The sequence below is a fragment of the Salminus brasiliensis genome, chromosome 15, assembly GCF_030463535.1.
Source record: "Salminus brasiliensis chromosome 15, fSalBra1.hap2, whole genome shotgun sequence".
NCBI classification, from domain to species: Eukaryota; Metazoa; Chordata; class Actinopteri; order Characiformes; family Bryconidae; genus Salminus; species Salminus brasiliensis.
The window spans coordinates 9,766,173-9,838,261 of record NC_132892.1 but is presented as its reverse complement, the minus strand read 5'-3'; positions in this window follow the sequence as shown (position 1 = coordinate 9,838,261).

Below are 72,089 nucleotides of genomic sequence, written 5' to 3'. Positions count from 1 at the left end.
GTGTGACAAGAAAGAAAATCAGTATATGTATAGAAAGAGAATTAACACATACCTGTTAAACAGTTGCAGATTAATTGCAAGCCAGTCAGACACCGTTCCAGTTGCAGACAACCACTCACAGCTGAAGATGGAGAGCTCCTTGTTGGCCGGATCCAATTTCAGGTAAAAAGGTGTGTCATGAGATCCTGCAAATAAGAACGACAAAAAAGAAAGTCAATATATGTATAGAAACCGAATGTTTACTTACCTGTTACACAGTTGCAAATGAAAGAAAGCCAGTCGGACACCGTTTGAGATGCAGACAAGCACTCACAGCTGGAGGTTGATAGCCCCTTGTTAGACGAATCCACTTTCAGGTAAAAAGGTGTATCAAGGGATCCTGTGTGACAAGAAAGAAAATCAGTATATGTATAGAAAGAGAATTAACACATACCTGTTACACAGTTGCAGATTAATTGCAAGCCAGTCAGACACTGTTCCAGTTGCAGACAACCACTCACAGCTGAAGATGGAGAGCTCCTTGTTGGCCGGATCCACTTTCAGGTAAAAAGGTGTGTCATGAGATCCTGCAAATAAGAAACACAAAAAAGAAAGTCAATATATGTATAGAAACCGAATGTTTACTTACCTGTTACACAGTTGCAAATGAAAGAAAGCCAGTCGGACACAGTTTGAGATGCAGACAAGCACTCACAGCTGAAGATAGAGAGCTCCTTGTTGGCCGGATCCACTTTCAGGTAAAACGGTGCGTCATGGAATCCTGATAAACTGTGTGACAAAAATGAAAACCAATGTATGTATAGAAACCGAATGTTCACTTACCTGTTACTCAGTTGCAGATTAGTTGCAAGACAGTCAGACACCGTTCCAGTTGCAGGCAAGCACTCACAGCTGATGATGGAGAACTCCTTGTTGGCCGGATCCACTTTTACGTAAAAAGGTGGGTCATGAAAACCTGCAAATAAGAAAGACAAAAAAGAAAGTCAATATATGTATAGAAACCGAATGTTTACTTACCTGTTACACAGTTGCAAATGAAAGAAAGCCATTCGGACACCGTTTGAGATGCAGACAAGCACTCACAGCTGGAGGTGGATAGCCCCTTGTTGGACGAATCCACTTTCAGGTAAAAAGGTGTGTCATGAGATCCTGCAAATAAGAAAGACAAAAAAGAAAGTCACTATATGTATAGAAACCGAATGTTCACTTACCTGTTACACAGTTGCAAATGAAAGAAAGCCATTCGGACACCGTTTGAGATGCAGACAAGCACTCACAGCTGGAGGTGGATAGCCCCTTGTTGGACGAATCCACTTTCAGGTAAAAAGGTGTGTCATGAGATCCTGCAAATAAGAAAGACAAAAAAGAAAGTCAATGTATGTATAAAAACCGAATGTTCACTTACCTATTACTCAGTTGCAGATTAATTGCAAGCCAGTCAGACACCGTTCCAGTTGCAGATAACCACTCACAGCTGAAGATGGATAGCCGCTTGTTGGACGAATCCACTTTCAGGTAAAACGGTGCGTCATGGAATCCTGATAAACTGTGTGACAAAAATGAAAACCAATGTATGTATAGAAACCGAATGTTCACTTACCTGTTACACAGTTGCAAATGAAGGAAAGCCATTCGGACACCGTTTGAGATGCAGACAAGCACTCACAGCTGGAGGTGGATAGCCCCTTGTTGGACGAATCCACTTTCAGGTAAAAAGGTGTGTCATGAGATCCTGCAAATAAGAAAGACAAAAAAGAAAGTCAATATATGTATAGAAAACGAATGTTCACTTACCTGTTACATAGTTGCAAATGAAAGAAAGCCAGTCGGACACCGTTTGAGATGCAGACAAGCACTCATAGCTGAAGATGGAGAGCTCCTTGTTGGCCGGATCCACTTTCAGGTAAAACGGTGCGTCATGGAATCCTGATAAACTGTGTGACAAAAATGAAAACCAATGTATGTATAGAAACCGAATGTTCACTTACCTGTTACTCAGTTGCAGATTAGTTGCAAGACAGTCAGACACCGTTCCAGTTGCAGGCAAGCACTCACAGCTGATGATGGAGAACTCCTTGTTGGCCGGATCCACTTTTACGTAAAAAGGTGGGTCATGAAAACCTGCAAATAAGAAAGACAAAAAAGAAAGTCAATATATGTATAGAAACCGAATGTTTACTTACCTGTTACACAGTTGCAAATGAAAGAAAGCCATTCGGACACCGTTTGAGATGCAGACAAGCACTCACAGCTGGAGGTGGATAGCCCCTTGTTGGACGAATCCACTTTCAGGTAAAAAGGTGTGTCATGAGATCCTGCAAATAAGAAAGACAAAAATGAAAACCAATGTATTTATAGAAACCGAATGTTCACTTACCTGTTACTCAGTTGCAGATTAATTGCAAGCCAGTCAGACACCGTTCCAGTTGCAGACAACCACTCACAGCTGAAGATGGAGAGCTCCTTGTTGGCCGGATCCAATTTCAGGTAAAAAGGTGTGTCATGAGATCCTGCAAATAAGAAAGACAAAAAAGAAAGTCAATATATGTATAGAAACCGAATGTTCACTTACCTGTTACACAGTTGCAAATGAAAGAAAGCCAGTCGGACACCGTTTGAGATGCAGACAAGCACTCACAGCTGGAGGTTGATAGCCCCTTGTTAGACGAATCCACTTTCAGGTAAAAAGGTGCATCAAGGGATCCTGTGTGACAAGAAAGAAAATCAGTATATGTATAGAAAGAGAATTAACACATACCTGTTACACAGTTGCAGATTAATTGCAAGCCAGTCAGACACTGTTCCAGTTGCAGACAACCACTCACAGCTGAAGATGGAGAGCTCCTTGTTGGCCGGATCCACTTTCAGGTAAAAAGGTGTGTCATGAGATCCTGCAAATAAGAACGACAAAAAAGAAAGTCAATATATGTATAGAAACCGAATGTTCACTTACTTGTTACACAGTTGCAAATGAAAGAAAGCCAATCGGACACCGTTTGAGATGCAGACAAGCACTCACAGCTGGAGGTGGATAGCCCCTTGTTGGACGAATCCACTTTCAGGTAAAACGGTGCGTCATGGAATCCTGATAAACTGTGTGAAAAAAATGAAAACCAATGTATGTATAGAAACCGAATGTTCACTTACCTGTTACACAGTTGCAAATGAAAGAAAGCCAGTCGGACACCGTTTGAGATGCAGACAAGCACTCACAGCTGGAGGTTGATAGCCCCTTGTTGGACGAATCCACTTTCAGGTAAAAAGGTGCATCAAGGGATCCTGTGTGACAAGAAAGAAAATCAGTATATGTATAGAAAGAGAATTAACACATACCTGTTACACAGTTGCAGATTAATTGCAAGCCAGTCAGACACTGTTCCAGTTGCAGACAACCACTCACAGCTGAAGATTGAGAGCTCCTTGTTGGCCGGATCCACTTTCAGGTAAAACGGTGCGTCATGGAATCCTGATAAACTGTGTGACAAAAATGAAAACCAATGTATGTATAGAAACCGAATGTTCACTTACCTGTTACACAGTTGCAAATGAAGGAAAGCCATTCGGACACCGTTTGAGATGCAGACAAGCACTCACAGCTGGAGGTGGATAGCCCCTTGTTGGACGAATCCACTTTCAGGTAAAAAGGTGGGTCATGAAATCCTGCAAATAAGAAAGACAAAAAAGAAAGTCAATATATGTATAGAAACTGAATGTTTACTTACCTGTTACACAGTTGCAAATGAAAGAAAGCCATTCGGACACCGTTTGAGATGCAGACAAGCACTCACAGCTGGAGGTGGATAGCACCTTGTTGGACGAATCCACTTTCAGGTAAAAAGGTGTGTCATGAGATCCTGCAAATAAGAAAGACAAAAAAGAAAGTCAATATATGTATAGAAAACGAATGTTCACTTACCTGTTACATAGTTGCAAATGAAAGAAAGCCAGTCGGACACCGTTTGAGATGCAGACAAGCACTCACAGCTGAAGATGGAGAGCTCCTTGTTGGCCGGATCCACTTTCAGGTAAAAGGGTGTGTCATGAGATCCTGCAAATAAGAAAGACAAAAAAGAAAGTCAATATATGTATAGAAACCGAATGTTCACTTACTTGTTACACACTTGCAAATGAAAGAAAGCCAGTCGGACACCGTTTGAGATGCAGACAAGCACTCACAGCTGGAGGTGGATAGCCGCTTGTTGGACGAATCCACTTTCAGGTAAAACGGTGCGTCATGGAATCCTGATAAACTGTGTGAAAAAAAATGAAAACCAATGTATGTATAGAAACCGAATGTTCACTTACCTGTTACACAGTTGCAAATGAAAGAAAGCCAGTCGGACACTGTTGGAGATGCAGACAAGCACTCACAGCTGGAGGTTGATAGCCCCTTGTTGGACGAATCCACTTTCAGGTAAAAAGGTGCATCAACTGATCCTGTGTGACAAGAAAGAAAGTCAGTATATGTATAGAAAGAGAATTAACACATACCTGTTACACAGTTGCAGATTAATTGCAAGCCAGTCAGACACTGTTCCAGTTGCAGACAACCACTCACAGCTGAAGATGGAGAGCTCCTTGTTGGCCGGATCCACTTTCAGGTAAAACGGTGCATCATGGGATCCTGATAGACTGTGTGATAAAAATGAAAATCAATGTATGTATAGTAACCGAATGTTTACTTACCTATTACTCAGTTGCAGATAAATTGCAAGCCAGTCAGACACCGTTCCAGTTGCAGACAACCACTCACAGCTGAAGATGGAGAGCTCCTTGTTGGCTGGATCCACTTTCAGGTAAAACGGTGCGTCATGGAATCCTGATAAACTGTGTGACAAAAATGAAAACCAATGTATGTATAGAAACCGAATGTTCACTTACCTGTTACTCAGTTGCAGATTAATTGCAAGCCAGTCAGACACCGTTCCAGTTGCAGGCAAGCACTCACAGCTGATGATGGAGAACTCCTTGTTGGCCGGATCCACTTTTACGTAAAAAGGTGGGTCATGAAATCCTGCAAATAAGAAAGACAAAAAAGAAAGTCAATATATGTATAGAAACTGAATGTTTACTTACCTGTTACACAGTTGCAAATGAAAGAAAGCCATTCGGACACCGTTTGAGATGCAGACAAGCACTCACAGCTGGAGGTGGATAGCCCCTTGTTGGACGAATCCACTTTCAGGTAAAAAGGTGTGTCATGAGATCCTGCAAATAAGAAAGACAAAAAAGAAAGTCAATGTATGTATAAAAACCGAATGTTCACTTCCCTATTACTCAGTTGCACATTAATTGCAAGCCAGTCAGACACCGTTCCAGTTGCAGACAACCACTCACAGCTGAAGATGGAGAGCTCCTTGTTGGACGAATCCACTTTCAGGTAATACGGTGCGTCATGGAATCCTGATAAACTGTGTGACAAAAATGAAAACCAATGTATGTATAGAAACCGAATGTTCACTTACCTGTTACACAGTTGCAAATGAAAGAAAGCCAGTCGGACACCGTTTGAGATGCAGACAAGCACTCACAGCTGGAGGTTGATAGCCCCTTGTTAGACGAATCCACTTTCAGGTAAAACGGTGCGTCATGGAATCCTGATAAACTATGTGACAAAAATGAAAACCAATGTATGTATAGAATCCGAATGTTCACTTACCTGTTACTCAGTTGCAGATTAATTGCAAGCCAGTCAGACACCGTTCCAGTTGCAGGCAAGCACTCACAGCTGATGATGGAGAACTCCTTGTTGGCCGGATCCACTTTTACGTAAAAAGGTGGGTCATGAAATCCTGCAAATAAGAAAGACAAAAAAGAAAGTCAATATATGTATAGAAACTGAATGTTTACTTACCTGTTACACAGTTGCAAATGAAAGAAAGCCATTCGGACACCGTTTGAGATGCAGACAAGCACTCACAGCTGGAGGTGGATAGCCCCTTGTTGGACGAATCCACTTTCAGGTAAAAAGGTGTGTCATGAGATCCTGCAAATAAGAAAGACAAAAAAGAAAGTCAATATATGTATAGAAAACGAATGTTCACTTACCTGTTACATAGTTGCAAATGAAAGAAAGCCAGTCGGACACCGTTTGAGATGCAGACAAGCACTCACAGCTGAAGATGGAGAGCTCCTTGTTGGCCGGATCCACTTTCAGGTAAAAGGGTGTGTCATGAGATCCTGCAAATAAGAAAGACAAAAAAGAAAGTCAATATATGTATAGAAAGCGAATGTTCACTTACTTGTTACACACTTGCAAATGAAAGAAAGCCAGTCGGACACCGTTTGAGATGCAGACAAGCACTCACAGCTGGAGGTTGATAGCCCCTTGTTAGACCAATCCACTTTCAGGTAAAAAGGTGCATCAAGGGATCCTGTGTGACAAGAAAGAAAATCAGTATATGTATAGAAAGAGAATTAACACATACCTGTTAAACAGTTGCAGATTAATTGCAAGCCAGTCAGACACCGTTCCAGTTGCAGACAACCACTCACAGCTGAAGATGGAGAGCTCCTTGTTGGCCGGATCCAATTTCAGGTAAAAAGGTGTGTCATGAGATCCTGCAAATAAGAACGACAAAAAAGAAAGTCAATATATGTATAGAAACCGAATGTTTACTTACCTGTTACACAGTTGCAAATGAAAGAAAGCCAGTCGGACACCGTTTGAGATGCAGACAAGCACTCACAGCTGGAGGTTGATAGCCCCTTGTTAGACGAATCCACTTTCAGGTAAAAAGGTGTATCAAGGGATCCTGTGTGACAAGAAAGAAAATCAGTATATGTATAGAAAGAGAATTAACACATACCTGTTACACAGTTGCAGATTAATTGCAAGCCAGTCAGACACTGTTCCAGTTGCAGACAACCACTCACAGCTGAAGATGGAGAGCTCCTTGTTGGCCGGATCCACTTTCAGGTAAAAAGGTGTGTCATGAGATCCTGCAAATAAGAAACACAAAAAAGAAAGTCAATATATGTATAGAAACCGAATGTTTACTTACCTGTTACACAGTTGCAAATGAAAGAAAGCCAGTCGGACACAGTTTGAGATGCAGACAAGCACTCACAGCTGAAGATAGAGAGCTCCTTGTTGGCCGGATCCACTTTCAGGTAAAACGGTGCGTCATGGAATCCTGATAAACTGTGTGACAAAAATGAAAACCAATGTATGTATAGAAACCGAATGTTCACTTACCTGTTACTCAGTTGCAGATTAGTTGCAAGACAGTCAGACACCGTTCCAGTTGCAGGCAAGCACTCACAGCTGATGATGGAGAACTCCTTGTTGGCCGGATCCACTTTTACGTAAAAAGGTGGGTCATGAAAACCTGCAAATAAGAAAGACAAAAAAGAAAGTCAATATATGTATAGAAACCGAATGTTTACTTACCTGTTACACAGTTGCAAATGAAAGAAAGCCATTCGGACACCGTTTGAGATGCAGACAAGCACTCACAGCTGGAGGTGGATAGCCCCTTGTTGGACGAATCCACTTTCAGGTAAAAAGGTGTGTCATGAGATCCTGCAAATAAGAAAGACAAAAAAGAAAGTCACTATATGTATAGAAACCGAATGTTCACTTACCTGTTACACAGTTGCAAATGAAAGAAAGCCATTCGGACACCGTTTGAGATGCAGACAAGCACTCACAGCTGGAGGTGGATAGCCCCTTGTTGGACGAATCCACTTTCAGGTAAAAAGGTGTGTCATGAGATCCTGCAAATAAGAAAGACAAAAAAGAAAGTCAATGTATGTATAAAAACCGAATGTTCACTTACCTATTACTCAGTTGCAGATTAATTGCAAGCCAGTCAGACACCGTTCCAGTTGCAGATAACCACTCACAGCTGAAGATGGATAGCCGCTTGTTGGACGAATCCACTTTCAGGTAAAACGGTGCGTCATGGAATCCTGATAAACTGTGTGACAAAAATGAAAACCAATGTATGTATAGAAACCGAATGTTCACTTACCTGTTACACAGTTGCAAATGAAGGAAAGCCATTCGGACACCGTTTGAGATGCAGACAAGCACTCACAGCTGGAGGTGGATAGCCCCTTGTTGGACGAATCCACTTTCAGGTAAAAAGGTGTGTCATGAGATCCTGCAAATAAGAAAGACAAAAAAGAAAGTCAATATATGTATAGAAAACGAATGTTCACTTACCTGTTACATAGTTGCAAATGAAAGAAAGCCAGTCGGACACCGTTTGAGATGCAGACAAGCACTCATAGCTGAAGATGGAGAGCTCCTTGTTGGCCGGATCCACTTTCAGGTAAAAGGGTGTGTCATGAGATCCTGCAAATAAGAAAGACAAAAAAGAAAGTCAATATATGTATAGAAACCGAATGTTCACTTACTTGTTACACACTTGCAAATGAAAGAAAGCCAGTCGGACACCGTTTGAGATGCAGACAAGCACTCACAGCTGGAGGTTGATAGCCCCTTGTTAGACGAATCCACTTTCAGGTAAAAAGGTGCATCAAGGGATCCTGTGTGACAAGAAAGAAAATCAGTATATATATAGAAAGAGAATTAACACATACCTGTTACACAGTTGCAGATTAATTGCAAGCCAGTCAAGACACCGTTCCAGTTGCAGACAACCACTCACAGCTGAAGATGGAGAGCTCCTTGTTGGCCGGATCCACTTTCAGGTAAAAAGGTGTGTCATGAGATCCTGCAAATAAGAAACACAAAAAAGAAAGTCAATATATGTATAGAAACTGAATGTTCACTTACTTGTTACACACTTGCAAATGAAAGAAAGCCAGTCGGACACCGTTTGAGATGCAGACAAGCACTCACAGCTGGAGGTGGATAGCCGCTTGTTGGACGAATCCACTTTCAGGTAAAACGGTGCGTCATGGAATCCTGATAAACTGTGTGAAAAAAAATGAAAACCAATGTATGTATAGAAACCGAATGTTCACTTACCTGTTACACAGTTGCAAATGAAAGAAAGCCAGTCGGACACTGTTGGAGATGCAGACAAGCACTCACAGCTGGAGGTTGATAGCCCCTTGTTGGACGAATCCACTTTCAGGTAAAAAGGTGCATCAACTGATCCTGTGTGACAAGAAAGAAAGTCAGTATATGTATAGAAAGAGAATTAACACATACCTGTTACACAGTTGCAGATTAATTGCAAGCCAGTCAGACACTGTTCCAGTTGCAGACAACCACTCACAGCTGAAGATGGAGAGCTCCTTGTTGGCCGGATCCACTTTCAGGTAAAACGGTGCATCATGGGATCCTGATAGACTGTGTGATAAAAATGAAAATCAATGTATGTATAGTAACCGAATGTTTACTTACCTATTACTCAGTTGCAGATAAATTGCAAGCCAGTCAGACACCGTTCCAGTTGCAGACAACCACTCACAGCTGAAGATGGAGAGCTCCTTGTTGGCTGGATCCACTTTCAGGTAAAACGGTGCGTCATGGAATCCTGATAAACTGTGTGACAAAAATGAAAACCAATGTATGTATAGAAACCGAATGTTCACTTACCTGTTACTCAGTTGCAGATTAATTGCAAGCCAGTCAGACACCGTTCCAGTTGCAGGCAAGCACTCACAGCTGATGATGGAGAACTCCTTGTTGGCCGGATCCACTTTTACGTAAAAAGGTGGGTCATGAAATCCTGCAAATAAGAAAGACAAAAAAGAAAGTCAATATATGTATAGAAACTGAATGTTTACTTACCTGTTACACAGTTGCAAATGAAAGAAAGCCATTCGGACACCGTTTGAGATGCAGACAAGCACTCACAGCTGGAGGTGGATAGCCCCTTGTTGGACGAATCCACTTTCAGGTAAAAAGGTGTGTCATGAGATCCTGCAAATAAGAAAGACAAAAAAGAAAGTCAATGTATGTATAAAAACCGAATGTTCACTTCCCTATTACTCAGTTGCACATTAATTGCAAGCCAGTCAGACACCGTTCCAGTTGCAGACAACCACTCACAGCTGAAGATGGAGAGCTCCTTGTTGGACGAATCCACTTTCAGGTAATACGGTGCGTCATGGAATCCTGATAAACTGTGTGACAAAAATGAAAACCAATGTATGTATAGAAACCGAATGTTCACTTACCTGTTACACAGTTGCAAATGAAAGAAAGCCAGTCGGACACCGTTTGAGATGCAGACAAGCACTCACAGCTGGAGGTTGATAGCCCCTTGTTAGACGAATCCACTTTCAGGTAAAACGGTGCGTCATGGAATCCTGATAAACTATGTGACAAAAATGAAAACCAATGTATGTATAGAATCCGAATGTTCACTTACCTGTTACTCAGTTGCAGATGAATTGCAAGCCAGTCAGACACCGTTCCAGTTGCAGGCAAGCACTCACAGCTGATGATGGAGAACTCCTTGTTGGCCGGATCCACTTTTACGTAAAAAGGTGGGTCATGAAATCCTGCAAATAAGAAAGACAAAAAAGAAAGTCAATATATGTATAGAAACCGAATGTTCACTTACTTGTTACACAGTTGCAAATGAAAGAAAGCCAGTCGGACACCGTTTGAGATGCAGACAAGCACTCACAGCTGGAGGTTGATAGCCCCTTGTTAGACGAATCCACTTTCAGGTAAAAAGGTGCATCAAGGGATCCTGTGTGACAAGAAAGAAAATCAGTATATGTATAGAAAGAGAATTAACACATACCTGTTACACAGTTGCAGATTAATTGCAAGCCAGTCAGACACTGTTCCAGTTGCAGACAACCACTCACAGCTGAAGATGGAGAGCTCCTTGTTGGCCGGATCCACTTTCAGGTAAAAAGGTGTGTCATGAGATCCTGCAAATAAGAACGACAAAAAAGAAAGTCAATATATGTATAGAAACCGAATGTTCACTTACTTGTTACACAGTTGCAAATGAAAGAAAGCCAGTCGGACACCGTTTGAGATGCAGACAAGCACTCACAGCTGGAGGTGGATAGCCCCTTGTTGGACGAATCCACTTTCAGGTAAAACGGTGCGTCATGGAATCCTGTGTGACAAGAAAGAAAATCAGTATATGTATAGAAAGAGAATTAACACATACCTGTTACACAGTTGCAGATTAATTGCAAGCCAGTCAGACACTGTTCCAGTTGCAGACAACCACTCACAGCTGAAGATGGAGAGCTCCTTGTTGGCCGGATCCACTTTCAGGTAAAACGGTGCGTCATGGAATCCTGATAAACTGTGTGACATAAATGAAAACCAATGTATGTATAGAAACCGAATGTTCACTTACCTGTTACACAGTTGCAAATGAAAGAAAGCCAGTCGGACACCAATTGAGATGCAGACAAGCACTCATAGTTGGAGGTGGATAACCCCTTGTTGGCCGGATCCACTTTTACGTAAAAAGATGGGTCATGAAATCCTGTTAATAAGAAAGACAATAAAGAAAGTCAATATATGTATAGAAACCGAATGTTTACTTACCTGTTACACAGTTGCAAATGAAAGAAAGCCAGTCGGACACCGTTTGAGATGCAGACAAGCACTCACAGCTGGAGGTTGATAGCCCCTTGTTAGACGAATCCACTTTCAGGTAAAAAGGTGCATCAAGGGATCCTGTGTGACAAGAAAGAAAATCAGTATATGTATAGAAAGAGAATTAACACATACCTGTTACACAGTTGCAGATTAATTGCAAGCCAGTCAGACACCGTTCCAGTTGCAGGCAAGCACTCACAGCTGATGGAGAACTCCTTGTTGGCCGGATCCACTTTTACGTAAAAAGGTGGGTCATGAAATCCTGCAAATAAGAAAGACAAAAAAGAAAGTCAATATATGTATAGAAACTGAATGTTTACTTACCTGTTACACAGTTGCAAATGAAAGAAAGCCATTCGGACACCGTTTGAGATGCAGACAAGCACTCACAGCTGGAGGTGGATAGCCCCTTGTTGGACGAATCCACTTTCAGGTAAAAAGGTGTGTCATGAGATCCTGCAAATAAGAAAGACAAAAATGAAAACCAATGTATGTATAGAAAGAGAATTAACACATACCTGTTACACAGTTGCAGATTAATTGCAAGCCAGTCAGACACTGTTCCAGTTGCAGACAACCACTCACAGCTGAAGATGGAGAGCTCCTTGTTGGCCGGATCCACTTTCAGGTAAAAAGGTGTGTCATGAGATCCTGCAAATAAGAACGACAAAAAAGAAAGTCAATATATGTATAGAAACCGAATGTTCACTTACTTGTTACACAGTTGCAAATGAAAGAAAGCCAGTCGGACACCGTTTGAGATGCAGACAAGCACTCACAGCTGGAGGTGGATAGCCCCTTGTAGGACGAATCCACTTTCAGGTAAAACGGTGCGTCATGGAATCCTGATAAACTGTGTGAAAAAAATGAAAACCAATGTATGTATAGAAACCGAATGTTCACTTACCTGTTACACAGTTGCAAATGAAAGAAAGCCAGTCGGACACCGTTTGAGATGCAGACAAGCACTCACAGCTGGAGGTTGATAGCCCCTTGTTGGACGAATCCATTTTCAGGTAAAAAGGTGTGTCATGAGATCCTGCAAATAAGAAAGACAAAAAAGAAAGTCAATGTATGTATAGAAACCGAATGTTCACTTACCTATTACTCAGTTGCAGATTAATTGCAAGCCAGTCAGACACCGTTCCAGTTGCAGGCAAGCACTCACAGCTGATGATGGAGAACTCCTTGTTGGCCGGATCCACTTTTACGTAAAAAGGTGGGTCATGAAATCCTGCAAATAAGAAAGACAAAAAAGAAATTCAATATATGTATAGAAACTGAATGTTTACTTACCTGTTACACAGTTGCAAATGAAAGAATGCCATTCGGACACCGTTTGAGATGCAGACAAGCACTCACAGCTGGAGGTGGATAGCCCCTTGTTGGACGAATCCACTTTCAGGTAAAAAGGTGTGTCATGAGATCCTGCAAATAAGAAAGACAAAAAAGAAAGTCAATATATGTATAGAAAACGAATGTTCACTTACCTGTTACATAGTTGCAAATGAAAGAAAGCCAGTCGGACACCGTTTGAGATGCAGACAAGCACTCACAGCTGAAGATGGAGAGCTCCTTGTTGGCCGGATCCACTTTCAGGTAAAAGGGTGTGTCATGAGATCCTGCAAATAAGAAAGACAAAAAAGAAAGTCAATATATGTATAGAAACCGAATGTTCACTTACTTGTTACACACTTGCAAATGAAAGAAAGCCAGTCGGACACCGTTTGAGATGCAGACAAGCACTCACAGCTGGAGGTTGATAGCCCCTTGTTAGACCAATCCACTTTCAGGTAAAAAGGTGCATCAAGGGATCCTGTGTGACAAGAAAGAAAATCAGTATATGTATAGAAAGAGAATTAACACATACCTGTTAAACAGTTGCAGATTAATTGCAAGCCAGTCAGACACCGTTCCAGTTGCAGACAACCACTCACAGCTGAAGATGGAGAGCTCCTTGTTGGCCGGATCCAATTTCAGGTAAAACGGTGCGTCATGGAATCCTGATAAACTGTGTGACAAAAATGAAAACCAATGTATGTATAGAAACCGAATGTTCACTTACCTGTTACTCAGTTGCAGATTAGTTGCAAGACAGTCAGACACCGTTACAGTTGCAGGCAAGCACTCACAGCTGATGATGGAGAACTCCTTGTTGGCCGGATCCACTTTTACGTAAAAAGGTGGGTCATGAAAACCTGCAAATAAGAAAGACAAAAAAGAAAGTCAATATATGTATAGAAACCGAATGTTTACTTACCTGTTACACAGTTGCAAATGAAAGAAAGCCATTCGGACACCGTTTGAGATGCAGACAAGCACTCACAGCTGGAGGTGGATAGCCGCTTGTTGGACGAATCCACTTTCAGGTAAAACGGTGCGTCATGGAATCCTGATAAACTGTGTGAAAAAAAATGAAAACCAATGTATGTATAGAAACCGAATGTTCACTTACCTGTTACACAGTTGCAAATTAAAGAAAGCTAGTCAGACACTGTTGGAGATGCAGACAAGCACTCACAGCTGGAGGTTGATAGCCCCTTGTTGGACGAATCCACTTTCAGGTTAAAAGGTGCATCAACTGATCCTGTGTGACAAGAAAGAAAGTCAGTATATGTATAGAAAGAGAATTAACACATACCTGTTACACAGTTGCAGATTAATTGCAAGCCAGTCAGACACTGTTCCAGTTGCAGACAACCACTCACAGCTGAAGATGGAGAGCTCCTTGTTGGCTGGATCCACTTTCAGGTAAAACGGTGCATCATGGGATCCTGATAAACTGTGTGAAAAAAATGAAAACCAATGTATGTATAGAAACCGAATGTTCACTTACCTGTTACACAGTTGCAAATGAAAGAAAGCCAGTCGGACACCGTTTGAGATGCAGACAAGCACTCACAGCTGGAGGTTGATAGCCCCTTGTTAGACGAATCCACTTTCAGGTAAAAAGGTGCATCAAGGGATCCTGTGTGACAAGAAAGAAAATCAGTATATGTATAGAAAGAGAATTAACACATACCTGTTACACAGTTGCAGATTAATTGCAAGCCAGTCAGACACCGTTCCAGTTGCAGGCAAGCACTCACAGCTGATGGAGAACTCCTTGTTGGCCGGATCCACTTTTACGTAAAAAGGTGGGTCATGAAATCCTGCAAATAAGAAAGACAAAAAAGAAAGTCAATATATGTATAGAAACTGAATGTTTACTTACCTGTTACACAGTTGCAAATGAAAGAAAGCCATTCGGACACCGTTTGAGATGCAGACAAGCACTCACAGCTGGAGGTGGATAGCCCCTTGTTGGACGAATCCACTTTCAGGTAAAAAGGTGTGTCATGAGATCCTGCAAATAAGAAAGACAAAAATGAAAACCAATGTATGTATAGAAACCGAATGTTCACTTACCTGTTACTCAGTTGCAGATTAATTGCAAGCCAGTCAGACACCGTTCCAGTTGCAGACAACCACTCACAGCTGAAGATGGAGAGCTCCTTGTTGGCCGGATCCACTTTTACGTAAAAAGGTGGGTCATGAAATCCTGCAAATAAGAAAGACAAAAAAGAAATTCAATATATGTATAGAAACTGAATGTTTACTTACCTGTTACACAGTTGCAAATGAAAGAAAGCCATTCGGACACCGTTTGAGATGCAGACAAGCACTCACAGCTGGAGGTGGATAGCCCCTTGTTGGACGAATCCACTTTCAGGTAAAAAGGTGCATCAAGGGATCCTGTGTGACAAGAAAGAAAATCAGTATATGTATAGAAAGAGAATTAACACATACCTGTTAAACAGTTGCAGATTAATTGCAAGCCAGTCAGACACCGTTCCAGTTGCAGACAACCACTCACAGCTGAAGATGGAGAGCTCCTTGTTGGCCGGATCCAATTTCAGGTAAAAAGGTGTGTCCTGAGATCCTGCAAATAAGAACGACAAAAAAGAAAGTCAATATATGTATAGAAACCGAATGTTTACTTACCTGTTACACAGTTGCAAATGAAAGAAAGCCAGTCGGACACCGTTTGAGATGCAGACAAGCACTCACAGCTGGAGGTTGATAGCCCCTTGTTAGACGAATCCACTTTCAGGTAAAAAGGTGCATCAAGGGATCCTGTGTGACAAGAAAGAAAATCAGTATATGTATAGAAAGAGAATTAACACATACCTGTTACACAGTTGCAGATTAATTGCAAGCCAGTCAGACACTGTTCCAGTTGCAGACAACCACTCACAGCTGAAGATGGAGAGCTCCTTGTTGGCCGGATCCACTTTCAGGTAAAAAGGTGTGTCATGAGATCCTGCAAATAAGAAACACAAAAAAGAAAGTCAATATATGTATAGAAACCGAATGTTTACTTACCTGTTACACAGTTGCAAATGAAAGAAAGCCAGTCGGACACAGTTTGAGATGCAGACAAGCACTCACAGCTGAAGATAGAGAGCTCCTTGTTGGCCGGATCCACTTTCAGGTAAAAAGGTGTGTCATGGAATCCTGATAAACTGTGTGACAAAAATGAAAACCAATGTATGTATAGAAACCGAATGTTCACTTACCTGTTACTCAGTTGCAGATTAGTTGCAAGACAGTCAGACACCGTTCCAGTTGCAGGCAAGCACTCACAGCTGATGATGGAGAACTCCTTGTTGGCCGGATCCACTTTTACGTAAAAAGGTGGGTCATGAAAACCTGCAAATAAGAAAGACAAAAAAGAAAGTCAATATATGTATAGAAACCGAATGTTTACTTACCTGTTACACAGTTGCAAATGAAAGAAAGCCATTCGGACACCGTTTGAGATGCAGACAAGCACTCACAGCTGGAGGTGGATAGCCCCTTGTTGGACGAATCCACTTTCAGGTAAAAAGGTGTGTCATGAGATCCTGCAAATAAGAAAGACAAAAAAGAAAGTCACTATATGTATAGAAACCGAATGTTCACTTACCTGTTACACAGTTGCAAATGAAAGAAAGCCATTCGGACACCGTTTGAGATGCAGACAAGCACTCACAGCTGGAGGTGGATAGCCCCTTGTTGGACGAATCCACTTTCAGGTAAAAAGGTGTGTCATGAGATCCTGCAAATAAGAAAGACAAAAAAGAAAGTCAATGTATGTATAAAAACCGAATGTTCACTTACCTATTACTCAGTTGCAGATTAATTGCAAGCCAGTCAGACACCGTTCCAGTTGCAGATAACCACTCACAGCTGAAGATGGATAGCCGCTTGTTGGACGAATCCACTTTCAGGTAAAACGGTGCGTCATGGAATCCTGATAAACTGTGTGACAAAAATGAAAACCAATGTATGTATAGAAACCGAATGTTCACTTACCTGTTACACAGTTGCAAATGAAGGAAAGCCATTCGGACACCGTTTGAGATGCAGACAAGCACTCACAGCTGGAGGTGGATAGCCCCTTGTTGGACGAATCCACTTTCAGGTAAAAAGGTGTGTCATGAGATCCTGCAAATAAGAAAGACAAAAAAGAAAGTCAATATATGTATAGAAAACGAATGTTCACTTACCTGTTACATAGTTGCAAATGAAAGAAAGCCAGTCGGACACCGTTTGAGATGCAGACAAGCACTCATAGCTGAAGATGGAGAGCTCCTTGTTGGCCGGATCCACTTTCAGGTAAAAGGGTGTGTCATGAGATCCTGCAAATAAGAAAGACAAAAAAGAAAGTCAATATATGTATAGAAACCGAATGTTCACTTACTTGTTACACACTTGCAAATGAAAGAAAGCCAGTCGGACACCGTTTGAGATGCAGACAAGCACTCACAGCTGGAGGTTGATAGCCCCTTGTTAGACGAATCCACTTTCAGGTAAAAAGGTGCATCAAGGGATCCTGTGTGACAAGAAAGAAAATCAGTATATATATAGAAAGAGAATTAACACATACCTGTTACACAGTTGCAGATTAATTGCAAGCCAGTCAAGACACCGTTCCAGTTGCAGACAACCACTCACAGCTGAAGATGGAGAGCTCCTTGTTGGCCGGATCCACTTTCAGGTAAAAAGGTGTGTCATGAGATCCTGCAAATAAGAAAGACAAAAAAGAAAGTCAATATATGTATAGAAACCGAATGTTCACTTACTTGTTACACACTTGCAAATGAAAGAAAGCCAGTCGGACACCGTTTGAGATGCAGACAAGCACTCACAGCTGGAGGTGGATAGCCGCTTGTTGGACGAATCCACTTTCAGGTAAAACGGTGCGTCATGGAATCCTGATAAACTGTGTGAAAAAAAATGAAAACCAATGTATGTATAGAAACCGAATGTTCACTTACCTGTTACACAGTTGCAAATGAAAGAAAGCCAGTCGGACACTGTTGGAGATGCAGACAAGCACTCACAGCTGGAGGTTGATAGCCCCTTGTTGGACGAATCCACTTTCAGGTAAAAAGGTGCATCAACTGATCCTGTGTGACAAGAAAGAAAGTCAGTATATGTATAGAAAGAGAATTAACACATACCTGTTACACAGTTGCAGATTAATTGCAAGCCAGTCAGACACTGTTCCAGTTGCAGACAACCACTCACAGCTGAAGATGGAGAGCTCCTTGTTGGCCGGATCCACTTTCAGGTAAAACGGTGCATCATGGGATCCTGATAGACTGTGTGATAAAAATGAAAATCAATGTATGTATAGTAACCGAATGTTTACTTACCTATTACTCAGTTGCAGATAAATTGCAAGCCAGTCAGACACCGTTCCAGTTGCAGACAACCACTCACAGCTGAAGATGGAGAGCTCCTTGTTGGCTGGATCCACTTTCAGGTAAAACGGTGCGTCATGGAATCCTGATAAACTGTGTGACAAAAATGAAAACCAATGTATGTATAGAAACCGAATGTTCACTTACCTGTTACTCAGTTGCAGATTAATTGCAAGCCAGTCAGACACCGTTCCAGTTGCAGGCAAGCACTCACAGCTGATGATGGAGAACTCCTTGTTGGCTGGATCCACTTTTACGTAAAAAGGTGGGTCATGAAATCCTGCAAATAAGAAAGACAAAAAAGAAAGTCAATATATGTATAGAAACTGAATGTTTACTTACCTGTTACACAGTTGCAAATGAAAGAAAGCCATTCGGACACCGTTTGAGATGCAGACAAGCACTCACAGCTGGAGGTGGATAGCCCCTTGTTGGACGAATCCACTTTCAGGTAAAAAGGTGTGTCATGAGATCCTGCAAATAAGAAAGACAAAAAAGAAAGTCAATGTATGTATAAAAACCGAATGTTCACTTCCCTATTACTCAGTTGCACATTAATTGCAAGCCAGTCAGACACCGTTCCAGTTGCAGACAACCACTCACAGCTGAAGATGGAGAGCTCCTTGTTGGACGAATCCACTTTCAGGTAATACGGTGCGTCATGGAATCCTGATAAACTGTGTGACAAAAATGAAAACCAATGTATGTATAGAAACCGAATGTTCACTTACTTGTTACACAGTTGCAAATGAAAGAAAGCCAGTCGGACACCGTTTGAGATGCAGACAAGCACTCACAGCTGGAGGTTGATAGCCCCTTGTTAGACGAATCCACTTTCAGGTAAAAAGGTGCATCAAGGGATCCTGTGTGACAAGAAAGAAAATCAGTATATGTATAGAAAGAGAATTAACACATACCTGTTACACAGTTGCAGATTAATTGCAAGCCAGTCAGACACTGTTCCAGTTGCAGACAACCACTCACAGCTGAAGATGGAGAGCTCCTTGTTGGCCGGATCCACTTTCAGGTAAAAAGGTGTGTCATGAGATCCTGCAAATAAGAACGACAAAAAAGAAAGTCAATATATGTATAGAAACCGAATGTTCACTTACTTGTTACACAGTTGCAAATGAAAGAAAGCCAGTCGGACACCGTTTGAGATGCAGACAAGCACTCACAGCTGGAGGTGGATAGCCCCTTGTTGGACGAATCCACTTTCAGGTAAAACGGTGCGTCATGGAATCCTGATAAACTGTGTGAAAAAAATGAAAACCAATGTATGTATAGAAACCGAATGTTCACTTACCTGTTACACAGTTGCAAATGAAAGAAAGCCAGTCGGACACCGTTTGAGATGCAGACAAGCACTCACAGCTGGAGGTTGATAGCCCCTTGTTGGACGAATCCACTTTCAGGTAAAAAGGTGCATCAAGGGATCCTGTGTGACAAGAAAGAAAATCAGTATATGTATAGAAAGAGAATTAACACATACCTGTTACACAGTTGCAGATTAATTGCAAGCCAGTCAGACACTGTTCCAGTTGCAGACAACCACTCACAGCTGAAGATTGAGAGCTCCTTGTTGGCCGGATCCACTTTCAGGTAAAACGGTGCGTCATGGAATCCTGATAAACTGTGTGACAAAAATGAAAACCAATGTATGTATAGAAACCGAATGTTCACTTACCTGTTACACAGTTGCAAATGAAGGAAAGCCATTCGGACACCGTTTGAGATGCAGACAAGCACTCACAGCTGGAGGTGGATAGCCCCTTGTTGGACGAATCCACTTTCAGGTAAAAAGGTGGGTCATGAAATCCTGCAAATAAGAAAGACAAAAAAGAAAGTCAATATATGTATAGAAACTGAATGTTTACTTACCTGTTACACAGTTGCAAATGAAAGAAAGCCATTCGGACACCGTTTGAGATGCAGACAAGCACTCACAGCTGGAGGTGGATAGCACCTTGTTGGACGAATCCACTTTCAGGTAAAAAGGTGTGTCATGAGATCCTGCAAATAAGAAAGACAAAAAAGAAAGTCAATATATGTATAGAAAACGAATGTTCACTTACCTGTTACATAGTTGCAAATGAAAGAAAGCCAGTCGGACACCGTTTGAGATGCAGACAAGCACTCACAGCTGAAGATGGAGAGCTCCTTGTTGGCCGGATCCACTTTCAGGTAAAAGGGTGTGTCATGAGATCCTGCAAATAAGAAAGACAAAAAAGAAAGTCAATATATGTATAGAAACCGAATGTTCACTTACTTGTTACACACTTGCAAATGAAAGAAAGCCAGTCGGACACCGTTTGAGATGCAGACAAGCACTCACAGCTGGAGGTTGATAGCCCCTTGTTAGACCAATCCACTTTCAGGTAAAAAGGTGCATCAAGGGATCCTGTGTCACAAGAAAGAAAATCAGTATATGTATAGAAAGAGAATTAACACATACCTGTTAAACAGTTGCAGATTAATTGCAAGCCAGTCAGACACCGTTCCAGTTGCAGACAACCACTCACAGCTGAAGATGGAGAGCTCCTTGTTGGCCGGATCCAATTTCAGGTAAAAAGGTGTGTCATGAGATCCTGCAAATAAGAAAGACAAAAAAGAAAGTCAATATATGTATAGAAACCGAATGTTCACTTACCTGTTACACAGTTGCAAATGAAAGAAAGCCAGTCGGACACCGTTTGAGATGCAGACAAGCACTCACAGCTGGAGGTTGATAGCCCCTTGTTAGACGAATCCACTTTCAGGTAAAAAGGTGCATCAAGGGATCCTGTGTGACAAGAAAGAAAATCAGTATATGTATAGAAAGAGAATTAACACATACCTGTTACACAGTTGCAGATTAATTGCAAGCCAGTCAGACACTGTTCCAGTTGCAGACAACCACTCACAGCTGAAGATGGAGAGCTCCTTGTTGGCCGGATCCACTTTCAGGTAAAAAGGTGTGTCATGAGATCCTGCAAATAAGAAACACAAAAAAGAAAGTCAATATATGTATAGAAACCGAATGTTTACTTACCTGTTACACAGTTGCAAATGAAAGAAAGCCAGTCGGACACAGTTTGAGATGCAGACAAGCACTCACAGCTGAAGATAGAGAGCTCCTTGTTGGCCGGATCCACTTTCAGGTAAAACGGTGCGTCATGGAATCCTGATAAACTGTGTGACAAAAATGAAAACCAATGTATGTATAGAAACCGAATGTTCACTTACCTGTTACTCAGTTGCAGATTAGTTGCAAGACAGTCAGACACCGTTCCAGTTGCAGGCAAGCACTCACAGCTGATGATGGAGAACTCCTTGTTGGCCGGATCCACTTTTACGTAAAAAGGTGGGTCATGAAAACCTGCAAATAAGAAAGACAAAAAAGAAAGTCAATATATGTATAGAAACCGAATGTTTACTTACCTGTTACACAGTTGCAAATGAAAGAAAGCCATTCGGACACCGTTTGAGATGCAGACAAGCACTCACAGCTGGAGGTGGATAGCCCCTTGTTGGACGAATCCACTTTTTAGGTAAAAAGGTGTGTCATGAGATCCTGCAAATAAGAAAGACAAAAAAGAAAGTCAATATATGTATAGAAACCGAATGTTCACTTACTTGTTACACAGTTGCAAATGAAAGAAAGCCAATCGGACACCGTTTGAGATGCAGACAAGCACTCACAGCTGGAGGTGGATAGCCCCTTGTTGGACGAATCCACTTTCAGGTAAAACGGTGCGTCATGGAATCCTGATAAACTGTGTGAAAAAAATGAAAACCAATGTATGTATAGAAACCGAATGTTCACTTACCTGTTACACAGTTGCAAATGAAAGAAAGCCAGTCGGACACCGTTTGAGATGCAGACAAGCACTCACAGCTGGAGGTTGATAGCCCCTTGTTGGACGAATCCACTTTCAGGTAAAAAGGTGCATCAAGGGATCCTGTGTGACAAGAAAGAAAATCAGTATATGTATAGAAAGAGAATTAACACATACCTGTTACACAGTTGCAGATTAATTGCAAGCCAGTCAGACACTGTTCCAGTTGCAGACAACCACTCACAGCTGAAGATTGAGAGCTCCTTGTTGGCCGGATCCACTTTCAGGTAAAACGGTGCGTCATGGAATCCTGATAAACTGTGTGACAAAAATGAAAACCAATGTATGTATAGAAACCGAATGTTCACTTACCTGTTACACAGTTGCAAATGAAGGAAAGCCATTCGGACACCGTTTGAGATGCAGACAAGCACTCACAGCTGGAGGTGGATAGCCCCTTGTTGGACGAATCCACTTTCAGGTAAAAAGGTGGGTCATGAAATCCTGCAAATAAGAAAGACAAAAAAGAAAGTCAATATATGTATAGAAACTGAATGTTTACTTACCTGTTACACAGTTGCAAATGAAAGAAAGCCATTCGGACACCGTTTGAGATGCAGACAAGCACTCACAGCTGGAGGTGGATAGCACCTTGTTGGACGAATCCACTTTCAGGTAAAAAGGTGTGTCATGAGATCCTGCAAATAAGAAAGACAAAAAAGAAAGTCAATGTATGTATAAAAACCGAATGTTCACTTACCTATTACTCAGTTGCAGATTAATTGCAAGCCAGTCAGACACCGTTCCAGTTGCAGATAACCACTCACAGCTGAAGATGGATAGCCGCTTGTTGGACGAATCCACTTTCAGGTAAAACGGTGCGTCATGGAATCCTGATAAACTGTGTGACAAAAATGAAAACCAATGTATGTATAGAAACCGAATGTTCACTTACCTGTTACACAGTTGCAAATGAAGGAAAGCCATTCGGACACCGTTTGAGATGCAGACAAGCACTCACAGCTGGAGGTGGATAGCCCCTTGTTGGACGAATCCACTTTCAGGTAAAAAGGTGTGTCATGAGATCCTGCAAATAAGAAAGACAAAAAAGAAAGTCAATATATGTATAGAAAACGAATGTTCACTTACCTGTTACATAGTTGCAAATGAAAGAAAGCCAGTCGGACACCGTTTGAGATGCAGACAAGCACTCATAGCTGAAGATGGAGAGCTCCTTGTTGGCCGGATCCACTTTCAGGTAAAAGGGTGTGTCATGAGATCCTGCAAATAAGAAAGACAAAAAAGAAAGTCAATATATGTATAGAAACCGAATGTTCACTTACTTGTTACACACTTGCAAATGAAAGAAAGCCAGTCGGACACCGTTTGAGATGCAGACAAGCACTCACAGCTGGAGGTTGATAGCCCCTTGTTAGACGAATCCACTTTCAGGTAAAAAGGTGCATCAAGGGATCCTGTGTGACAAGAAAGAAAATCAGTATATATATAGAAAGAGAATTAACACATACCTGTTACACAGTTGCAGATTAATTGCAAGCCAGTCAAGACACCGTTCCAGTTGCAGACAACCACTCACAGCTGAAGATGGAGAGCTCCTTGTTGGCCGGATCCACTTTCAGGTAAAAAGGTGTGTCATGAGATCCTGCAAATAAGAAAGACAAAAAAGAAAGTCAATATATGTATAGAAACCGAATGTTCACTTACTTGTTACACACTTGCAAATGAAAGAAAGCCAGTCGGACACCGTTTGAGATGCAGACAAGCACTCACAGCTGGAGGTGGATAGCCGCTTGTTGGACGAATCCACTTTCAGGTAAAACGGTGCGTCATGGAATCCTGATAAACTGTGTGAAAAAAAATGAAAACCAATGTATGTATAGAACCCGAATGTTCACTTACCTGTTACACAGTTGCAAATGAAAGAAAGCCAGTCGGACACTGTTGGAGATGCAGACAAGCACTCACAGCTGGAGGTTGATAGCCCCTTGTTGGACGAATCCACTTTCAGGTAAAAAGGTGCATCAACTGATCCTGTGTGACAAGAAAGAAAGTCAGTATATGTATAGAAAGAGAATTAACACATACCTGTTACACAGTTGCAGATTAATTGCAAGCCAGTCAGACACTGTTCCAGTTGCAGACAACCACTCACAGCTGAAGATGGAGAGCTCCTTGTTGGCTGGATCCACTTTCAGGTAAAACGGTGCATCATGGGATCCTGATAGACTGTGTGATAAAAATGAAAATCAATGTATGTATAGTAACCGAATGTTTACTTACCTATTACTCAGTTGCAGATAAATTGCAAGCCAGTCAGACACCGTTCCAGTTGCAGACAACCACTCACAGCTGAAGATGGAGAGCTCCTTGTTGGCTGGATCCACTTTCAGGTAAAACGGTGCGTCATGGAATCCTGATAAACTGTGTGACAAAAATGAAAACCAATGTATGTATAGAAACCGAATGTTCACTTACCTGTTACTCAGTTGCAGATTAATTGCAAGCCAGTCAGACACCGTTCCAGTTGCAGGCAAGCACTCACAGCTGATGATGGAGAACTCCTTGTTGGCCGGATCCACTTTTACGTAAAAAGGTGGGTCATGAAATCCTGCAAATAAGAAAGACAAAAAAGAAAGTCAATATATGTATAGAAACTGAATGTTTACTTACCTGTTACACAGTTGCAAATGAAAGAAAGCCATTCGGACACCGTTTGAGATGCAGACAAGCACTCACAGCTGGAGGTGGATAGCCCCTTGTTGGACGAATCCACTTTCAGGTAAAAAGGTGTGTCATGAGATCCTGCAAATAAGAAAGACAAAAAAGAAAGTCAATGTATGTATAAAAACCGAATGTTCACTTCCCTATTACTCAGTTGCACATTAATTGCAAGCCAGTCAGACACCGTTCCAGTTGCAGACAACCACTCACAGCTGAAGATGGAGAGCTCCTTGTTGGACGAATCCACTTTCAGGTAATACGGTGCGTCATGGAATCCTGATAAACTGTGTGACAAAAATGAAAACCAATGTATGTATAGAAACCGAATGTTCACTTACCTGTTACACAGTTGCAAATGAAAGAAAGCCAGTCGGACACCGTTTGAGATGCAGACAAGCACTCACAGCTGGAGGTTGATAGCCCCTTGTTAGACGAATCCACTTTCAGGTAAAACGGTGCGTCATGGAATCCTGATAAACTATGTGACAAAAATGAAAACCAATGTATGTATAGAATCCGAATGTTCACTTACCTGTTACTCAGTTGCAGATTAATTGCAAGCCAGTCAGACACCGTTCCAGTTGCAGGCAAGCACTCACAGCTGATGATGGAGAACTCCTTGTTGGCCGGATCCACTTTTACGTAAAAAGGTGGGTCATGAAATCCTGCAAATAAGAAAGACAAAAAAGAAAGTCAATATATGTATAGAAACCGAATGTTCACTTACTTGTTACACAGTTGCAAATGAAAGAAAGCCAGTCGGACACCGTTTGAGATGCAGACAAGCACTCACAGCTGGAGGTTGATAGCCCCTTGTTAGACGAATCCACTTTCAGGTAAAAAGGTGCATCAAGGGATCCTGTGTGACAAGAAAGAAAATCAGTATATGTATAGAAAGAGAATTAACACATACCTGTTACACAGTTGCAGATTAATTGCAAGCCAGTCAGACACTGTTCCAGTTGCAGACAACCACTCACAGCTGAAGATGGAGAGCTCCTTGTTGGCCGGATCCACTTTCAGGTAAAAAGGTGTGTCATGAGATCCTGCAAATAAGAACGACAAAAAAGAAAGTCAATATATGTATAGAAACCGAATGTTCACTTACTTGTTACACAGTTGCAAATGAAAGAAAGCCAGTCGGACACCGTTTGAGATGCAGACAAGCACTCACAGCTGGAGGTTGATAGCCCCTTGTTAGACGAATCCACTTTCAGGTAAAAAGGTGCATCAAGGGATCCTGTGTGACAAGAAAGAAAATCAGTATATGTATAGAAAGAGAATTAACACATACCTGTTACACAGTTGCAGATTAATTGCAAGCCAGTCAGACACTGTTCCAGTTGCAGACAACCACTCACAGCTGAAGATGGAGAGCTCCTTGTTGGCCGGATCCACTTTCAGGTAAAAAGGTGTGTCATGAGATCCTGCAAATAAGAACGACAAAAAAGAAAGTCAATATATGTATAGAAACCGAATGTTCACTTACTTGTTACACAGTTGCAAATGAAAGAAAGCCAGTCGGACACCGTTTGAGATGCAGACAAGCACTCACAGCTGGAGGTGGATAGCCCCTTGTTGGACGAATCCACTTTCAGGTAAAACGGTGCGTCATGGAATCCTGTGTGACAAGAAAGAAAATCAGAATATGTATAGAAAGAGAATTAACACATACCTGTTACACAGTTGCAGATTAATTGCAAGCCAGTCAGACACTGTTCCAGTTGCAGACAACCACTCACAGCTGAAGATGGAGAGCTCCTTGTTGGCCGGATCCACTTTCAGGTAAAACGGTGCGTCATGGAATCCTGATAAACTGTGTGACATAAATGAAAACCAATGTATGTATAGAAACCGAATGTTCACTTACCTGTTACACAGTTGCAAATGAAAGAAAGCCAGTCGGACACCAATTGAGATGCAGACAAGCACTCATAGTTGGAGGTGGATAACCCCTTGTTGGCCGGATCCACTTTTACGTAAAAAGATGGGTCATGAAATCCTGTAAATAAGAAAGACAATAAAGAAAGTCAATATATGTATAGAAACCGAATGTTTACTTACCTGTTACACAGTTGCAAATGAAAGAAAGCCAGTCGGACACCGTTTGAGATGCAGACAAGCACTCACAGCTGGAGGTTGATAGCCCCTTGTTAGACGAATCCACTTTCAGGTAAAAAGGTGCATCAAGGGATCCTGTGTGACAAGAAAGAAAATCAGTATATGTATAGAAAGAGAATTAACACATACCTGTTACACAGTTGCAGATTAATTGCAAGCCAGTCAGACACCGTTCCAGTTGCAGGCAAGCACTCACAGCTGAAGGAGAACTCCTTGTTGGCCGGATCCACTTTTACGTAAAAAGGTGGGTCATGAAATCCTGCAAATAAGAAAGACAAAAAAGAAAGTCAATATATGTATAGAAACTGAATGTTTACTTACCTGTTACACAGTTGCAAATGAAAGAAAGCCATTCGGACACCGTTTGAGATGCAGACAAGCACTCACAGCTGGAGGTGGATAGCCCCTTGTTGGACGAATCCACTTTCAGGTAAAAAGGTGTGTCATGAGATCCTGCAAATAAGAAAGACAAAAATGAAAACCAATGTATGTATAGAAACCGAATGTTCACTTACCTGTTACTCAGTTGCAGATTAATTGCAAGCCAGTCAGACACCGTTCCAGTTGCAGACAACCACTCACAGCTGAAGATGGAGAGCTCCTTGTTGGCCGGATCCAATTTCAGGTAAAAAGGTGTGTCATGAGATCCTGCAAATAAGAAAGACAAAAAAGAAAGTCAATATATGTATAGAAACCGAATGTTCACTTACCTGTTACACAGTTGCAAATGAAAGAAAGCCAGTCGGACACCGTTTGAGATGCAGACAAGCACTCACAGCTGGAGGTTGATAGCCCCTTGTTAGACGAATCCACTTTCAGGTAAAAAGGTGCATCAAGGGATCCTGTGTGACAAGAAAGAAAATCAGTATATGTATAGAAAGAGAATTAACACATACCTGTTACACAGTTGCAGATTAATTGCAAGCCAGTCAGACACTGTTCCAGTTGCAGACAACCACTCACAGCTGAAGATGGAGAGCTCCTTGTTGGCCGGATCCACTTTCAGGTAAAAAGGTGTGTCATGAGATCCTGCAAATAAGAACGACAAAAAAGAAAGTCAATATATGTATAGAAACCGAATGTTCACTTACTTGTTACACAGTTGCAAATGAAAGAAAGCCAGTCGGACACCGTTTGAGATGCAGACAAGCACTCACAGCTGGAGGTGGATAGCCCCTTGTAGGACGAATCCACTTTCAGGTAAAACGGTGCGTCATGGAATCCTGATAAACTGTGTGAAAAAAATGAAAACCAATGTATGTATAGAAACCGAATGTTCACTTACCTGTTACACAGTTGCAAATGAAAGAAAGCCAGTCGGACACCGTTTGAGATGCAGACAAGCACTCACAGCTGGAGGTTGATAGCCCCTTGTTGGACGAATCCATTTTCAGGTAAAAAGGTGTGTCATGAGATCCTGCAAATAAGAAAGACAAAAAAGAAAGTCAATGTATGTATAAAAACCGAATGTTCACTTACCTATTACTCAGTTGCAGATTAATTGCAAGCCAGTCAGACACCGTTCCAGTTGCAGGCAAGCACTCACAGCTGATGATGGAGAACTCCTTGTTGGCCGGATCCACTTTTACGTAAAAAGGTGGGTCATGAAATCCTGCAAATAAGAAAGACAAAAAAGAAATTCAATATATGTATAGAAACTGAATGTTTACTTACCTGTTACACAGTTGCAAATGAAAGAAAGCCATTCGGACACCGTTTGAGATGCAGACAAGCACTCACAGCTGGAGGTGGATAGCCCCTTGTTGGACGAATCCACTTTCAGGTAAAAAGGTGTGTCATGAGATCCTGCAAATAAGAAAGACAAAAAAGAAAGTCAATATATGTATAGAAAACGAATGTTCACTTACCTGTTACATAGTTGCAAATGAAAGAAAGCCAGTCGGACACCGTTTGAGATGCAGACAAGCACTCACAGCTGAAGATGGAGAGCTCCTTGTTGGCCGGATCCACTTTCAGGTAAAAGGGTGTGTCATGAGATCCTGCAAATAAGAAAGACAAAAAAGAAAGTCAATATATGTATAGAAACCGAATGTTCACTTACTTGTTACACACTTGCAAATGAAAGAAAGCCAGTCGGACACCGTTTGAGATGCAGACAAGCACTCACAGCTGGAGGTTGATAGCCCCTTGTTAGACCAATCCACTTTCAGGTAAAAAGGTGCATCAAGGGATCCTGTGTGACAAGAAAGAAAATCAGTATATGTATAGAAAGAGAATTAACACATACCTGTTAAACAGTTGCAGATTAATTGCAAGCCAGTCAGACACCGTTCCAGTTGCAGACAACCACTCACAGCTGAAGATGGAGAGCTCCTTGTTGGCCGGATCCAATTTCAGGTAAAAAGGTGTGTCATGAGATCCTGCAAATAAGAACGACAAAAAAGAAAGTCAATATATGTATAGAAACCGAATGTTTACTTACCTGTTACACAGTTGCAAATGAAAGAAAGCCAGTCGGACACCGTTTGAGATGCAGACAAGCACTCACAGCTGGAGGTTGATAGCCCCTTGTTAGACGAATCCACTTTCAGGTAAAAAGGTGCATCAAGGGATCCTGTGTGACAAGAAAGAAAATCAGTATATGTATAGAAAGAGAATTAACACATACCTGTTACACAGTTGCAGATTAATTGCAAGCCAGTCAGACACTGTTCCAGTTGCAGACAACCACTCACAGCTGAAGATGGAGAGCTCCTTGTTGGCCGGATCCACTTTCAGGTAAAAAGGTGTGTCATGAGATCCTGCAAATAAGAAACACAAAAAAGAAAGTCAATATATGTATAGAAACCGAATGTTTACTTACCTGTTACACAGTTGCAAATGAAAGAAAGCCAGTCGGACACAGTTTGAGATGCAGACAAGCACTCACAGCTGAAGATAGAGAGCTCCTTGTTGGCCGGATCCACTTTCAGGTAAAACGGTGCGTCATGGAATCCTGATAAACTGTGTGACAAAAATGAAAACCAATGTATGTATAGAAACCGAATGTTCACTTACCTGTTACTCAGTTGCAGATTAGTTGCAAGACAGTCAGACACCGTTCCAGTTGCAGGCAAGCACTCACAGCTGATGATGGAGAACTCCTTGTTGGCCGGATCCACTTTTACGTAAAAAGGTGGGTCATGAAAACCTGCAAATAAGAAAGACAAAAAAGAAAGTCAATATATGTATAGAAACCGAATGTTTACTTACCTGTTACACAGTTGCAAATGAAAGAAAGCCATTCGGACACCGTTTGAGATGCAGACAAGCACTCACAGCTGGAGGTGGATAGCCCCTTGTTGGACGAATCCACTTTCAGGTAAAAAGGTGTGTCATGAGATCCTGCAAATAAGAAAGACAAAAAAGAAAGTCACTATATGTATAGAAACCGAATGTTCACTTACCTGTTACACAGTTGCAAATGAAAGAAAGCCATTCGGACACCGTTTGAGATGCAGACAAGCACTCACAGCTGGAGGTGGATAGCCCCTTGTTGGACGAATCCACTTTCAGGTAAAAAGGTGTGTCATGAGATCCTGCAAATAAGAAAGACAAAAAAGAAAGTCAATGTATGTATAAAAACCGAATGTTCACTTACCTATTACTCAGTTGCAGATTAATTGCAAGCCAGTCAGACACCGTTCCAGTTGCAGATAACCACTCACAGCTGAAGATGGATAGCCGCTTGTTGGACGAATCCACTTTCAGGTAAAACGGTGCGTCATGGAATCCTGATAAACTGTGTGACAAAAATGAAAACCAATGTATGTATAGAAACCGAATGTTCACTTACCTGTTACACAGTTGCAAATGAAGGAAAGCCATTCGGACACCGTTTGAGATGCAGACAAGCACTCACAGCTGGAGGTGGATAGCCCCTTGTTGGACGAATCCACTTTCAGGTAAAAAGGTGTGTCATGAGATCCTGCAAATAAGAAAGACAAAAAAGAAAGTCAATATATGTATAGAAAACGAATGTTCACTTACCTGTTACATAGTTGCAAATGAAAGAAAGCCAGTCGGACACCGTTTGAGATGCAGACAAGCACTCATAGCTGAAGATGGAGAGCTCCTTGTTGGCCGGATCCACTTTCAGGTAAAAGGGTGTGTCATGAGATCCTGCAAATAAGAAAGACAAAAAAGAAAGTCAATATATGTATAGAAACCGAATGTTCACTTACTTGTTACACACTTGCAAATGAAAGAAAGCCAGTCGGACACCGTTTGAGATGCAGACAAGCACTCACAGCTGGAGGTTGATAGCCCCTTGTTAGACGAATCCACTTTCAGGTAAAAAGGTGCATCAAGGGATCCTGTGTGACAAGAAAGAAAATCAGTATATATATAGAAAGAGAATTAACACATACCTGTTACACAGTTGCAGATTAATTGCAAGCCAGTCAAGACACCGTTCCAGTTGCAGACAACCACTCACAGCTGAAGATGGAGAGCTCCTTGTTGGCCGGATCCACTTTCAGGTAAAAAGGTGTGTCATGAGATCCTGCAAATAAGAAAGACAAAAAAGAAAGTCAATATATGTATAGAAACTGAATGTTCACTTACTTGTTACACACTTGCAAATGAAAGAAAGCCAGTCGGACACCGTTTGAGATGCAGACAAGCACTCACAGCTGGAGGTGGATAGCCGCTTGTTGGACGAATCCACTTTCAGGTAAAACGGTGCGTCATGGAATCCTGATAAACTGTGTGAAAAAAAATGAAAACCAATGTATGTATAGAAACCGAATGTTCACTTACCTGTTACACAGTTGCAAATGAAAGAAAGCCAGTCGGACACTGTTGGAGATGCAGACAAGCACTCACAGCTGGAGGTTGATAGCCCCTTGTTGGACGAATCCACTTTCAGGTAAAAAGGTGCATCAACTGATCCTGTGTGACAAGAAAGAAAGTCAGTATATGTATAGAAAGAGAATTAACACATACCTGTTACACAGTTGCAGATTAATTGCAAGCCAGTCAGACACTGTTCCAGTTGCAGACAACCACTCACAGCTGAAGATGGAGAGCTCCTTGTTGGCCGGATCCACTTTCAGGTAAAACGGTGCATCATGGGATCCTGATAGACTGTGTGATAAAAATGAAAATCAATGTATGTATAGTAACCGAATGTTTACTTACCTATTACTCAGTTGCAGATAAATTGCAAGCCAGTCAGACACCGTTCCAGTTGCAGACAACCACTCACAGCTGAAGATGGAGAGCTCCTTGTTGGCTGGATCCACTTTCAGGTAAAACGGTGCGTCATGGAATCCTGATAAACTGTGTGACAAAAATGAAAACCAATGTATGTATAGAAACCGAATGTTCACTTACCTGTTACTCAGTTGCAGATTAATTGCAAGCCAGTCAGACACCGTTCCAGTTGCAGGCAAGCACTCACAGCTGATGATGGAGAACTCCTTGTTGGCCGGATCCACTTTTACGTAAAAAGGTGGGTCATGAAATCCTGCAAATAAGAAAGACAAAAAAGAAAGTCAATATATGTATAGAAACTGAATGTTTACTTACCTGTTACACAGTTGCAAATGAAAGAAAGCCATTCGGACACCGTTTGAGATGCAGACAAGCACTCACAGCTGGAGGTGGATAGCCCCTTGTTGGACGAATCCACTTTCAGGTAAAAAGGTGTGTCATGAGATCCTGCAAATAAGAAAGACAAAAAAGAAAGTCAATGTATGTATAAAAACCGAATGTTCACTTCCCTATTACTCAGTTGCACATTAATTGCAAGCCAGTCAGACACCGTTCCAGTTGCAGACAACCACTCACAGCTGAAGATGGAGAGCTCCTTGTTGGACGAATCCACTTTCAGGTAATACGGTGCGTCATGGAATCCTGATAAACTGTGTGACAAAAATGAAAACCAATGTATGTATAGAAACCGAATGTTCACTTACCTGTTACACAGTTGCAAATGAAAGAAAGCCAGTCGGACACCGTTTGAGATGCAGACAAGCACTCACAGCTGGAGGTTGATAGCCCCTTGTTAGACGAATCCACTTTCAGGTAAAACGGTGCGTCATGGAATCCTGATAAACTATGTGACAAAAATGAAAACCAATGTATGTATAGAATCCGAATGTTCACTTACCTGTTACTCAGTTGCAGATTAATTGCAAGCCAGTCAGACACCGTTCCAGTTGCAGGCAAGCACTCACAGCTGATGATGGAGAACTCCTTGTTGGCCGGATCCACTTTTACGTAAAAAGGTGGGTCATGAAATCCTGCAAATAAGAAAGACAAAAAAGAAAGTCAATATATGTATAGAAACCGAATGTTCACTTACTTGTTACACAGTTGCAAATGAAAGAAAGCCAGTCGGACACCGTTTGAGATGCAGACAAGCACTCACAGCTGGAGGTTAATAGCCCCTTGTTAGACGAATCCACTTTCAGGTAAAAAGGTGCATCAAGGGATCCTGTGTGACAAGAAAGAAAATCAGTATATGTATAGAAAGAGAATTAACACATACCTGTTACACAGTTGCAGATTAATTGCAAGCCAGTCAGACACTGTTCCAGTTGCAGACAACCACTCACAGCTGAAGATGGAGAGCTCCTTGTTGGCCGGATCCACTTTCAGGTAAAAAGGTGTGTCATGAGATCCTGCAAATAAGAACGACAAAAAAGAAAGTCAATATATGTATAGAAACCGAATGTTCACTTACTTGTTACACAGTTGCAAATGAAAGAAAGCCAGTCGGACACCGTTTGAGATGCAGACAAGCACTCACAGCTGGAGGTGGATAGCCCCTTGTTGGACGAATCCACTTTCAGGTAAAACGGTGCGTCATGGAATCCTGTGTGACAAGAAAGAAAATCAGTATATGTATAGAAAGAGAATTAACACATACCTGTTACACAGTTGCAGATTAATTGCAAGCCAGTCAGACACTGTTCCAGTTGCAGACAACCACTCACAGCTGAAGATGGAGAGCTCCTTGTTGGCCGGATCCACTTTCAGGTAAAACGGTGCGTCATGGAATCCTGATAAACTGTGTGACATAAATGAAAACCAATGTATGTATAGAAACCGAATGTTCACTTACCTGTTACACAGTTGCAAATGAAAGAAAGCCAGTCGGACACCAATTGAGATGCAGACAAGCACTCATAGTTGGAGGTGGATAACCCCTTGTTGGCCGGATCCACTTTTACGTAAAAAGATGGGTCATGAAATCCTGTAAATAAGAAAGACAATAAAGAAAGTCAATATATGTATAGAAACCGAATGTTTACTTACCTGTTACACAGTTGCAAATGAAAGAAAGCCAGTCGGACACCGTTTGAGATGCAGACAAGCACTCACAGCTGGAGGTTGATAGCCCCTTGTTAGACGAATCCACTTTCAGGTAAAAAGGTGCATCAAGGGATCCTGTGTGACAAGAAAGAAAATCAGTATATGTATAGAAAGAGAATTAACACATACCTGTTACACAGTTGCAGATTAATTGCAAGCCAGTCAGACACCGTTCCAGTTGCAGGCAAGCACTCACAGCTGATGGAGAACTCCTTGTTGGCCGGATCCACTTTTACGTAAAAGGTGGGTCATGAAATCCTGCATATAAGAAAGACAAAAAAGAAAGTCAATATATGTATAGAAACTGAATGTTTACTTACCTGTTACACAGTTGCAAATGAAAGAAAGCCATTCGGACACCGTTTGAGATGCAGACAAGCACTCACAGCTGGAGGTGGATAGCCCCTTGTTGGACGAATCCACTTTCAGGTAAAAAGGTGTGTCATGAGATCCTGCAAATAAGAAAGACAAAAATGAAAACCAATGTATGTATAGAAACCGAATGTTCACTTACCTGTTACTCAGTTGCAGATTAATTGCAAGCCAGTCAGACACCGTTCCAGTTGCAGACAACCACTCACAGCTGAAGATGGAGAGCTCCTTGTTGGCCGGATCCAATTTCAGGTAAAAAGGTGTGTCATGAGATCCTGCAAATAAGAAAGACAAAAAAGAAAGTCAATATATGTATAAAAACCGAATGTTCACTTACCTGTTACACAGTTGCAAATGAAAGAAAGCCAGTCGGACACCGTTTGAGATGCAGACAAGCACTCACAGCTGGAGGTTGATAGCCCCTTGTTAGACGAATCCACTTTCAGGTAAAAAGGTGCATCAAGGGATCCTGTGTGACAAGAAAGAAAATCAGTATATGTATAGAAAGAGAATTAACACATACCTGTTACACAGTTGCAGATTAATTGCAAGCCAGTCAGACACTGTTCCAGTTGCAGACAACCACTCACAGCTGAAGATGGAGAGCTCCTTGTTGGCCGGATCCACTTTCAGGTAAAAAGGTGTGTCATGAGATCCTGCAAATAAGAACGACAAAAAAGAAAGTCAATATATGTATAGAAACCGAATGTTCACTTACTTGTTACACAGTTGCAAATGAAAGAAAGCCAGTCGGACACCGTTTGAGATGCAGACAAGCACTCACAGCTGGAGGTGGATAGCCCCTTGTAGGACGAATCCACTTTCAGGTAAAACGGTGCGTCATGGAATCCTGATAAACTGTGTGAAAAAAATGAAAACCAATGTATGTATAGAAACCGAATGTTCACTTACCTGTTACACAGTTGCAAATGAAAGAAAGCCAGTCGGACACCGTTTGAGATGCAGACAACCACTCACAGCTGGAGGTTGATAGCCCCTTGTTGGACGAATCCATTTTCAGGTAAAAAGGTGTGTCATGAGATCCTGCAAATAAGAAAGACAAAAAAGAAAGTCAATGTATGTATAAAAACCGAATGTTCACTTACCTATTACTCAGTTGCAGATTAATTGCAAGCCAGTCAGACACCGTTCCAGTTGCAGGCAAGCACTCACAGCTGATGATGGAGAACTCCTTGTTGGCCGGATCCACTTTTACGTAAAAAGGTGGGTCATGAAATCCTGCAAATAAGAAAGACAAAAAAGAAATTCAATATATGTATAGAAACTGAATGTTTACTTACCTGTTACACAGTTGCAAATGAAAGAAAGCCATTCGGACACCGTTTGAGATGCAGACAAGCACTCACAGCTGGAGGTGGATAGCCCCTTGTTGGACGAATCCACTTTCAGGTAAAAAGGTGTGTCATGAGATCCTGCAAATAAGAAAGACAAAAAAGAAAGTCAATATATGTATAGAAAACGAATGTTCACTTACCTGTTACATAGTTGCAAATGAAAGAAAGCCAGTCGGACACCGTTTGAGATGCAGACAAGCACTCACAGCTGAAGATGGAGAGCTCCTTGTTGGCCGGATCCACTTTCAGGTAAAAGGGTGTGTCATGAGATCCTGCAAATAAGAAAGACAAAAAAGAAAGTCAATATATGTATAGAAACCGAATGTTCACTTACTTGTTACACACTTGCAAATGAAAGAAAGCCAGTCGGACACCGTTTGAGATGCAGACAAGCACTCACAGCTGGAGGTTGATAGCCCCTTGTTAGACCAATCCACTTTCAGGTAAAAAGGTGCATCAAGGGATCCTGTGTGACAAGAAAGAAAATCAGTATATGTATAGAAAGAGAATTAACACATACCTGTTAAACAGTTGCAGATTAATTGCAAGCCAGTCAGACACCGTTCCAGTTGCAGACAACCACTCACAGCTGAAGATGGAGAGCTCCTTGTTGGCCGGATCCAATTTCAGGTAAAAAGGTGTGTCATGAGATCCTGCAAATAAGAACGACAAAAAAGAAAGTCAATATATGTATAGAAACCGAATGTTTACTTACCTGTTACACAGTTGCAAATGAAAGAAAGCCAGTCGGACACCGTTTGAGATGCAGACAAGCACTCACAGCTGGAGGTTGATAGCCCCTTGTTAGACGAATCCACTTTCAGGTAAAAAGGTGCATCAAGGGATCCTGTGTGACAAGAAAGAAAATCAGTATATGTATAGAAAGAGAATTAACACATACCTGTTACACAGTTGCAGATTAATTGCAAGCCAGTCAGACACTGTTCCAGTTGCAGACAACCACTCACAGCTGAAGATGGAGAGCTCCTTGTTGGCCGGATCCACTTTCAGGTAAAAAGGTGTGTCATGAGATCCTGCAAATAAGAAACACAAAAAAGAAAGTCAATATATGTATAGAAACCGAATGTTTACTTACCTGTTACACAGTTGCAAATGAAAGAAAGCCAGTCGGACACAGTTTGAGATGCAGACAAGCACTCACAGCTGAAGATAGAGAGCTCCTTGTTGGCCGGATCCACTTTCAGGTAAAACGGTGCGTCATGGAATCCTGATAAACTGTGTGACAAAAATGAAAACCAATGTATGTATAGAAACCGAATGTTCACTTACCTGTTACTCAGTTGCAGATTAGTTGCAAGACAGTCAGACACCGTTCCAGTTGCAGGCAAGCACTCACAGCTGATGATGGAGAACTCCTTGTTGGCCGGATCCACTTTTACGTAAAAAGGTGGGTCATGAAAACCTGCAAATAAGAAAGACAAAAAAGAAAGTCAATATATGTATAGAAACCGAATGTTTACTTACCTGTTACACAGTTGCAAATGAAAGAAAGCCATTCGGACACCGTTTGAGATGCAGACAAGCACTCACAGCTGGAGGTGGATAGCCCCTTGTTGGACGAATCCACTTTCAGGTAAAAAGGTGTGTCATGAGATCCTGCAAATAAGAAAGACAAAAAAGAAAGTCACTATATGTATAGAAACCGAATGTTCACTTACCTGTTACACAGTTGCAAATGAAAGAAAGCCATTCGGACACCGTTTGAGATGCAGACAAGCACTCACAGCTGGAGGTGGATAGCCCCTTGTTGGACGAATCCACTTTCAGGTAAAAAGGTGTGTCATGAGATCCTGCAAATAAGAAAGACAAAAAAGAAAGTCAATGTATGTATAAAAACCGAATGTTCACTTACCTATTACTCAGTTGCAGATTAATTGCAAGCCAGTCAGACACCGTTCCAGTTGCAGATAACCACTCACAGCTGAAGATGGATAGCCGCTTGTTGGACGAATCCACTTTCAGGTAAAACGGTGCGTCATGGAATCCTGATAAACTGTGTGACAAAAATGAAAACCAATGTATGTATAGAAACCGAATGTTCACTTACCTGTTACACAGTTGCAAATGAAGGAAAGCCATTCGGACACCGTTTGAGATGCAGACAAGCACTCACAGCTGGAGGTGGATAGCCCCTTGTTGGACGAATCCACTTTCAGGTAAAAAGGTGTGTCATGAGATCCTGCAAATAAGAAAGACAAAAAAGAAAGTCAATATATGTATAGAAAACGAATGTTCACTTACCTGTTACATAGTTGCAAATGAAAGAAAGCCAGTCGGACACCGTTTGAGATGCAGACAAGCACTCATAGCTGAAGATGGAGAGCTCCTTGTTGGCCGGATCCACTTTCAGGTAAAAGGGTGTGTCATGAGATCCTGCAAATAAGAAAGACAAAAAAGAAAGTCAATATATGTATAGAAACCGAATGTTCACTTACTTGTTACACACTTGCAAATGAAAGAAAGCCAGTCGGACACCGTTTGAGATGCAGACAAGCACTCACAGCTGGAGGTTGATAGCCCCTTGTTAGACGAATCCACTTTCAGGTAAAAAGGTGCATCAAGGGATCCTGTGTGACAAGAAAGAAAATCAGTATATATATAGAAAGAGAATTAACACATACCTGTTACACAGTTGCAGATTAATTGCAAGCCAGTCAAGACACCGTTCCAGTTGCAGACAACCACTCACAGCTGAAGATGGAGAGCTCCTTGTTGGCCGGATCCACTTTCAGGTAAAAAGGTGTGTCATGAGATCCTGCAAATAAGAAAGACAAAAAAGAAAGTCAATATATGTATAGAAACCGAATGTTCACTTACTTGTTACACACTTGCAAATGAAAGAAAGCCAGTCGGACACCGTTTGAGATGCAGACAAGCACTCACAGCTGGAGGTGGATAGCCGCTTGTTGGACGAATCCACTTTCAGGTAAAACGGTGCGTCATGGAATCCTGATAAACTGTGTGAAAAAAAATGAAAACCAATGTATGTATAGAAACCGAATGTTCACTTACCTGTTACACAGTTGCAAATGAAAGAAAGCCAGTCGGACACTGTTGGAGATGCAGACAAGCACTCACAGCTGGAGGTTGATAGCCCCTTGTTGGACGAATCCACTTTCAGGTAAAAAGGTGCATCAACTGATCCTGTGTGACAAGAAAGAAAGTCAGTATATGTATAGAAAGAGAATTAACACATACCTGTTACACAGTTGCAGATTAATTGCAAGCCAGTCAGACACTGTTCCAGTTGCAGACAACCACTCACAGCTGAAGATGGAGAGCTCCTTGTTGGCCGGATCCACTTTCAGGTAAAACGGTGCATCATGGGATCCTGATAGACTGTGTGATAAAAATGAAAATCAATGTATGTATAGTAACCGAATGTTTACTTACCTATTACTCAGTTGCAGATAAATTGCAAGCCAGTCAGACACCGTTCCAGTTGCAGACAACCACTCACAGCTGAAGATGGAGAGCTCCTTGTTGGCTGGATCCACTTTCAGGTAAAACGGTGCGTCATGGAATCCTGATAAACTGTGTGACAAAAATGAAAACCAATGTATGTATAGAAACCGAATGTTCACTTACCTGTTACTCAGTTGCAGATTAATTGCAAGCCAGTCAGACACCGTTCCAGTTGCAGGCAAGCACTCACAGCTGATGATGGAGAACTCCTTGTTGGCTGGATCCACTTTTACGTAAAAAGGTGGGTCATGAAATCCTGCAAATAAGAAAGACAAAAAAGAAAGTCAATATATGTATAGAAACTGAATGTTTACTTACCTGTTACACAGTTGCAAATGAAAGAAAGCCATTCGGACACCGTTTGAGATGCAGACAAGCACTCACAGCTGGAGGTGGATAGCCCCTTGTTGGACGAATCCACTTTCAGGTAAAAAGGTGTGTCATGAGATCCTGCAAATAAGAAAGACAAAAAAGAAAGTCAATGTATGTATAAAAACCGAATGTTCACTTCCCTATTACTCAGTTGCACATTAATTGCAAGCCAGTCAGACACCGTTCCAGTTGCAGACAACCACTCACAGCTGAAGATGGAGAGCTCCTTGTTGGACGAATCCACTTTCAGGTAATACGGTGCGTCATGGAATCCTGATAAACTGTGTGACAAAAATGAAAACCAATGTATGTATAGAAACCGAATGTTCACTTACCTGTTACACAGTTGCAAATGAAAGAAAGCCAGTCGGACACCGTTTGAGATGCAGACAAGCACTCACAGCTGGAGGTTGATAGCCCCTTGTTAGACGAATCCACTTTCAGGTAAAACGGTGCGTCATGGAATCCTGATAAACTATGTGACAAAAATGAAAACCAATGTATGTATAGAATCCGAATGTTCACTTACCTGTTACTCAGTTGCAGATTAATTGCAAGCCAGTCAGACACCGTTCCAGTTGCAGGCAAGCACTCACAGCTGATGATGGAGAACTCCTTGTTGGCCGGATCCACTTTTACGTAAAAAGGTGGGTCATGAAATCCTGCAAATAAGAAAGACAAAAAAGAAAGTCAATATATGTATAGAAACCGAATGTTCACTTACTTGTTACACAGTTGCAAATGAAAGAAAGCCAGTCGGACACCGTTTGAGATGCAGACAAGCACTCACAGCTGGAGGTTGATAGCCCCTTGTTAGACGAATCCACTTTCAGGTAAAAAGGTGCATCAAGGGATCCTGTGTGACAAGAAAGAAAATCAGTATATGTATAGAAAGAGAATTAACACATACCTGTTACACAGTTGCAGATTAATTGCAAGCCAGTCAGACACTGTTCCAGTTGCAGACAACCACTCACAGCTGAAGATGGAGAGCTCCTTGTTGGCCGGATCCACTTTCAGGTAAAAAGGTGTGTCATGAGATCCTGCAAATAAGAACGACAAAAAAGAAAGTCAATATATGTATAGAAACCGAATGTTCACTTACTTGTTACACAGTTGCAAATGAAAGAAAGCCAGTCGGACACCGTTTGAGATGCAGACAAGCACTCACAGCTGGAGGTGGATAGCCCCTTGTTGGACGAATCCACTTTCAGGTAAAACGGTGCGTCATGGAATCCTGTGTGACAAGAAAGAAAATCAGTATATGTATAGAAAGAGAATTAACACATACCTGTTACACAGTTGCAGATTAATTGCAAGCCAGTCAGACACTGTTCCAGTTGCAGACAACCACTCACAGCTGAAGATGGAGAGCTCCTTGTTGGCCGGATCCACTTTCAGGTAAAACGGTGCGTCATGGAATCCTGATAAACTGTGTGACATAAATGAAAACCAATGTATGTATAGAAACCGAATGTTCACTTACCTGTTACACAGTTGCAAATGAAAGAAAGCCAGTCGGACACCAATTGAGATGCAGACAAGCACTCATAGTTGGAGGTGGATAACCCCTTGTTGGCCGGATCCACTTTTACGTAAAAAGATGGGTCATGAAATCCTGTAAATAAGAAAGACAAAAAAGAAAGTCAATATATGTATAGAAACCGAATGTTTACTTACCTGTTACACAGTTGCAAATGAAAGAAAGCCAGTCGGACACCGTTTGAGATGCAGACAAGCACTCACAGCTGGAGGTTGATAGCCCCTTGTTAGACGAATCCACTTTCAGGTAAAAAGGTGCATCATGGAATCCTGATAAACTGTGTGACAAAAATGAAAATCAATTTATGTAAAGAAACCGAATGTTCACTTACCTGTTACTCAGTTGCAGATTAATTGCAAGCCAGTCAGACACCGTTTCAGTTGCAGACAAGCACTCACAGCTGGAGGTGGATAGCCCCTTGTTGGACGAATCCACTTTGAGGTAAAAAGGTGTGTCATGAGATCCTGCAAATAAGAAAGACAAAAAAAAAAAGTCAATATATGTATAGAAACCGAATGTTCACTTACCTGTTACACAGTTGCAAATGAAAGGAAGCCAGTCTGACAATGTTTGAGATGCAGACAAGCACTCACAGCTGGAGGTGGATAGCCCCTTGTTGGACGAATCCACTTTCAGGTAAAAAGGTCCATCAAGGGATCCTGAATGACAAGAAAGAAAATCATTATATGTATAGAAAGAGAACTAACACATACCTGTTACACAGTTGCAGATTAATTGCAAGCCAGTCAGACAACGGTCCAGATGCAGACAAACACTCACAGCTGAAGATGGAGAGCTCCTTGTTGGCCGGATCCACTTTCAGGTCAAAAGGTGTGTCATGAGATCCTGCAAATAAGAAAGACAAAAAAGAAAGTCAATATATGTATAGAAACCGAATGTTCACTTACCTGTTACACAGTTGCAAATGAAAGAAAGCCAGTCGGACACCGTTTGAGATGCAGACAAGCACTCACAGCTGGAGGTTGATAGCCCCTTGTTAGACGAATCCACTTTCAGGTAAAAAGGTGCATCAAGGGATCCTGTGTGACAAGAAAGAAAATCAGTATATGTATAGAAAGAGAATTAACACATACCTGTTACACAGTTGCAGATTAATTGCAAGCCAGTCAGACACTGTTCCAGTTGCAGACAACCACTCACAGCTGAAGATGGAGAGCTCCTTGTTGGCCGGATCCACTTTCAGGTCAAAAGGTGTGTCATGAGATCCTGCAAATAAGAACGACAAAAAAAAAAAAGTCAATATATGTATAGAAACCGAATGTTCACTTACTTGTTACACAGTTGCAAATGAAAGAAAGCCAGTCGGACACCGTTTGAGATGCAGACAAGCACTCACAGCTGGAGGTGGATAGCCCCTTGTTGGACGAATCCACTTTCAGGTAAAACGGTGCGTCATGGAATCCTGATAAACTGTGTGAAAAAAATGAAAACCAATGTATGTATAGAAACCGAATGTTCACTTACCTGTTACACAGTTGCAAATGAAAGAAAGCCAGTCGGACACCGTTTGAGATGCAGACAAGCACTCACAGCTGGAGGTTGATAGCCCCTTGTTGGACGAATCCACTTTCAGGTAAAAAGGTGCATCAAGGGATCCTGTGTGACAAGAAAGAAAATCAGTATATGTATAGAAAGAGAATTAACACATACCTGTTACACAGTTGCAGATTAATTGCAAGCCAGTCAGACACTGTTCCAGTTGCAGACAACCACTCACAGCTGAAGATGGAGAGCTCCTTGTTGGCCGGATCCACTTTCAGGTAAAACGGTGCGTCATGGAATCCTGATAAACTGTGTGACATAAATGAAAACCAATGTATGTATAGAAACCGAATGTTCACTTACCTGTTACTCAGTTGCAAATGAAAGAAAGCCAGTCGGACACCGTTTGAGATGCAGACAAGCACTCACAGCTGGAGGTGGATAACCCCTTGTTGGCCGGATCCACTTTTACGTAAAAAGATGGGTCATGAAATCCTGTAAATAAGAAAGACAATAAAGAAAATCAATATATGTATAGAAACCGAATGTTTACTTACCTGTTACACAGTTGCAAATGAAAGAAAGCCAGTCGGACACCGTTTGAGATGCAGACAAGCACTCACAGCTGGAGGTTGATAGCCCCTTGTTAGACGAATCCACTTTCAGGTAAAAAGGTGTATCAAGGGATCCTGTGTGACAAGAAAGAAAATCAGTATATGTATAGAAAGAGAATTAACACATACCTGTTACACAGTTGCAGATTAATTGCAAGCCAGTCAGACACCGTTCCAGTTGCAGGCAAGCACTCACAGCTGATGATGGAGAACTCCTTGTTGGCCGGATCCACTTTTACGTAAAAAGGTGGGTCATGAAATCCTGCAAATAAGAAAGACAAAAAAGAAAGTCAATATATGTATAGAAACTGAATGTTTACTTACCTGTTACACAGTTGCAAATGAAAGAAAGCCATTCGGACACCGTTTGAGATGCAGACAAGCACTCACAGCTGGAGGTGGATAGCCCCTTGTTGGACGAATCCACTTTCAGGTAAAAAGGTGTGTCATGAGATCCTGCAAATAAGAAAGACAAAAAAGAAAGTCAATATATGTATAGAAAACGAATGTTCACTTACCTGTTACATAGTTGCAAATGAAAGAAAGCCAGTCGGACACCGTTTGAGATGCAGACAAGCACTCACAGCTGAAGATGGAGAGCTCCTTGTTGGCCGGATCCACTTTCAGGTAAAAGGGTGTGTCATGAGATCCTGCAAATAAGAAAGACAAAAAAGAAAGTCAATATATGTATAGAAACCGAATGTTCACTTACTTGTTACACACTTGCAAATGAAAGAAAGCCAGTCGGACACCGTTTGAGATGCAGACAAGCACTCACAGCTGGAGGTGGATAGCCCCTTGTTGGACGAATCCACTTTCAGGTAAAACGGTGCGTCATAGAATCCTGATAAACTGTGTGACAAAAATGAAAACCAATGTATGTATAGAAACCGAATGTTCACTTACCTGTTACACAGTTGCAAATGAAAGAAAGCCAGTCGGACACCGTTTGAGATGCAGACAAGCACTCACAGCTGGAGGTTGATAGCCCCTTGTTAGACGAATCCACTTTCAGGTAAAAAGGTGCATCAAGGGATCCTGTGTGACAAGAAAGAAAATCAGTATATGTATAGAAAGAGAATTAACACATACCTGTTACACAGTTGCAGATTAACTGCAAGCCAGTCAGACACTGTTCCAGTTGCAGACAACCACTCACAGCTGAAGATGGAGAGCTCCTTGTTGGCCGGATCCACTTTCAGGTAAAACGGTGCATCATGGGATCCTGATAGACTGTGTGATAAAAATGAAAATCAATGTATGTATAGAAACCGAATGTTCACTTACCTGTTACTCAGTTGCAGATTAGTTGCAAGACAGTCAGACACCGTTCCAGTTGCAGGCAAGCACGCACAGCTGATGATGGAGAGCTCCTTGTTGGCCGGATCCACTTTTACGTAAAAAGGTGGGTCATGAAATCCTGCAAATAAGAAAGACAAAAAAGAAAGTCAATATATGTATAGAAACCGAATGTTTACTTACCTGTTACACAGTTGCAAATGAAAGAAAGCCATTCGGACACCGTTTGAGATGCAGACAAGCACTCACAGCTGGAGGTGGATAGCCCCTTGTTGGGCGAATCCACTTTCAGGTAAAAAGGTGTGTCATGAGATCCTGCAAATAAGAAAGACGAAAAAGAAAGTCAATATATGTATAGAAACCGAATGTTTACTTACCTGTTACATAGTTGCAAATGAAAGAAAGCCAGTCGGACACCGTTTGAGATGCAAACAACCACTCACAGCTGAAGATGGAGAGCTCCTTGTTGGCCGGATCCACTTTCAGGTAAAACGGTGCATCATGGAATCCTGATAAACTGTGTGACAAAAATGAAAATCAATTTATGTAAAGAAACCGAATGTTCACTTACCTGTTACTCAGTTGCAGATTAATTGCAAGCCAGTCAGACACCGTTTCAGTTGCAGACAAGCACTCACAGCTGGAGGTGGATAGCCCCTTGTTGGACGAATCCACTTTGAGGTAAAAAGGTGTGTCATGAGATCCTGCAAATAAGAAAGACAAAAAAAAAAAGTCAATATATGTATAGAAACCGAATGTTCACTTACCTGTTACACAGTTGCAAATGAAAGGAAGCCAGTCTGACAATGTTTGAGATGCAGACAAGCACTCACAGCTGGAGGTGGATAGCCCCTTGTTGGACGAATCCACTTTCAGGTAAAAAGGTCCATCAAGGGATCCTGAATGACAAGAAAGAAAATCATTATATGTATAGAAAGAGAACTAACACATACCTGTTACACAGTTGCAGATTAATTGCAAGCCAGTCAGACAACGGTCCAGATGCAGACAAACACTCACAGCTGAAGATGGAGAGCTCCTTGTTGGCCGGATCCACTTTCAGGTCAAAAGGTGTGTCATGAGATCCTGCAAATAAGAAAGACAAAAAAGAAAGTCAATATATGTATAGAAACCGAATGTTCACTTACTTGTTACACAGTTGCAAATGAAAGAAAGCCAGTCGGACACCGTTTGAGATGCAGACAAGCACTCACAGCTGGAGGTGGATAGCCCCTTGTTGGACGAATCCACTTTCAGGTAAAACGGTGCGTCATGGAATCCTGATAAACTGTGTGAAAAAAATGAAAACCAATGTATGTATAGAAACCGAATGTTCACTTACCTGTTACACAGTTGCAAATGAAAGAAAGCCAGTCGGACACCGTTTGAGATGCAGACAAGCACTCACAGCTGGAGGTTGATAGTCCCTTGTTGGACGAATCCACTTTCAGGTAAAAAGGTGCATCAAGGGATCCTGTGTGACAAGAAAGAAAATCAGTATATGTATAGAAAGAGAATTAACACATACCTGTTACACAGTTGCAGATTAATTGCAAGCCAGTCAGACACTGTTCCAGTTGCAGACAACCACTCACAGCTGAAGATGGAGAGCTCCTTGTTGGCCGGATCCACTTTCAGGTAAAACGGTGCGTCATGGAATCCTGATAAACTGTGTGACATAAATGAAAACCAATGTATGTATAGAAACCGAATGTTCACTTACCTGTTACACAGTTGCAAATGAAAGAAAGCCAGTCGGACACCGTTTGAGATGCAGACAACCACTCACAGCTGAAGATGGAGAGCCCCTTGTTAGACGAATCCACTTTCAGGTAAAAAGGTGCATCAAGGGATCCTGTGTGACAAGAAAGAAAATCAGTATTTGTATAGAAAGAGAATTAACACATACCTGTTAAAAAGTTGCAGATTAATTGCAAGCCAGTCAGACAACGGACCAGATGCAGACAACCACTCACAGCTGAAGATGGAGAGCTCCTTGTTGGCCAGATCCACTTTCAGGTAAAACGGTGCGTCATGGAATCCTGATAAATTGTGTGACAAAAATGAAAATCAATGTACGTATAGAAACCGAATGTTCACTTACCTGTTACTCAGTTGCAGATTATTTGCAAGCCAGTCAGACACCATTCCAATTGCAGACAACCACTCACAGCTGAAGATGGAGAGCTCCTTGTTGGCCGGATCCACTTTCAGGTAAAAAGTTGTGTCATGAGATCCTGCATATAAGAAAGACAAAAAAGAAAGTCAATATATGTATAGAAACCGAATGTTTACTTACCTGTTACATAGTTGCAAATGAAAGAAAGCCAGTCGGACACCGTTTGAGATGCAGACAAGCACTCACAGCTGAAGATGGAGAGCTCCTTGTTGGCCGGATCCACTTCCAGGTAAAAAGGTGTGTCATGAGATCCTGCAAATAAGAAAGACAAAAAAGAAAGTCAATATATGTATAGAAACCGAATGTTCACTTACTTGTTACACAGTTGCAAATGAAAGAAAGCCAGTCGGACACCGTTTGATATGCAGACAAGCACTCACAGCTGGAGGTGGATAGCCCCTTGTTGGACGAATCCACTTTCAGGTAAAACGGTGCGTCATGGAATCCTGATAAACTGTGTGACAAAAATGAAAACCAATGTATGTATAGAAACCGAATGTTCACTTACCTGTTACACAGTTGCAAATGAAAGAAAGCCAGTCGGACACCGTTTGAGATGCAGACAAGCACTCACAGCTGGAGGATGATAGCCCCTTGTTAGACGAATCCACTTTCAGGTAAAAAGGTGCATCAAGGGATCCTGTGTGATAAGAAAGAAAATCAGTATATGTATAGAAAGAGAATTAACACATACCTGTTAAACAGTTGCAGATTAATTGCAAGCCAGTCAGACACCGTTCCAGTTGCAGACAACCACTCACAGCTGAAGATGGAGAGCTCCTTGTTGGCCGGATCCACTTTCAGGTAAAACGGTGCGTCATGGAATCCTGATAAACTGTGTGACAAAAATGAAAACCAATGTATGTATAGAAACCGAATGTTTACTTACCTGTTACTCAGTTGCAGATTAATTGCAAGCCAGTCAGACACTGTTCCAGTTGCAGACAACCACTCACAGCTGAAGATGGAGAGCTCCTTGTTGGCCGGATCCACTTTCAGGTAAAAAGGTGTGTCATGAGATCCTGCAAATAAGAACGACAAAAAAGAAAGTCAATATATGTATAGAAACCGAATGTTCACTTACTTGTTACACAGTTGCAAATGAAAGAAAGCCAGTCGGACACCGTTTGATATGCAGACAAGCACTCACAGCTGGAGGTGGATAGCCCCTTGTTGGACGAATCCACTTTCAGGTAAAACGGTGCATCATGGAATCCTGATAAACTGTGTGAAAAAAATGAAAACCAATGTATGTATAGAAACCGAATGTTCACTTACCTGTTACACAGTTGCAAATGAAAGAAAGCCAGTCGGACACCGTTTGAGATGCAGACAAGCACTCACAGCTGGAGGTTGATAGCCCCTTGTTGGACGAATCCACTTTCAGGTAAAAAGGTGCATCAAGGGATCCTGTGTGACAATAAAGAAAATCAGTATATGTATAGAAAGAGAATTAACACATACCTGTTACACAGTTGCAGATTAATTGCAAGCCAGTCAGACACTGTTCCAGTTGCAGACAACCACTCACAGCTGAAGATGGAGAGCTCCTTGTTGGCCGGATCCACTTTCAGGTAAAACGGTGCGTCATGGAATCCTGATAAACTGTGTGACAAAAATGAAAACCAATGTATGTATAGAAACCGAATGTTTACTTACCTGTTACTCAGTTGCAGATTAATTGCAAGCCAGTCAGACACTGTTCCAGTTGCAGACAACCACTCACAGCTGAAGATGGAGAGCTCCTTGTTGGCCGGATCCACTTTCAGGTAAAAAGGTGTGTCATGAGATCCTGCAAATAAGAACGACAAAAAAGAAAGTCAATATATGTATAGAAACCGAATGTTCACTTACTTGTTACACAGTTGCAAATGAAAGAAAGCCAGTCGGACACCGTTTGAGATGCAGACAAGCACTCACAGCTGGAGGTGGATAGCCCCTTGTTGGAAGAATCCACTTTCAGGTAAAACGGTGCATCATGGAATCCTGATAAACTGTGTGAAAAAAATGAAAACCAATGTATGTATAGAAACCGAATGTTCACTTACCTGTTACACAGTTGCAAATGAAAGAAAGCCAGTCGGACACCGTTTGAGATGCAGACAAGCACTCACAGCTGGAGGTTGATAGCCCCTTGTTGGACGAATCCACTTTCAGGTAAAAAGGTGCATCAAGGGATCCTGTGTGACAAGAAAGAAAATCAGTATATGTATAGAAAGAGAATTAACACATACCTGTTACACAGTTGCAGATTAATTGCAAGCCAGTCAGACACTGTTCCAGTTGCAGACAACCACTCACAGCTGAAGATGGAGAGCTCCTTGTTGGCCGGATCCACTTTCAGGTAAAACGGTGCGTCATGGAATCCTGATAAACTGTGTGACATAAATGAAAACCAATGTATGTATAGAAACCGAATGTTCACTTACCTGTTACACAGTTGCAAATGAAAGAAAGCCAGTCGGACACCGTTTGAGATGCAGACAACCACTCACAGCTGAAGATGGAGAGCCCCTTGTTAGACGAATCCACTTTCAGGTAAAAAGGTGCATCAAGGGATCCTGTGTGACAAGAAAGAAAATCAGTATTTGTATAGAAAGAGAATTAACACATACCTGTTAAAAAGTTGCAGATTAATTGCAAGCCAGTCAGACAACGGACCAGATGCAGACAACCACTCACAGCTGAAGATGGAGAGCTCCTTGTTGGCCAGATCCACTTTCAGGTAAAACGGTGCGTCATGGCATCCTGATAAATTGTGTGACAAAAATGAAAATCAATGTACGTATAGAAACCGAATGTTCACTTACCTGTTACTCAGTTGCAGATTATTTGCAAGCCAGTCAGACACCATTCCAATTGCAGACAACCACTCACAGCTGAAGATGGAGAGCTCCTTGTTGGCCGGATCCACTTTCAGGTAAAAAGTTGTGTCATGAGATCCTGCATATAAGAAAGACAAAAAAGAAAGTCAATATATGTATAGAAACCGAATGCTTACTTACCTGTTACATAGTTGCAAATGAAAGAAAGCCAGTCGGACACCGTTTGAGATGCAGACAAGCACTCACAGCTGGAGGTGGATAGCCCCTTGTTGGACGAATCCACTTTCAGGTAAAACGGTGCGTCATGGAATCCTGTGTGACAAGAAAGAAAATCAGTATATGTATAGAAAGAGAATTAACACATACCTTTTACACAGTTGCAGATTAATTGCAAGCCAGTCAGACACTGTTCCAGTTGCAGACAACCACTCACAGCTGAAGATGGAGAGCTCCTTGTTGGCCAGATCCACTTTCAGGTAAAACGGTGCGTCATGGAATCCTGATAAACTGTGTGACATAAATGAAAACCAATGTATGTATAGAAACCGAATGTTCACTTACCTGTTACACAGTTGCAAATGAAAGAAAGCCAGTCGGACACCGTTTGAGATGCAGACAAGCACTCACAGCTGGAGGTGGATAGCCCCTTGTTGGACGAATCCACTTTCAGGTAAAACGGTGCGTCATAGAATCCTGATAAACTGTGTGACAAAAATGAAAACCAATGTATGTATAGAAACCGAATGTTCACTTACCTGTTACACAGTTGCAAATGAAAGAAAGCCAGTCGGACACCGTTTGAGATGCAGACAAGCACTCACAGCTGGAGGTTGATAGCCCCTTGTTGGACGAATCCACTTTCAGGTAAAAAGGTGCATCAAGGGATCCTGTGTGACAAGAAAGAAAATCAGTATATGTATAGAAAGAGAATTAACACATACCTGTTACACAGTTGCAGATTAATTGCAAGCCAGTCAGACACTGTTCCAGTTGCAGACAACCACTCACAGCTGAAGATGGAGAGCTCCTTGTTGGCCGGATCCACTTTCAGGTAAAACGGTGCGTCATGGAATCCTGATAAACTGTGTGACATAAATGAAAACCAATGTATGTATAGAAACCGAATGTTCACTTACCTGTTACACAGTTGCAAATGAAAGAAAGCCAGTCGGACACCGTTTGAGATGCAGACAACCACTCACAGCTGAAGATGGAGAGCCCCTTGTTAGACGAATCCACTTTCAGGTAAAAAGGTGCATCAAGGGATCCTGTGTGACAAGAAAGAAAATCAGTATTTGTATAGAAAGAGAATTAACACATACCTGTTAAAAAGTTGCAGATTAATTGCAAGCCAGTCAGACAACGGACCAGATGCAGACAACCACTCACAGCTGAAGATGGAGAGCTCCTTGTTGGCCAGATCCACTTTCAGGTAAAACGGTGCGTCATGGCATCCTGATAAATTGTGTGACAAAAATGAAAATCAATGTACGTATAGAAACCGAATGTTCACTTACCTGTTACTCAGTTGCAGATTATTTGCAAGCCAGTCAGACACCATTCCAATTGCAGACAACCACTCACAGCTGAAGATGGAGAGCTCCTTGTTGGCCGGATCCACTTTCAGGTAAAAAGTTGTGTCATGAGATCCTGCATATAAGAAAGACAAAAAAGAAAGTCAATATATGTATAGAAACCGAATGCTTACTTACCTGTTACATAGTTGCAAATGAAAGAAAGCCAGTCGGACACCGTTTGAGATGCAGACAAGCACTCACAGCTGGAGGTGGATAGCCCCTTGTTGGACGAATCCACTTTCAGGTAAAACGGTGCGTCATGGAATCCTGTGTGACAAGAAAGAAAATCAGTATATGTATAGAAAGAGAATTAACACATACCTTTTACACAGTTGCAGATTAATTGCAAGCCAGTCAGACACTGTTCCAGTTGCAGACAACCACTCACAGCTGAAGATGGAGAGCTCCTTGTTGGCCAGATCCACTTTCAGGTAAAACGGTGCGTCATGGAATCCTGATAAACTGTGTGACATAAATGAAAACCAATGTATGTATAGAAACCGAATGTTCACTTACCTGTTACACAGTTGCAAATGAAAGAAAGCCAGTCGGACACCGTTTGAGATGCAGACAAGCACTCACAGCTGGAGGTGGATAGCCCCTTGTTGGACGAATCCACTTTCAGGTAAAACGGTGCGTCATAGAATCCTGATAAACTGTGTGACAAAAATGAAAACCAATGTATGTATAGAAACCGAATGTTCACTTACCTGTTACACAGTTGCAAATGAAAGAAAGCCAGTCGGACACCGTTTGAGATGCAGACAAGCACTCACAGCTGGAGGTTGATAGCCCCTTGTTGGACGAATCCACTTTCAGGTAAAAAGGTGCATCAAGGGATCCTGTGTGACAAGAAAGAAAATCAGTATATGTATAGAAAGAGAATTAACACATACCTGTTACACAGTTGCAGATTAATTGCAAGCCAGTCAGACACTGTTCCAGTTGCAGACAACCACTCACAGCTGAAGATGGAGAGCTCCTTGTTGGCCGGATCCACTTTCAGGTAAAACGGTGCGTCATGGAATCCTGATAAACTGTGTGACATAAATGAAAACCAATGTATGTATAGAAACCGAATGTTCACTTACCTGTTACACAGTTGCAAATGAAAGAAAGCCAGTCGGACACCGTTTGAGATGCAGACAACCACTCACAGCTGAAGATGGAGAGCCCCTTGTTAGACGAATCCACTTTCAGGTAAAAAGGTGCATCAAGGGATCCTGTGTGACAAGAAAGAAAATCAGTATTTGTATAGAAAGAGAATTAACACATACCTGTTAAAAAGTTGCAGATTAATTGCAAGCCAGTCAGACAACGGACCAGATGCAGACAACCACTCACAGCTGAAGATGGAGAGCTCCTTGTTGGCCAGATCCACTTTCAGGTAAAACGGTGCGTCATGGCATCCTGATAAATTGTGTGACAAAAATGAAAATCAATGTACGTATAGAAACCGAATGTTCACTTACCTGTTACTCAGTTGCAGATTATTTGCAAGCCAGTCAGACACCATTCCAATTGCAGACAACCACTCACAGCTGAAGATGGAGAGCTCCTTGTTGGCCGGATCCACTTTCAGGTAAAAAGTTGTGTCATGAGATCCTGCATATAAGAAAGACAAAAAAGAAAGTCAATATATGTATAGAAACCGAATGCTTACTTACCTGTTACATAGTTGCAAATGAAAGAAAGCCAGTCGGACACCGTTTGAGATGCAGACAAGCACTCACAGCTGGAGGTGGATAGCCCCTTGTTGGACGAATCCACTTTCAGGTAAAACGGTGCGTCATGGAATCCTGTGTGACAAGAAAGAAAATCAGTATATGTATAGAAAGAGAATTAACACATACCTTTTACACAGTTGCAGATTAATTGCAAGCCAGTCAGACACTGTTCCAGTTGCAGACAACCACTCACAGCTGAAGATGGAGAGCTCCTTGTTGGCCAGATCCACTTTCAGGTAAAACGGTGCGTCATGGAATCCTGATAAACTGTGTGACATAAATGAAAACCAATGTATGTATAGAAACCGAATGTTCACTTACCTGTTACACAGTTGCAAATGAAAGAAAGCCAGTCGGACACCGTTTGAGATGCAGACAAGCACTCACAGCTGGAGGTGGATAACCCCTTGTTGGCCGGATCCACTTTTACGTAAAAAGATGGGTCATGAAATCCTGTAAATAAGAAAGACAATAAAGAAAGTCAATATATGTATAGAAACCGAATGTTTACTTACCTGTTACACAGTTGCAAATGAAAGAAAGCCAGTCGGACACCGTTTGAGATGCAGACAAGCACTCACAGCTGGAGGTTGATAGCCCCTTGTTAGACGAATCCACTTTCAGGTAAAAAGGTGCATCAAGGGATCCTGTGTGACAAGAAAGAAAATCAGTATATGTATAGAAAGAGAATTAACACATACCTGTTACACAGTTGCAGATTAATTGCAAGCCAGTCAGACACCGTTCCAGTTGCAGGCAAGCACTCACAGCTGATGATGGAGAACTCCTTGTTGGCCGGATCCACTTTTACGTAAAAAGGTGGGTCATGAAATCCTGCAAATAAGAAAGACAAAAAAGAAAGTCAATATATGTATAGAAACTGAATGTTTACTTACCTGTTACACAGTTGCAAATGAAAGAAAGCCATTCGGACACCGTTTGAGATGCAGACAAGCACTCACAGCTGGAGGATGATAGCCCCTTGTTGGACGAATCCACTTTCAGGTAAAAAGGTGTGTCATGAGATCCTGCAAATAAGAAAGACAAAAAAGAAAGTCAATATATGTATAGAAAACGAATGTTCACTTACATGTTACATAGTTGCAAATGAAAGAAAGCCAGTCGGACACCGTTTGAGATGCAGACAAGCACTCACAGCTGAAGATGGAGAGCTCCTTGTTGGCCGGATCCACTTTCAGGTAAAAGGGTGTGTCATGAGATCCTGCAAATAAGAAAGACAAAAAAGAAAGTCAATATATGTATAGAAACCGAATGTTCACTTACTTGTTACACACTTGCAAATGAAAGAAAGCCAGTCGGACACCGTTTGAGATGCAGACAAGCACTCACAGCTGGAGGTGGATAACCCCTTGTTGGCCGGATCCACTTTTACGTAAAAAGATGGGTCATGAAATCCTGTAAATAAGAAAGACAATAAAGAAAATCAATATATGTATAGAAACCGAATGTTTACTTACCTGTTACACAGTTGCAAATGAAAGAAAGCCAGTCGGACACCGTTTGAGATGCAGACAAGCACTCACAGCTGGAGGTTGATAGCCCCTTGTTAGACGAATCCACTTTCAGGTAAAAAGGTGCATCAAGGGATCCTGTGTGACAAGAAAGAAAATCAGTATATGTATAGAAAGAGAATTAACACATACCTGTTACACAGTTGCAGATTAATTGCAAGCCAGTCAGACACCGTTCCAGTTGCAGGCAAGCACTCACAGCTGATGATGGAGAACTCCTTGTTGGCCGGATCCACTTTTACGTAAAAAGGTGGGTCATGAAATCCTGCAAATAAGAAAGACAAAAAAGAAAGTCAATATATGTATAGAAACTGAATGTTTACTTACCTGTTACACAGTTGCAAATGAAAGAAAGCCATTCGGACACCGTTTGAGATGCAGACAAGCACTCACAGCTGGAGGTGGATAGCCCCTTGTTGGACGAATCCACTTTCAGGTAAAAAGGTGTGTCATGAGATCCTGCAAATAAGAAAGACAAAAAAGAAAGTCAATATATGTATAGAAAACGAATGTTCACTTACCTGTTACATAGTTGCAAATGAAAGAAAGCCAGTCGGACACCGTTTGAGATGCAGACAAGCACTCACAGCTGAAGATGGAGAGCTCCTTGTTGGCCGGATCCACTTTCAGGTAAAAGGGTGTGTCATGAGATCCTGCAAATAAAGACAAAAAAGAAAGTCAATATATGTATAGAAACCGAATGTTCACTTACTTGTTACACACTTGCAAATGAAAGAAAGCCAGTCGGACACCGTTTGAGATGCAGACAAGCACTCACAGCTGGAGGTGGATAGCCCCTTGTTGGACGAATCCACTTTCAGGTAAAACGGTGCGTCATAGAATCCTGATAAACTGTGTGACAAAAATGAAAACCAATGTATGTATAGAAACCGAATGTTCACTTACCTGTTACACAGTTGCAAATGAAAGAAAGCCAGTCGGACACCGTTTGAGATGCAGACAAGCACTCACAGCTGGAGGTTGATAGCCCCTTGTTAGACGAATCCACTTTCAGGTAAAAAGGTGCATCAAGGGATCCTGTGTGACAAGAAAGAAAATCAGTATATGTATAGAAAGAGAATTAACACATACCTGTTACACAGTTGCAGATTAACTGCAAGCCAGTCAGACACTGTTCCAGTTGCAGACAACCACTCACAGCTGAAGATGGAGAGCTCCTTGTTGGCCGGATCCACTTTCAGGTAAAACGGTGCATCATGGGATCCTGATAGACTGTGTGATCAAAATGAAAATCAATGTATGTATAGAAACCGAATGTTCACTTACCTGTTACTCAGTTGCAGATTAGTTGCAAGACAGTCAGACACCGTTTGAGATGCAGACAAGCACTCACAGCTGGAGGTGGATAGCCCCTTGTTGGGCGAATCCACTTTCAGGTAAAAAGGTGTGTCATGAGATCCTGCAAATAAGAAAGACGAAAAAGAAAGTCAATATATGTATAGAAACCGAATGTTTACTTTCCTGTTACATAGTTGCAAATGAAAGAAAGCCAGTCGGACACCGTTTGAGATGCAAACAACCACTCACAGCTGAAGATGGAGAGCTCCTTGTTGGCCGGATCCACTTTCAGGTAAAACGGTGCATCATGGAATCCTGATAAACTATGTGACAAAAATGAAAATCAATTTATGTAAAGAAACCGAATGTTCACTTACCTGTTACTCAGTTGCAGATTAATTGCAAGCCAGTCAGACACCGTTTCAGTTGCAGACAAGCACTCACAGCTGGAGGTGGATAGCCCCTTGTTGGACGAATCCACTTTGAGGTAAAAAGGTGTGTCATGAGATCCTGCAAATAAGAAAGACAAAAAAAAAAAGTCAATATATGTATAGAAACCGAATGTTCACTTACCTGTTACACAGTTGCAAATGAAAGGAAGCCAGTCTGACAATGTTTGAGATGCAGACAAGCACTCACAGCTGGAGGTGGATAGCCCCTTGTTGGACGAATCCACTTTCAGGTAAAAAGGTCCATCAAGGGATCCTGAATGACAAGAAAGAAAATCATTATATGTATAGAAAGAGAACTAACACATACCTGTTACACAGTTGCAGATTAATTGCAAGCCAGTCAGACAACGGTCCAGATGCAGACAAACACTCACAGCTGAAGATGGAGAGCTCCTTGTTGGCCGGATCCACTTTCAGGTCAAAAGGTGTGTCATGAGATCCTGCAAATAAGAAAGACAAAAAAGAAAGTCAATATATGTATAGAAACCGAATGTTCACTTACCTGTTAAACAGTTGCAAATGAAAGGAAGCCAGTCGGACACCGTTTGAGATGCAGACAAGCACTCACAGCTGGAGGTGGATAGCCCCTTGTTGCACGAATCCACTTTCAGGTAAAAAGGTGCATCAAGGGATCCTGTGTGACAAGAAAAAAATTCAGTATATGTATAGAAAGAGAATTAACACATACCTGTTACACAGTTGCAGATTAATTGCAAGCCAGTCAGAAAACGGTCCAGATGCAGAAAAAATACTCACAGCTGAAGATGGAGAGCTCCTTGTTGGCCGGATCCACTTTCAGGTAAAACGGTGCATCATGGGATCCTGATAAACTGTGTGATAAAAATGAAAATCAATGTATGTATAGTAACCGAATGTTTACTTACCTGTTACACAGTTGCAAATGAAAGAAAGCCAGTCGGACACAGTTTGAGATGCAGACAAGCACTCACAGCTGAAGATGGAGAGCTCCTTGTTGGCCGGATCCACTTTCAGGTAAAACGGTGCGTCATGGAATCCTGATAAACTGTGTGACAAAAATGAAAACCAATGTATGTATAGAAACCGAATGTTCACTTACCTGTTACTCAGTTGCAGATTAGTTGCAAGACAGTCAGACACCGTTCCAGTTGCAGGCAAGCACTCACAGCTGATGATGGAGAACTCCTTGTTGGCCGGATCCACTTTTACGTAAAAAGGTGGGTCATGAAATCCTGCAAATAAGAACGACAAAAAAGAAAGTCAATATATGTATAGAAACCGAATGTTCACTTACTTGTTACACAGTTGCAAATGAAAGAAAGCCAGTCGGACACCGTTTGAGATGCAGACAAGCACTCACAGCTGGAGGTGGATAGCCCCTTGTTGGACGAATCCACTTTCAGGTAAAACGGTGCGTCATGGAATCCTGTGTGACAAGAAAGAAAATCAGTATATGTATAGAAAGAGAATTAACACATACCTGTTACACAGTTGCAGATTAATTGCAAGCCAGTCAGACACTGTTCCAGTTGCAGACAACCACTCACAGCTGAAGATGGAGAGCTCCTTGTTGGCCGGATCCACTTTCAGGTAAAAAGGTGTGTCATGAGATCCTGCAAATAAGAACGACAAAAAAGAAAGTCAATATATGTATAGAAACCGAATGTTCACTCACTTGTTACACAGTTGCAAATGAAAGAAAGCCAGTCGGACACCGTTTGAGATGCAGACAAGCACTCACAGCTGGAGGTGGATAGCCCCTTGTTGGACGAATCCACTTTCAGGTAAAACGGTGTGTCATGGAATCCTGATAAACTGTGTGAAAAAAATGAAAACCAATGTATGTATAGAAACCGAATGTTCACTTACCTGTTACACAGTTGCAAATGAAAGAAAGCCAGTCGGACACCGTTTGAGATGCAGACAAGCACTCACAGCTGGAGGTGGATAACCCCTTGTTGGCCGGATCCACTTTTACGTAAAAAGATGGGTCAAGAAATCCTGTAAATAAGAAAGACAATAAAGAAAGTCAATATATGTATAGAAACCGAATGTTTACTTACCTGTTACACAGTTGCAAATGAAAGAAAGCCAGTCGGACACCGTTTGAGATGCAGACAAGCACTCACAGCTGGAGGTGGATAGCCCCTTGTTGGACGAATCCACTTTCAGGTAAAAAGGTGCATCAATGGATCCTGTGTGACAAGAAAGAAAATCATTATTTGCATAGAAAGAGAATTACCACATACCTGTTAAACAGTTGCAGATTATTTGCTAGCCAGTCAGACACCGTTCCAGATGCAGACAACCACTCACAGCTGAAGATGGAGAGCTCCTTGTTGGCCGGATCCACTTTCAGGTAAAAAGGTGTGTCATGAGATCCTGCAAATAAGAAAGACAAAAAAGAAAGTCAATATATGTATAGAAACCGAATGTTCACTTACCTGTTAAACAGTTGCAAATGAAAGAAAGCCAGTCGGACACCGTTTGAGATGCAGACAAGCACTCACAGCTGGAGGTAGATAGCCCCTTGTTAGACGAATCCACTTTCAGGTAAAAAGGTGCATCAAGAGATCCTGTGTGACAAGAAAGAAAATCAGTATATGTATAGAAAGAGAATTAACACATACCTGTTACACAGTTGCAGATTAATTGCAAGCCAGTCAGACACCGTTTCAGTTGCAGACAACCACTCACAGCTGAAGATGGAGAGCTCCTTGTTGGCCGGATCCACTTTCAGGTAAAAAGTTGTGTCATGAGATCCTGCAAATAAGAAAGACAAAAAAGAAAGTCAATATATGTATAGAAACCGAATGTTTACTTACCTGTTACATAGTTGCAAATGAAAGCCAGTCGGACACCATTTAAGATGCAGACAACCACTCACAGCTGAAGATGGAGAGCCCCTTGTTAGACGAATCTACTTTCAGGTAAAAAGGTGCATCAAGGGATCCTGTGTGACAAGAAAGAAAATCAGTATTTGTATTGAAAGAGAATTAACACATACCTGTTAAAAAGTTGCAGATTAATTGCAAGCCAGTCAGACAACGGACCAGATGCAGACAACCACTCACAGCTGAAGATGGAGAGCTCCTTGTTGGCCAGATCCACTTTCAGGTAAAACGGTGCGTCATGGCATCCTGATAAATTGTGTGACAAAAATGAAAATCAATGTACGTATAGAAACCGAATGTTCACTTACCTGTTACTCAGTTGCAGATTATTTGCAAGCCAGTCAGACACCATTCCAATTGCAGACAACCACTCACAGCTGAAGATGGAGAGCTCCTTGTTGGCCGGATCCACTTTCAGGTAAAAAGTTGTGTCATGAGATCCTGCATATAAGAAAGACAAAAAAGAAAGTCAATATATGTATAGAAACCGAATGCTTACTTACCTGTTACATAGTTGCAAATGAAAGAAAGCCAGTCGGACACCGTTTGAGATGCAGACAAGCACTCACAGCTGAAGATGGAGAGCTCCTTGTTGGCCGGATCCACTTCCAGGTAAAAAGGTGTGTCATGAGATCCTGCAAATAAGAAAGACAAAAAAGAAAGTCAATATATGTATAGAAACCGAATGTTCACTTACTTGTTACACAGTTGCAAATGAAAGAAAGCCAGTCGGACACCGTTTGAGATGCAGACAAGCACTCACAGCTGGAGGTGGATAGCCCCTTGTTGGACGAATCCACTTTCAGGTAAAAAGGTGTGTCATGACATCCTGCAAATAAGAAAGACAAAAAAGAAAGTCAATATATGTATAGAAAACGAATGTTCACTTACCTGTTACATAGTTGCAAATGAAAGAAAGCCAGTCGGACACCGTTTGAGATGCAGACAAGCACTCACAGCTGGAGGTTGATAGCCCCTTGTTAGACGAATCCACTTTCAGGTAAAACGGTGCGTCATGGAATCCTGATAAACTGTGTGACAAAAATGAAAACCAATGTATGTATAGAAACCGAATGTTCACTTACCTGTTACACAGTTGCAAATGAAAGAAAGCCAGTCGGACACCGTTTGAGATGCAGACAAGCACTCACAGCTGGAGGTTGATAGCCCCTTGTTAGACGAATCCACTTTCAGGTAAAATGGTGCGTCATGGAATCCTGATAAACTGTGTGACAAAAATGAAAACCAATGTATGTATAGAAACCTAATGTTTACTTACCTGTTACTCAGTTGCAGATTAATTGCAAACTAGTCAGACACCGTTCCAGTTGCAGACAACCACTCACAGCTGAAGATGGAGAGCTCCTTGTTGGCCGGATCCACTTTCAGGTAAAAAGGTGTGTCATGAGATCCTGCAAATAAGAAAGACAAAAAAGAAGGTCAATATATGTATAGAAACCGAATGTTCACTTACCTGTTACACAATTGCAAATGAAAGAAAGCCAGTTGGACACCGTTTGAGATGCAGACAAGCACTCACAGCTGGAGGTGGATGGCCCCTTGTTGGACGAATCCCCTTTAGGTAAAAAGGTGCATCAAGGGATCCTGTGTGACAAGAAAGAAAATCATTATTTGTATAGTAAGAGAATTAACACATACCTGTTACACAGTTGCAGATTAATTGCAAGCCAGTCAGAAAACGGTCCAGATGCAGACAAGCACTCACAGCTGGAGGTGGATAGCCCCTTGTTGCACGAATCCACTTTCAGGTAAAAAGGTGCATCAAGGGATCCTGTGTGACAAGAAAGAAATTCATTATTTGTATAGTAAGAGAATTAACACATACCTGTTACACAGTTGCAGATTAATTGCAAGCCAGTCAGACAACGGTACAGATGCAGACAAGCACTCAAAGCTGGAGTTGGATCGCCCCTTGTTGGACAAATCCACTTTGAGGTAAAAAGGTGTGTCATGAGATCCTGCAAATAAGAAAGACAAAAAAGAAAGTCAATATATGTATAGAAACCGAATGTTCACTTACCTGTTACACAGTTGCAAATGAAAGAAAGCCAGTCGGACACCGTTTGAGATGCAGACAAGCACTCACAGCTGAAGATGGAGAGCTCCTTGTTGGCCGGATCCACTTTCAGGTAAAAGGGTGTGTCATGAGATCCTGCAAATAAGAAAGACAAAAAAGAAAGTCAATATATGTATAGAAACCGAATGTTCACTTACCTGTTACACAGTTGCAAATGAAAGAAAGCCAGTCGGACACCGTTTGAGATGCAGACAAGCACTCACAGCTGGAGGTTGATAGCCCCTTGTTAGACGAATCCACTTTCAGGTAAAACGGTGCGTCATGGAATCCTGATAAACTGTGTGACAAAAATGAAAACCAATGTATGTATAGAAACCGAATGTTCACTTACCTGTTACACAGTTGCAAATGAAAGAAAGCCAGTCGGACACCGTTTGAGATGCAGACAAGCACTCACAGCTGGAGGTTGATAGCCCCTTGTTAGACGAATCCACTTTCAGGTAAAATGGTGCGTCATGGAATCCTGATAAACTGTGTGACAAAAATGAAAACCAATGTATGTATAGAAACCGAATGTTTACTTACCTGTTACTCAGTTGCAGATTAATTGCAAACTAGTCAGACACCGTTCCAGTTGCAGACAACCACTCACAGCTGAAGATGGAGAGCTCCTTGTTGGCCGGATCCACTTTCAGGTAAAAAGGTGTGTCATGAGATCCTGCAAATAAGAAAGACAAAAAAGAAGGTCAATATATGTATAGAAACCGAATGTTCACTTACCTGTTACACAATTGCAAATGAAAGAAAGCCAGTTGGACACCGTTTGAGATGCAGACAAGCACTCACAGCTGGAGGTGGATGGCCCCTTGTTGGACGAATCCCCTTTAGGTAAAAAGGTGCATCAAGGGATCCTGTGTGACAAGAAAGAAAATCATTATTTGTATAGTAAGAGAATTAACACATACCTGTTACACAGTTGCAGATTAATTGCAAGCCAGTCAGAAAACGGTCCAGATGCAGACAAGCACTCACAGCTGGAGGTGGATAGCCCCTTGTTGCACGAATCCACTTTCAGGTAAAAAGGTGCATCAAGGGATCCTGTGTGACAAGAAAGAAATTCATTATTTGTATAGTAAGAGAATTAACACATACCTGTTACACAGTTGCAGATTAATTGCAAGCCAGTCAGACAACGGTACAGATGCAGACAAGCACTCAAAGCTGGAGTTGGATCGCCCCTTGTTGGACAAATCCACTTTGAGGTAAAAAGGTGTGTCATGAGATCCTGCAAATAAGAAAGACAAAAAAGAAAGTCAATATATGTATAGAAACCGAATGTTCACTTACCTGTTACACAGTTGCAAATGAAAGAAAGCCAGTCGGACACCGTTTGAGATGCAGACAAGCACTCACAGCTGAAGATGGAGAGCTCCTTGTTGGCCGGATCCACTTTCAGGTAAAAGGGTGTGTCATGAGATCCTGCAAATAAGAAAGACAAAAAAGAAAGTCAATATATGTATAGAAACCGAATGTTCACTTACCTGTTACACAGTTGCAAATGAAAGAAAGCCAGTCGGACACCGTTTGAGATGCAGACAAGCACTCACAGCTGGAGGTTGATAGCCCCTTGTTAGACGAATCCACTTTCAGGTAAAAAGGTGCATCAAGGGATCCTGTGTGACAAGAAAGAAAATCAGTATATGTATAGAAAGAGAATTAACACATACCTGTTACACAGTTGCAGATTAATTGCAAGCCAGTCAGACACTGTTCCAGTTGCAGACAACCACTCACAGCTGAAGATGGAGAGCTCCTTGTTGGACGAATCCACTTTCAGGTAAAAAGGTGTGTCATGAGATCCTGCAAATAAAAACGACAAAAAAGAAAGTCAGTATATGTATAGAAACCGAATGTTCACTTACTTGTTACACAGTTGCAAATGAAAGAAAGCCAGTCGGACACCGTTTGAGATGCAGACAAGCACTCACAGCTGGAGGTGGATAGCCCCTTGTTGGACGAATCCACTTTCAGGTAAAACGGTGCGTCATGGAATCCTGATAAACTGTGTGAAAAAAATGAAAACCAATGTATGTATAGAAACCGAATGTTCACTTACCTGTTACACAGTTGCAAATGAAAGAAAGCCATTCGGACACCGTTTGAGATGCAGACAAGCACTCACAGCTGGAGGTTGATAGCCCCTTGTTGGCCGGATCCATTTTCAGGTAAAACGGTGCATCATGGGATCCTGATAGACTGTGTGATAAAAATGAAAATCAATGTATGTATAGTAACCGAATGTTTACTTACCTATTACTCAGTTGCAGATAAATTGCAAGCCAGTCAGACACCGTTCCAGTTGCAGACAACCACTCACAGCTGAAGATGGAGAGCTCCTTGTTGGCCGGATCCACTTTCAGGTAAAACGGTGCGTCATGGAATCCTGATAGACTGTGTGACAAAAATGAAAACCAATGTATGTATAGAAACCGAATGTTCACTTACCTGTTACACAGTTGCAAATGAAAGAAAGCCAGTCGGACACCGTTTGAGATGCAGACAAGCACTCACAGCTGGAGGTTGATAGCCCCTTGTTAGACGAATCCACTTTCAGGTAAAATGGTGCGTCATGGAATCCTGATAAACTGTGTGACAAAAATGAAAACCAATGTATGTATAGAACCCGAATGTTCACTTACCTGTTACTCAGTTGCAGATTAATTGCAAGCCAGTCAGACACCATTCCAGTTGCAGGCAAGCACTCACAGCTGATGATGGAGAACTCCTTGTTGGCCGGATCCACTTTTACGTAAAAAGGTGGGTCATGAAATCCTGCAAATAAGAAAGACAAAAAAGAAAGTCAATATATGTATAGAAACCGAATGTTCACTTACCTGTTACACAGTTGCAAATGAAAGAAAGCCAGTCGGACACCGTTTGAGATGCAGACAAGCACTCACAGCTGGAGGTTGATAGCCCCTTGTTAGACGAATCCACTTTCAGGTAAAAAGGTGCATCAAGGGATCCTGTGTGACAAGAAAGAAAATCAGTATATGTATAGAAAGAGAATTAACACATACCTGTTACACAGTTGCAGATTAATTGCAAGCCAGTCAGACACTGTTCCAGTTGCAGACAACCACTCACAGCTGAAGATGGAGAGCTCCTTGTTGGCCGGATCCACTTTCAGGTAAAAAGGTGTGTCATGAGATCCTGCAAATAAGAACGACAAAAAAGAAAGTCAACATATGTATAGAAACCGAATGTTCACTTACTTGTTACACAGTTGCAAATGAAAGAAAGCCAGTCGGACACCGTTTGAGATGCAGACAAGCACTCACAGCTGGAGGTGGATAGCCCCTTGTTGGACGAATCCACTTTCAGGTAAAACGGTGCGTCATGGCATCCTGATAAATTGTGTGACAAAAATGAAAATCAATGTACGTATAGAAACCGAATGTTCACTTACCTGTTACTCAGTTGCAGATTAATTGCAAGCCAGTCAGACACTGTTCCAGTTGCAGACAACCACTCACAGCTGAAGATGGAGAGCTCCTTGTTGGCCAGATCCACTTTCAGGTAAAACGGTGCGTCATGGCATCCTGATAAATTGTGTGACAAAAATGAAAATCAATGTACGTATAGAAACCGAATGTTCACTTACCTGTTACTCAGTTGCAGATTATTTGCAAGCCAGTCAGACACCATTCCAATTGCAGACAACCACTCACAGCTGAAGATGGAGAGCTCCTTGTTGGCCGGATCCACTTTCAGGTAAAAAGTTGTGTCATGAGATCCTGCATATAAGAAAGACAAAAAAGAAAGTCAATATATGTATAGAAACCGAATGTTTACTTACCTGTTACATAGTTGCAAATGAAAGAAAGCCAGTCGAACACCGTTTGAGATGCAGACAAGCACTCACAGCTGAAGATGGAGAGCTCCTTGTTGGCCGGATCCACTTCCAGGTAAAAAGGTGTGTCATGAGATCCTGCAAATAAGAAAGACAAAAAAGAAAGTCAATATATGTATAGAAACCGAATGTTCACTTACTTGTTACACAGTTGCAAATGAAAGAAAGCCAGTCGGACACCGTTTGAGATGCAGACAAGCACTCACAGCTGGAGGTGGATAGCCCCTTGTTGGACGAATCCACTTTCAGGTAAAACGGTGCGTCATGGAATCCTGATAAACTGTGTGACAAAAATGAAAACCAATGTATGTATAGAAACCGAATGTTCACTTACCTGTTACACAGTTGCAAATGAAAGAAAGCCAGTCGGACACCGTTTGAGATGCAGACAAGCACTCACAGCTGGAGGATGATAGCCCCTTGTTAGACGAATCCACTTTCAGGTTAAAAGGTGCATCAAGGGATCCTGTGTGATAAGAAAGAAAATCAGTATATGTATAGAAAGAGAATTAACACATACCTGTTAAACAGTTGCAGATTAATTGCAAGCCAGTCAGACACCGTTCCAGTTGCAGACAACCACTCACAGCTGAAGATGGAGAGCTCCTTGTTGGCCGAATCCACTTTCAGGTAAAACGGTGCGTCATGGAATCTTGATAAACTGTGTGACAAAAATGAAAACCAATGTATGTATAGAAACCGAATGTTTACTTACCTGTTACTCAGTTGCAGATTAATTGCAAACTAGTCAGACACCGTTCCAGTTGCAGACAACCACTCACAGCTGAAGATGGAGAGCTCCTTGTTGGCCGGATCCACTTTCAGGTAAAAAGGTGTGTCATGAGATCCTGCAAATAAGAAAGACAAAAAAGAAGGTCAATATATGTATAGAAACCGAATGTTCACTTACCTGTTACACAATTGCAAATGAAAGAAAGCCAGTTGGACACCGTTTGAGATGCAGACAAGCACTCACAGCTGGAGGTGGATGGCCCCTTGTTGGACGAATCCCCTTTAGGTAAAAAGGTGCATCAAGGGATCCTGTGTGACAAGAAAGAAAATCATTATTTGTATAGTAAGAGAATTAACACATACCTGTTACACAGTTGCAGATTAATTGCAAGCCAGTCAGAAAACGGTCCAGATGCAGACAAGCACTCACAGCTGGAGGTGGATAGCCCCTTGTTGCACGAATCCACTTTCAGGTAAAAAGGTGCATCAAGGGATCCTGTGTGACAAGAAAGAAAATCATTATTTGCATAGAAAGAGAATTACCACATACCTGTTACACAGTTGCAAATTATTTGCTAGCCAGTCAGACACCGTTCCAGATGCAGACAACCACTCACAGCTGAAGATGGAGAGCTCCTTGTTGGCCGGATCCACTTTCAGGTAAAAAGTTGTGTCATGAGATCCTGCATATAAGAAAGACAAAAAAGAAAGTCAATATATGTATAGAAACCGAATGTTTACTTACCTGTTAAATAGTTGCAAATGAAAGGAAGCCAGTCGGACACCGTTTGAGATGCAGACAAGCACTCACAGCTGGAGGTGGATAGCCCCTTGTTGCACGAATCCACTTTCAGGTAAAAAGGTGCATCAAGGGATCCTGATAAACTGTGTGATAAAAATGAAAATCAATGTATGTATAGTAACCGAATGTTTACTTACCTGTTACACAGTTGCAAATGAAAGAAAGCCAGTCGGACACAGTTTGAGATGCAGACAAGCACTCACAGCTGAAGATAGAGAGCTCCTTGTTGGCCGGATCCACTTTCAGGTAAAACGGTGCGTCATGGAATCCTGATAAACTGTGTGACAAAAATGAAAACCAATGTATTTATAGAAACCGAATGTTCACTTACCTGTTACTCAGTTGCAGATTAGTTGCAAGACAGTCAGACACCGTTCCAGTTGCAGGCAAGCACTCACAGCTGATGATGGAGAACTCCTTGTTGGCCGGATCCACTTTTACGTAAAAAGGTGGGTCATGAAATCCTGCAAATAAGAAAGACAAAAAAGAAAGTCAATATATGTATAGAAACTGAATGTTTACTTACCTGTTACACAGTTGCAAATGAAAGAAAGCCATTCGGACACCGTTTGAGATGCAGACAAGCACTCACAGCTGGAGGTGGATAGCCCCTTGTTGGACGAATCCACTTTCAGGTAAAAAGGTGTGTCATGAGATCCTGCAAATAAGAAAGACAAAAAAGAAAGTCAATATATGTATAGAAAACGAATGTTCACTTACCTGTTACATAGTTGCAAATGAAAGAAAGCCAGTCGGACACCGTTTGAGATGCAGACAAGCACTCACAGCTGAAGATGGAGAGCTCCTTGTTGACCGGATCCACTTTCAGGTAAAAGGGTGTGTCATGAGATCCTGCAAATAAGAAAGACAAAAAAGAAAGTCAATATATGTATAGAAACCGAATGTTCACTTACTTGTTACACACTTGCAAATGAAAGAAAGCCAGTCGGACACCGTTTGAGATGCAGACAAGCACTCACAGCTGGAGGTGGATAGCCCCTTGTTGGACGAATCCACTTTCAGGTAAAACAGTGCGTCATAGAATCCTGATAAACTGTGTGACAAAAATGAAAACCAATGTATGTATAGAAACCGAATGTTCACTTACCTGTTACACAGTTGCAAATGAAAGAAAGCCAGTCGGACACCGTTTGAGATGCAGACAAGCACTCACAGCTGGAGGTTGATAGCCCCTTGTTAGACGAATCCACTTTCAGGTAAAAAGGTGCATCAAGGGATCCTTTGTGACAAGAAAAAAAATCAGTATATGTATAGAAAGAGAATTAACACATACCTGTTACACAGTTGCAGATTAATTGCAAGCCAGTCGGACACCGTTTGAGATGCAGACAAGCACTCACAGCTGAAGATGGAGAGCTCCTTGTTGGCCGGATCCACTTCCAGGTAAAAAGGTGTGTCATGAGATCCTGGAAATAAGAAAGACAAAAAAGAAAGTCAATATAAGTATAGAAACAGAATGTTCACTTACTTGTTACACAGTTGCAAATGAAAGAAAGCCAGTCGGACACCGTTTGAGATGCAGACAAGCACTCACAGCTGGAGGTGGATAGCCCCTTGTTGGACGAATCCACTTTCAGGTAAAACGGTGCGTCATGGAATCCTGATAAACTGTGTGACAAAAATGAAAACCAATGTATGTATAGAAACCGAATGTTCACTTACCTGTTACAGAGTTGCAAATGAAAGAAAGCCAGTCGGACACCGTTTGAGATGCAGACAAGCACTCACAGCTGGAGGTTGATAGCCCCTTGTTAGACGAATCCACTTTCAGGTAAAAAGGTGCATCAAGGGATCCTGTGTGATAAGAAAGAAAATCAGTATATGTATAGAAAGAGAATTAACACATACCTGTTAAACAGTTGCAGATTAATTGCAAGCCAGTCAGACACCGTTCCAGTTGCAGACAACCACTCACAGCTGAAGATGGAGAGCTCCTTGTTGGCCGGATCCACTTTCAGGTAAAACGGTGCGTCATGGAATCCTGATAAACTGTGTGACAAAAATGAAAACCAATGTATGTATAGAAACCAAATGTTTACTTACCTGTTACTCAGTTTCAGATTAATTGCAAGCTAGTCAGACACCGTTCCAGTTGCAGACAACCACTCACAGCTGAAGATGGAGAGCTCCTTGTTGGCCGGATACACTTTCAGGTAAAAAGGTGTGTCATGAGATCCTGCAAATAAGAAAGACAAAAAAGAAGGTCAATATATGTATAGAAACCGAATGTTCACTTACCTGTTACGCAGTTGCAAATGAAAGAAAGCCAGTTGGACACCGTTTGAGATGTAGACAAGCACTCACAGCTGGAGGATGATAGCCCCTTGTTAGACGAATCCACTTTCAGGTAAAAAGGTGCATCAAGGGATCCTGTGTGACAAGAAAGAAAATCATTATTTGTATAGAAAGAGAATTAACACATACCTGTTAAACAGTTGCAGATTAATTGCAAGCCAGTCAGACACCGTTCCAGTTGCAGACAACCACTCACAGCTGAAGATGGAGAGCTCCTTGTTGGCCGGATCCACTTTCAGGTAAAACGGTGCGTCATGGAATCCTGATAAACTGTGTGACAAAAATGAAAACCAATGTATGTATAGAAACCGAATGTTTACTTACCTGTTACTCAGTTGCAGATTAATTGCAAGCCAGTCAGACACCGTTCCAGTTGCAGACAACCACTCACAGCTGAAGATGGAGAGCTCCTTGTTGGCCGGATACACTTTCAGGTAAAAAGGTGTGTCATGAGATCCTGCAAATAAGAAAGACAAAAAAGAAGGTCAATATATGTATAGAAACCGAATGTTCACTTACCTGTTACACAGTTGCAAATGAAAGAAAGCCAGTTGGACACCATTTGAGATGTAGACAAGCACTCACACCTGGAGGTGGATAGCCCCTTGTTGGACGAATCCCCTTTAGGTAAAAAGGTGCATCAAGGGATCCTGTGTGACAAGAAAGAAAATCATTATTTGTATAGTAAGAGAATTAACACATACCTGTTACACAGTTGCAGATTAATTGCAAGCCAGTCAGACAACGGTCCAGATGCAGACAAGCACTTACAGCTGGAGGTGGATAGCCCCTTGTTGCACGAATCCACTTTCAGGTAAAAAGGTGCGTCATGGAATCCTGATAAACTGTGTGACAAAAATGAAAACCAATGTATGTATAGAAACCGAATGTTCACTTACCTGTTACTCAGTTGCAGATTAATTGCAAGCCAGTCAGACACCGTTCCTGTTGCAGACAACCACTCACAGCTGAAGATGGAGAGCTCCTTGTTGTCCGGATCCACTTTCAGGTAAAACGGTACGTCATGGAATCCTGATAAACTGTGTGACAAAAATGAAAACCAATGTATGTATAGAAACCGAATGTTCACTTACCTGTTACTCAGTTGCAGATTAATTGCAAGCCAGTCAGACACCGTTTGAGATGCAGACAAGCACTCAAAGCTGGAGGTGGATCGCCCCTTGTTGGACAAATCCACTTTGAGGTAAAAAGGTGTGTCATGAGATCCTGCAAATAAGAAAGACAAAAAAGAAAGTCAATATATGTATAGAAACCGAATGTTCACTTACCTGTTACACAGTTGCAAATGAAAGAAAGCCAGTCGGACACCGTTTGAGATGCAGACAAGCACTCACAGCTGGAGGTGGATAGCCCCTTGTTGGACGAATCCACTTTCAGGTAAAAAGGTGCATCAAGGGATACTGTGTGACAAGAAAGAAAATCATTATTTGCATAGAAAGAGAATTAACACATACCTGTTACACAGTTTCAGATTAATTGCAAGCCAGTCAGACACCGTTCCAGTTGCAGACAACCACTCACAGCCGAAGATGGAGAGCTCCTTGTTGGCCGGATCCACTTTCAGGTAAAAAGTTGTGTCATGAGATCCTGCAAATAAGAAAGACAAAAAAGAAAGTCAATATATGTATAGAAACCGAATGTTTACTTACCTGTTACATAGTTGCAAATGAAAGAAAGCCAGTCGGACACCGTTTGAGATGCAGACAACCACTCACAGCTGAAGATGGAGAGCCCCTTGTTAGACGAATCCACTTTCAGGTAAAAAGGTGCATCAAGGGATCCTGTGTGACAAGAAAGAAAATCAGTATTTGTATAGAAAGAGAATTAACACATACCTGTTAAAAAGTTGCAGATTAATTGCAAGCCAGTCAGACAACGGACCAGATGCAGACAACCACTCACAGCTGAAGATGGAGAGCTCCTTGTTGGCCAGATCCACTTTCAGGTAAAACGGTGCGTCATGGCATCCTGATAAATTGTGTGACAAAAATGAAAATCAATTTACGTATAGAAACCGAATGTTCACTTACCTGTTACTCAGTTGCAGATTATTTGCAAGCCAGTCAGACACCATTCCAATTGCAGACAACCACTCACAGCTGAAGATGGAGAGCTCCTTGTTGGCCGGATCCACTTTCAGGTAAAAAGTTGTGTCATGAGATCCTGCATATAAGAAAGACAAAAAAGAAAGTCAATATATGTATAGAAACCGAATGTTCACTTACCTGTTACACAGTTGCAAATGAAAGAAAGCCAGTTGGACACCGTTTGAGATGCAGACAAGCACTCACAGCTGGAGGTTGATAGCCCCTTGTTAGACGAATCCACTTTCAGGTAAAAAGGTGCATCAAGGGATCCTGTGTGACAAGAAAGAAAATCAGTATATGTATAGAAAGAGAATTAACACATACCTGTTACACAGTTGCAGATTAATTGCAAGCCAGTCAGACACTGTTCCAGTTGCAGACAAGCACTCACAGCTGAAGATGGAGAGCTCCTTGTTGGCCGGATCCACTTTCAGGTAAAAAGGTGTGTCATGAGATCCTGCAAATAAGAACGACAAAAAAGAAAGTCAATATATGTATAGAAACCGAATGTTCACTTACTTGTTACACAGTTGCAAATGAAAGAAAGCCAGTCGGACACCGTTTGAGATGCAGACAAGCACTCACAGTTGGAGGTGGATAGCCCCTTGTTGGACGAATCCACTTTCAGGTAAAACGGTGCGTCATGGAATCCTGATAAACTGTGTGAAAAAAATTAAAACCAATGTATGTATAGAAACCGAATGTTCACTTACCTGTTACACAGTTGCAAATGAAAGAAAGCCATTCGGACACCGTTTGAGATGCAGACAAGCACTCACAGCTGAAGATAGAGAGCTCCTTGTTGGCCGGATCCACTTTCAGGTAAAACGGTGCGTCATGGCATCCTGATAAATTGTGTGACAAAAATGAAAATCAATGTACGTATAGAAACCGAATGTTCACTTACCTGTTACTCAGTTGCAGATTAATTGCAAGC